At 40.8% G+C, this 71325-nt stretch overlaps 4 protein-coding genes and 1 long non-coding RNA gene across 10 annotated transcripts; 2 read left to right on the forward strand and 3 right to left on the reverse strand.

Annotated features, from left to right (window-relative positions):
* Nucleotides 1-6922: 6922 nt before the first annotated feature.
* On the reverse strand, nucleotides 6923-11252 carry LOC144701767 (ENTH/VHS family protein). 4 transcript variants are annotated; one of them, XM_078573521.1, is made up of 11 exons: nucleotides 11084-11249; nucleotides 10935-10999; nucleotides 10298-10434; nucleotides 9887-10134; nucleotides 9473-9628; nucleotides 9213-9372; nucleotides 8970-9112; nucleotides 8818-8853; nucleotides 8041-8721; nucleotides 7851-7967; nucleotides 6923-7313 (listed from the first exon to the last, which is right to left on the reverse strand). In XM_078573521.1, the coding sequence occupies exons 3-9, from the start codon at nucleotides 10371-10373 to the stop codon at nucleotides 8095-8097; spliced, it is 1446 nt and encodes a 481-aa protein (XP_078429647.1). In that variant the 5' UTR covers nucleotides 10374-10434; nucleotides 10935-10999; nucleotides 11084-11249; the 3' UTR covers nucleotides 6923-7313; nucleotides 7851-7967; nucleotides 8041-8094. The 4 variants fall into 4 exon arrangements, with proteins under 4 accessions (XP_078429647.1, XP_078429648.1, XP_078429649.1 ...); XM_078573522.1 differs by lacking the exon at nucleotides 6923-7313 and having other exon boundaries at nucleotides 7685-7967; nucleotides 11139-11252; XM_078573523.1 differs by lacking the exon at nucleotides 6923-7313 and having other exon boundaries at nucleotides 7685-7967; nucleotides 8970-9109.
* A 5208-nt stretch (nucleotides 11253-16460) lies between these two features.
* On the forward strand, nucleotides 16461-19571 carry LOC144701769 (nascent polypeptide-associated complex subunit beta-like). The gene is made up of 6 exons (XM_078573524.1): nucleotides 16461-16597; nucleotides 18289-18356; nucleotides 18460-18608; nucleotides 18682-18738; nucleotides 19148-19186; nucleotides 19264-19571. Exons 2-6 carry the CDS (start codon nucleotides 18289-18291, stop codon nucleotides 19470-19472), a joined length of 522 nt encoding a protein of 173 aa, XP_078429650.1. The 5' UTR covers nucleotides 16461-16597; the 3' UTR covers nucleotides 19473-19571.
* Nucleotides 19572-21675: 2104 nt separating this feature from the next.
* On the reverse strand, nucleotides 21676-24780 carry HCC2 (Thioredoxin superfamily protein). The gene is made up of 8 exons (XM_078573525.1): nucleotides 24716-24780; nucleotides 24504-24629; nucleotides 24011-24131; nucleotides 23808-23883; nucleotides 22952-23158; nucleotides 22272-22361; nucleotides 22047-22179; nucleotides 21676-21968 (listed from the first exon to the last, which is right to left on the reverse strand). Exons 2-8 carry the CDS (start codon nucleotides 24578-24580, stop codon nucleotides 21860-21862), a joined length of 813 nt encoding a protein of 270 aa, XP_078429651.1. The 5' UTR covers nucleotides 24581-24629; nucleotides 24716-24780; the 3' UTR covers nucleotides 21676-21859.
* A 15256-nt stretch (nucleotides 24781-40036) lies between these two features.
* LOC144701772 (uncharacterized) lies at nucleotides 40037-46516 on the forward strand. 2 transcript variants are annotated; one of them, XR_013581104.1, is made up of 8 exons: nucleotides 40037-40144; nucleotides 42706-43078; nucleotides 43149-43278; nucleotides 43356-43571; nucleotides 43682-43750; nucleotides 43849-43944; nucleotides 44008-44343; nucleotides 45411-46516. It is a non-coding gene; the product is annotated as an uncharacterized LOC144701772 (long non-coding RNA). The 2 variants fall into 2 exon arrangements; XR_013581103.1 differs by having other exon boundaries at nucleotides 43356-43750.
* LOC144701771 (DNA glycosylase/AP lyase ROS1-like) lies at nucleotides 41211-47983 on the reverse strand. Of its 2 annotated transcripts, XR_013581102.1 has the most exons (19): nucleotides 47588-47983; nucleotides 45575-46582; nucleotides 45403-45493; nucleotides 44782-45331; nucleotides 44238-44317; nucleotides 44057-44141; nucleotides 43861-43952; nucleotides 43713-43781; nucleotides 43562-43598; nucleotides 43420-43502; nucleotides 42657-43067; nucleotides 42541-42577; nucleotides 42397-42454; nucleotides 42170-42309; nucleotides 42019-42084; nucleotides 41806-41920; nucleotides 41678-41716; nucleotides 41366-41581; nucleotides 41211-41280 (listed from the first exon to the last, which is right to left on the reverse strand). XR_013581102.1 is itself a non-coding variant. In XM_078573526.1 (18 exons), exons 1-18 carry the CDS (start codon nucleotides 47781-47783, stop codon nucleotides 41457-41459), a joined length of 3282 nt encoding a protein of 1093 aa, XP_078429652.1. In that variant the 5' UTR covers nucleotides 47784-47983; the 3' UTR covers nucleotides 41211-41456. The 2 variants fall into 2 exon arrangements, 1 of the variants encoding a protein (XP_078429652.1); XM_078573526.1 differs by having other exon boundaries at nucleotides 41211-41581.
* Nucleotides 47984-71325: the final 23342 nt, after the last annotated feature.

Here is a 71325-nt window from a genome sequence, read left to right on the forward strand (position 1 = left end):
GCCTCACGGACATCCAGGACATGCTTCAGAAGAAGCTCGTATGGCATATGCGTACCACACAATCTCCACTAGGAAGTTTTATATCCGCCAAGTATGGCGAGTGGGCTCAACGAGAGATGAACATCCGAGGCCATCGGAGATGGTGGACATGGCAGCGACACTGGCTTGGGATGGCCACGGTCATGCGCTGGCATATTAGCCGTGGTGAGATCAGCGCCTGGTTTGATATTTGGCACGCTGATGAGCTGTTCGCCAGCCATCCCCACTTCGTACCACATAGAGCACGACTCATAGTGGCCCAGCTGCTTATGGGCAACCCGCAACACCTATGGGAGCAGCATGGCCTCCCCCCCCACACGTTATCCCAAGTCTTGAATACTCCAATCGGGTCAAATCCCGATCGTGCCATTTGGACGCTCACACTCGATGGAGCGTACTCATGCAGTTCTTCTCGGGAGCATTTCCGTGAGAAAGCTCCCAACCAGCACTGGGGACGCCGCATCTGGCACCCGGCGATCCTTACTCATGTCTCCTTTTTCCTTTGGAGACTCCTACATCGTGGCCTCCCGACAGATGACCAACTGATCTGTCTTGGTCATTCTATCAGTTCACGCTGCCACTGTTGTCCAACATCCCCTCATATTGAAACTATGGAACATCTCTTCTTCCATAGTGAGATAACTTTAGACTGTTGGAGCCAAGTTACACGCTTCTAGGACCCACTTTCTCACAGTCCACTGACCCCGTTAGAGTGGTTTGGCAAGCTCTTTCTCTTGCCAACATGCCCCAAACGGAGTCTCATCCTACACATCACCATAGCTTACTTACTATGGTAGATATGGAAGGGGCGAAATTCTTCTCTTTTTGCAGGTACACCCATGCGAGCTGTGGATATCATGCGCCAAGTCAAGATGTGGCTCACGCGTACCTATCATCTCATCCCCCCTCGCGCCTGCAGCTCACCACTCGCATGCGACCTCCTCCGCTCTTGGGGAGTCCCAACGACCGTAGCCCCCATCCGCATTCAGCTACGGGTCAACTATTGGCTGCCACCATCAATCGGCATCCTTAAACTGAATGTGGATGGGGCGTCCAAAGGAAACCCGAGTCCAGCAGGGGGAGGGGGCATCCTCCACGATCATACAGGGAGCATTCTCTTTGCTTTCTCTTCTTTCTACGACATACAGACTAATACAGTAGCCGAAGCTATGGCGATACGTGATGGTTTACTCCTCTACGAGGAATGAAACCTTCATAATATTGTCGTAGAATCAGATTCACAGGTGTTAGTCGACATGCTGCGTGTAGGTACATGCTCCCAGTGGCGGCTACATCAGGTATGGCAGGACATCATGCGGTGCCGCCCTCGCACAACTAGCGCTCGACATCAGCTGCGAGAAGTAAACCAGATAGCAGATGCTCTTGCCAGCCATGCGGTACACACACGACTCCCTTCTTCTTTTTTTCTTTCTTGGCAGGCACTCCCTCTGACAGCTCGGGGATGTTACCAAGTCGATCATCTCGGCTTGCCGACCCTCCGTACGCGTCGGACATTCTCGCCTGTGACCCCACGGGAATGGAGGATCGCGTGGAGCACTCGAGGTTGGAGCGCTCAACCTCTTGCCTAATCCGACGATCTCTCATCTCAAGGTGGAGGGTGGACTGCACCCACCTCGACTAAAGACCTCGCCACGCACTACATCAATACCACTTGACGGAGGCGAGGGCATCTTCACAACTGCTCCATCATCGACATGGCGGGGGGCTCCGTTTAGGGATGACGACGCGAATACTTCTCCGAGCACCTGCAAGGTATCATTTATGTACCATTTTCTTTTCTTTACATGGGCGTGGACGAGTGGGATCCAAGTGTAATTGGGATATTTATACTCGTTCCATGCCTATAAATACTTATAAACACTCCACTTATATATAAAATCCCCCTGGGTGGCGTCTAGGGCACGGATGGATCGGTCTACGGGCACAATCGCAGGGTTGGCCGTACCCGGCACCGTGTTTTTTGCCATTAATTAAAAAAAAGACTACATTTTAAACTCTTTGATATCTAATGCAATGACCCTATTCCTATATGGGGTTGCGTCCCCACCTTCTCTCCTAATCCCTTCTAAGCATTATTAAGCTATTGCAAATACTTTTGTTGCAACAAAGCAAGGTTGCTTAGTGTTGTGCTCTAAGCACTGAGGCCGGCACGCATCAGATGCGAGCATTTTTCTTAGCTCGGGATTTGACCGCGTGACACATGGATATAGAAGGTCTTGAGTGCAAAATACATGTGTAACTCTTTACTTGTGTGCCCCTTATCATTCTTCCCTTCTTATTGATTTATCCCTATTCTTGGTATGAATGGAATGGTGAAACGATACTTCCATAAATCTAACAGCATTGATAAGGAAAATTTTGATCAAATCTTATGTTGTTGATGACCACATGGATGCATGTAGAGGCATAACACTTATGTGACTCAAGATAACTCATTCAGGGGACCAAATGAAATAATATCTGACTTTGAACTAGGTCATTTGATCATTGACGTGTTTCATTTTTTATTTTAGATCTCCTATTCAATTCAAATTTGGAAGAACCCAACATATTTATGAGCTCATTAGAGGGTTTTGTCATCTAATTTGGAATACATAGCCATGATCATAACAATATGTTTATTAGAAGGTGGCATTTTTACAACCCAATCATGTTATGCCACAAACAGTCCACTACCCCTTGAGGCTATTCTCACGTTGCCACATCCGTAGCTAAGAAAAATTTTCAGATTTAATGCACGCTAACCTCAAAGCTTGGATAGGAACATTGAATATCCTTCTATAATGCACGAGAAGTCCCTTGGGAATGCTTGAGATTGCTTGGGTTTTGTAGGAGGTTGGCCTAGGCCCTTAGCTGAATACTGAGGTGTCTCATTACTACACATGTAAAGGTACAACGGTGGTTGTGGCCATTACATGGGTGTTAGGCCCTTACAAGAATATAGAGAGGGGGGCCAGCCCACACCATTGGGTAATAGTGCTCCAGCACCTTGGGGCCCAAAGCCATGCACACTTGGTAGCAACACCCCTCCAAGTGTGCCCTCCCTCTAGTCCCACTGCGTGCATATGGGGCCGCGACCCTCAGCACACCCACCGGTCTGTCGTACCACACACCCCAACTCCCCCGCGCAGCACCTTGTGCTTGGAGCCCAGCCTTTGATGCTCCAAGTGACTCTAGTACCCACACTGACACCACTTCCACTTTGGTCCTTGTTGGTGCCATCATGCTCGGTGCCCCATGCCTTAGCACCTGCGTACCATAGCACCACTCGTGGGACACACCACGTGCATCACATTTGTCTCGGTGCGCTTTTGCATTGACAAGATCTGGCCCCACCCCACACAAGTAGCACTCAGTAGGGCGCCGCAAGAACAATGACAACACGTAACCGTCCACCCCCTAATATGTCGTGCGTGCCACTGAGCACATGCATCGTGTGGGAGTTGGCCTTAAGATCAGAGATTGGCATCACCACCACTAATGTGTGTTGTGGTCACATGACATACTCAATTATCCATAAGATGCTAATTATTAGGCTAATATCATGAAATTAGCAAATTCTTTGCGTTAAAATAATTATAAATGTGTCTTATCAAGCCTAACATGATTAAATATTTCTTTAGGAATATTATAATTTTATGTGGATTTATGGGTATTTGAATAAAATTTTCGAACATCATATTATTAAATAAATTATTTTCTGATTCAGAATATAATTTATATTTTTTATACATCACACTTAGGGATACATTAATTTTAGAATATCGAATTTATATTTTGTATAATTTTAAGACTCATATTTGTATTAAATATAACTTATTTAAGATTTTCTGATCTTAAATTCCTGCCATGCCATATGTTACCATTCGATTTGATTGAGTAGTGATCAATCATGGTTTTCTCAATGCTTAGCACAGCTAGTCATTATGAAAAACTGTCATTATGGCATCTCAAATTGTGATAAAGTAAAGGCCAATGATTAACTAAGGTATTTTTATTTTTATTTAATCCAATGGGTGACATGGACTAATAGAAAAAAATGACATGATCAAAATTACAGAAAATGAGTGCACGGGGATCAAGAAAAAAATATTAATATGCATTTTTTAAGTTGAAAAGTTAAAAAAGGAGGTACGCTTACGTGTCATTGGAAATTTCTTATAAAATTGTATTGACGTGGCATTGTAATATGTGTCACCATGTCATTGGAATGATGGAACTCATACTTCTTTATATTGATAGTAACACCAGTCCAGGTGTCATTGACTAAAAAAGATAATAAGTTGATGAGGTGCAATGAAATTCATGGCCGCACCATACATATAATAAATATATTCCTTGATGTTTCTTTCTCTTATTATTTCACATAAGACTGGTGGAAGTGCCAAAGTTTTTTGTCACAGAAGATGATGCAGATGATGCCAAACATCAAAATAGGGAATGCTACTGGATTCTCATCCGTCCACAGAAAAATATGAAGTGAAGAGGAGAGGAAATATGTAATCCAATGCAAGGCAAGGAAACAAGTAGGTGTCATTGCCTTGCATTGTTTATTTTCATCTTCATTTTTAGGGTAAAACAATCATCCCTATCACCATCGCATCCTTACAGATTTCTATTGTGTCTTAAACCTTTCATATCTTTTTGTCTTCATCTTATCATCATCCCACTAACTTATATTATTTTTTCATGACTACCAGTCCATATTTATTATTATCTCATTGTTTTCACTTCCTCCTCCATCTCTCTCAGCTCTTATTATATCGTTCATGTTAACATCTCTTATCCACTATCCTTCATATTAATTTCTTAAATATCATTAAAAATTAACCATCACCTTGTTAGCTTGTATTTTCCTTGTCTCTTTATTTCTTATTTTATAAGTCTTTTCTCTCATATTTTTAACCACCACTTAAACAATTTTAAATGCCTAATCAGTATTCCCTACAAAGACAATCCTTGCTTGCACTAACTGTTCCCAGAGTAAAGGTATTCAAAAATTTTATCGATTAAACTCAAAATAAAACAACAAAAACTTAAAACCCTAATTTTTTATTTAATCCTCAAACCCCAATCTGATTTGTGAAGGTAAAAATTAGTCCCATTTAACATAATAATGCAGTTTGCCATATTTTTTCATTAATGATGTATAACAGAGTTCAACTTTTATCTTCTAAGAACACATCAGGCGCATGTATGACTGGCTCTGAATAGGCCCTGCGCGTACACAACCTCATAGAATGATGCGTAAGAGATGTATCATTTTTTCTCAAATAACCCCAAGTGCTGGCCATGGGTACCTTATGTGCCCTGGAGGATCCAAAGTTTAATAAACAACAGTTTTCCCTCTAGCTTTATAAAGGATGTGTTTGACATAGCTGTATGCCCCCTCTAGAGTGGGGTGGATTGGGTAGACTTACTCCAATGTTATTTTTTTATTTTAGTTCTTATAGAAATTAATCAAGAAATAGGTAACAAAACATTCAAAAATCATAAACAACAAAGTTCTACAAATATTAAATAAATATTTTGTGCATAATTTTAAATGGAATTTTTTCTATATTATGAAAAATTTTAGCAATGTTTTTATTCGTGAAATATTTAATATGTAAAATAAAGTGATAACATGTGTTTTAGATGTATTCTAATATAATAAAAATCATAATCATGTAATAAATTCATAATAAAACATATATAATCAATATGTGATAATTGCTGCGATAAAGACAGAAACTCATTATTTATATCCTCAAAATCCTTATTTAATATCAACAATACATCTTATTTAATATGTCGTTAATTTATTTAAGATCCTGAAAATTAGTTTTCATCACCATTATCTGATTTTCATGCACTTCACTATTCCCTTTAGCATTGCATGGTGGCACGTCTGTGACATGCACATTCTTTTTTTGTTTTTTGGTATGCTGGTTGCTACCTTGAGAGTATGTCATCTGCTTGCCATCGCATGGTTATGTACATGGCATTTATGTGTTTCTGCACCTCTTCACTGCCCTCGTGAGTTTTTCTCTTTAGCAATAGTCTTCCACTTATTTTGTTTATGCTATTATCTTCTTATTTCTTGATTCTAAGTATATGAATACATGAATCCCCACTTTACCGTTAGATGTATCTTACCTGCCCAGTATTTTATATAGGGTTAGAAAGGTAAATATTATGCAAACATCACTGATTAAGTATAACCAAATCAATGGAAAAATAAATTGGACCTCTAAGTATAGAAAGCTTCTCTTTAGTGAATATTGTTTCTATGATGTATCAATTATAACCCTCCAGATTTGATAGTTTGTATTACAGTAAATTAAAATTAATGACTTATTTTATTTATTTATATCAGTAAGGTTTCTCTTGAATAAACACCACGGGGGAGTAATGTGACACAGTGTCTTCATGTATCAACCCTGTCAATGAATTCAGGGAGAATCAAAGTTTTGTTGTTATGTTGTCTACAGACGAATTCATTGTATTATTGTTCTGTTGACTTCCTTCCTGATACATTATGGATTTTCATCAACTAATTGAATGGAAACACCTCATATATTGGGTTCACTACTTCTTAGTTTGGGTAATAGAACTTACAAACGTGGACATTATTAAATATATGTTATCATTTGGATAAATGAAAATAAATTTTTTTGTTAAATTACAACCATACGATATGTGAGATTTTTGGGCCAAAATGGATGATCATTCAACATGATAAAATCCAGATCAATCTCTATCTAATATCTGCGATTAAAAGCTCTTAGTTTTCATGTCAGTCCGTTCACTTGGCATTGTGGAAATTAAAATTTTCCCAACTTCAATTTACATCATTGATTAATCATAAAAGTCAGCAAAATAACAAAAAACGACATCATCTCACTGCAATAAACCTTTGAAAAGTACATGTACAACCAACCACTTTGAAATTTTCCCTCGCAAACCTGCTCAGTCCTTAGTCATTTAGAGGAGGTCATTGGAATACTTTTATCCTTCATTTCTAGAATTAAGAATGCATTTTCTTGTAGTTCTCTTCAAAGGAAGCATCTTTCCTCTCCAAATATATATATATTCAAGAGAATGCTAAAGTGGCAGCGCATGATGAAGACAGCAAAAAAAGAATTCACTTCCTCCAAGAGAATGTCTCCTCAGATTTGGGATAATTTGACATTATATTCTGGAGAAAGCACAACAGCTATGCACAACTGCAGTACTAACCCTGACTTTTTCTTCAAGATATGGCAGTAGAACTGCAAAAAAATTAAAGAAGATGACCTTGATACTAACTGAAAGGGACGGAAAGTAGCCAAGTGACAGTGTCTTCTTCAGATGACATTTATGAGAAATGGATTTGAAAAATAAGAAAAAATGAATGAGATAGAGGGAGACTATTTGGAAAATAAGAGAGAGTGAGAGTGGGGAACTGTTGTTGGCACAGATGAATAAAAAAGAAGAGAGAAAATGGATAAGGGAGGATTCCATTGAGTGTGGGAGCAGGATGAGTAGGATAACACCGAGATAATTTCTTTTTGCCTAAGCCAACTCATTAAGTCACTGTCAGATAAGTGTCTGCTCCACATAAAGACGACTTGAGCATTTTTCCACACAAGTCAGAATGAAGTGAACTGGAAAAAATTCCTAATGACTTCACATTCTATAACTTTCTAAAGCGCAATGAGAGCATGTCAATCTATAGGGGTTATCCAATGCCCGCCATGCCTGGAAAATTCTTCCTTATCATCTCTCCCTCTCTTGGGAATAAACCAAGACCAGAACTCGGCACTTACCTGCAGCATCCAGTGTATTTGCACGTTGTTCTTCACATTGAAAGAACAAGAAGACAATCGCCAAATCTCAACACTCAGTGGCAAAACTCGCTCCATTGGCGAAAGAAGTCAAAGCATCTGTGCCATCAACAGAGCAAGCAAGAGAAGTCAAGCCCTGTCTCCCAAAACGTAGAGAGGGAGGACAGATTACCTTCAGAGGCAGGTCGGCAGATGGCACTACGATGAGCCCCACTGGATTCTGTCATTACTGAGAGTGGTGCTGAAAGAAGTTCATGCCAGAAGACGAGAGGGGTCGGTAACTGGGCAACATAGGTTGAAGCGGCATTGGTGCTGACATGCTCATTGGCGGCATTGGCGGCATCGGCGGTGCTAGAGACATGCTCATCGGCGTCAACTGGGGTCTCGCCAGATTGCCCAACTGAACTGACGATGAAGGCGGCGGTGGCAGAGGCGGCAGCTGTGGTTGAAGGCTAGTGTACTGGTAAGGAAGTCCAATTAACACGGCTGGACCAGACGGTTGCATGCCATAGTGCGGCATTGGCGGGAATGAGTTGTATTGTTGCGGAGGCGAAGCAACCACTGCAGGATGAGGATGGAATGAAGCATCAGCAATGGGCCAGGCTTCGGAGCTTGGAGGCGCAGCGGCCGGCGAGGAAAGGGTGGCATTCTTGGCCTCAGTGGCCACAAATGAAGAGAGCACCGATGTCATTATTTGCTGGGAGTGGGAAGAGGCGGTTAGCTTGTCGGCAATCTCAGCGGCCATCGCGGCGGCCGACTTCTGGGGCGGTGACCGTACTGCCTTGGGAATGGGGGGCTGGTTGTTCAGCCGACGCCGCATGTTTTCGGCTTCATCAATCTGTGCTCGAGCCACCTGGAAGGGGAGGGATCTACTCAGAAGGGATCTACTCAGAAGGGATCTGATTTCAGTTTGGCAGAAAGAGAAAGAACCAGAAAAGAAGGGGGAGACCTGCAACTGAGTCCTGACACTCTCCAGCTCCGATTCCTGAAGAACAAAAAACCCAGGTAGCAAACTGCTGACAACCGAAGACCCAAAAAGTCAAAGCTAGATTTTTATATGTTTTTCGTATATTAAAGGTGGGGAGAGTACTCCAGTGAAACCTGCTCATGCAGAGCATCCCTGAGTTGGTTCGCCAGAGCTGCCCTGCTCATCTCCACTGACGACAGCTTCTCCACGCAATCCTTGAGTATGGACTGCAGCACCTGCAATTCGCTATCCAGCGCCATTCTCTGGGTCTTCCCTTCTAGCAATGGTGGAGAAAAATCAGAATTCATAATCATATGTCATTATATTTACCTAATTAATTCTTATTTACAGATCGATGCGATAGGAGTCCAGCTCACCGTGGATGGCACATGCTAGGTCAACGTCCTTCTCCATTTTCCCCACTCGGTAGACCGCTGATTGGCATTCTCGCAATTCTTTGGCTTCATTCTGGTGCTTATTGAGCACAGCATGGAATGCAGACACAATCTTCTCAGCAGCACCTCCTACTGACAGTTTCTGACTCCCAATGATAAATCATTAGAGAACAATAATGCTTAAAGAGTGATAGATAGAAAGAAGGAAAGATTGAGAGGAAGAGGGAACGAGGGGTGCTCACTAGTTTGACGGAGCGGGAGTCTCGCTTAATGATCCTGACCGAGCGAGACCGTTTCAGGTTTAGATCTAAAACTGGCAGAGGTTCATTCCCCAACATCGAATCCTTAAGGTTGAGAGCCTTCAATCCGAATACCTTCCTTTCCTCCCATATGTTGACCTAGAAAAAGAGAAAAATTGATTCATAGCATCTCAATTATCTCGCAAAAAATGAAATATTTTAACAGTTCAGTCACATTTGTCTTTTTCCTTTCATTTGGGAGGCATGAGTATTATCTCGACAAATCCTTTCCCTTAACATAACCTGACCATATCTGAGTTTGTCCTCCAACCTCTCAGTTTTAATCTTCTATAAATCCATCCAGATCATTCTTAAAAAAACATAATTTAGAATATGAGGGGGGTATGGATATTTTACCAAGCGCGAAACCACGCTTTTGGCCCGGTCATCGCCAACCTCTGCAACTTCCTTAAGCGCAGCAGGAAGAACTTTCCAAAATTCCGCGACAAATTCGTTTCCTCTGCGGCGACTGTTCTGGATTATGTCGTTGGCGAGGTACAGAAATGGCACCTTCTGATCCTTCTGAGCACTGTGGAACTGCTTATCCCAAGTCCGGACGACAACCTCCGCCTTCTCTCGATGGAGGAGGCACCAATGCGATAGTGCTGTAGAAATGGCAGTTAATTAAGCAAGTTCCTAAAGCACTACAATAAAAATCAATGGACGGAGCATCTTGACTTTTCAATTTCTTAAAGAAGGAATCAAATTAAACTCAGCATGATTGGAAGAAAGACTAATTAAATGACAGGGGAGGTTGGAAAATGATACTCTCTATGCACTGCTGAGTGTTGTTAAGCTTTGAGAGCTTGTCTGCCAAAATCAGCTCATCAAAGTCACTGCCCATCCCCACGATAGGATGACTCACTTCTTGACCTTTGTATCCACTCTTGAATCTCTAGATATTACTGCAAGAGAGAATCACTCGCTAAATCAACCTACAGTCATTCTCCATCCATGAACAAATATGTACCATCAATCGGAAAAAAAAAGTTCGTTTCAAATAATCTGTGAGTTAAGTAATATATAACGATTGAAGAAACAAATCACAATTTTGAAAATAAGACATCATTTTTACTCGTTAGTGGGTCGAAGTGAGGGGATAATTATATATTTAGTAATTCAGTCTATAAGTTTGTGTCAGTGCTTTGTGTGTGTTACTTGAATAAATAATAACCGTAAAAATTTGAACGCGTAATAATTTGGTACTTGGATGAGATTTAAAAAATAAAACGAGCAAGAATAAAATAAAAGGAGAGGTCTTTGAAGGCAAGAAAGTGAGAAACTCATCCGATCGAACTAAAAATTGCAATAAACTAAGAATAACAAATTGCAACGAGAGAAAACACGACAGACCCGTCACAGAAATAAAAGAAAGATGGCGAATTTTGCATTGAACGGAACTCACCAGGCTAACCCAGATCAACAGGGGGAGAGAAGATCTGCCAGGAATGAAGAACAAACAAGATGACGCTGGAAAAAATCAAAACAAATACATCAGTCTCGCCACACCCACCTGGCATTGCAGCGGAATCACCTCAAGAACTAGGGTTTTACCGAAATCGATGAACCCACAATTTGCAGTTTGCCCATCTCTCCGGCAATGATTTACCTCGTTCTTCCCCTGATGGGTCAACTTCTAGAGCTAGGGTTTTGCCTCTACGCCTCTGCCCGCTGCCCAACCGCCGGCGATGGTGCTTTGACCTTGCTCAGAGTTGATCCTTTGTTCAAAGAAGTCAACATGGCCTGCGGCCGAATTTTTATCAGAGCTGGACGACTGCATGACGTTTCGTCATCCGTCCGTTCAAAACCGTCATCCGTCATCGTCCAGAGTGAAGGACGGATGACTGAACGGAGGGATATCCGTCATGTCATTTGTCATCCGTCATTCGTGACGAAAGAAAAGTGGAGGATGATGGATGACGTTTTCCAATTTAGTGTTCCCAGGAATAGTTCGATCTCTTCAATCTCGGGATACTAAAATAAGGTTATGAAAGGTTACGAAGTCAAGTTAAGTGAAATCGGTCGGGAAGAAAGAGTAAGAGGTCAGGTCAGACGAAACGTCGGTTAGTTCCACCACCACTATAAATTGGACATCTATCTATAAACTTAAAAAACTCTAAAATGATGAGAAGGTAAGTCGACGACGAGAAGGTAAGCCCCGGGCAGATCGATGCTGGGGGATGGACGAAATCAAGATCTCCTGCCAACGCGCCCAGACGACGGTGCCGGCGACGGCGGCAAGAAAGAAGGCACCGCCGGTGGCCACTCCGGCCACCAACCCCGGTCCCCACCGGCAGAGCTCATTTCTTGTGCAGGTCCGTGCCGCCACGTGGCCGGTAGAGAAAGGTCCACTAGTGCATGTCGTAGGCCTCGGTGCTGACCTGGGTGGCGGCGGAGAAGCCGATAAACATGAAGTTGTTAACGAAGTGGGCGAGGTCCATGGGGAATGTTAAAAAAAAGCCCCCGTTCAGTCATCTAAATGTCCATTGTTCATTCCATTTTTTCAAACGTACGAATGATGGAACGGGACTGATGAGGGACTTGTGATGATGATGAAACTGTGACGAGAGACGAATCAGACGAAAAAATTTCATGGACAGATAACAGAACGAAATTCCGTTCAGTCCCGTTCCATCCGTTTGAAAACGTCATCCGTTTTTGTCCAACAGCTCTAATTTTTATCCATTTTTTAAGGATAGTGTTTATTCAACGAAGATTGAAGCATTATTCTGTACAATCAGTCGGATGAAGATTTATTTCTGGGATAGTCTGGAGGTGCCATCCAGATCATGAACTGATTGAGGAAAATACATTGAAACATGAGTAGATATATTTGGATAGAGAGATGAATTTCTAAGTGCACTGGGATATGATGACGATATATTCACCAATAGCTATATAGATTAAAGATAGACAGATTCATAGCTCAATCGATATATCCATCGATATACAGGTATATATAGGTGGATTGAAACGTGCAGATAGAGAGATAAATGATTACATAAAAAGTTGATTTTGTATGTTAATGACAAACACATAAATATCCATATAAATAGATGGATATATAGACGGACGGATGAATGGATTAATGAAAAAAATAAAATAAATAGATTGAATTATGGATAGATCAACAGATAGATGTATGGATGAATGGACATATATGTATATATGATTAGACAGGAAGATAGATAGATAGGAAGATATATGGATGGATGGATCAATAGATTGCATTAAGCGGATGCACTGTAGACATTGTGTGAGGGATACTCGCCATCCACCAATTGAAAGGCCACTTCCAAGGGAGAATAATAACATGCTATTTAGTAGGTTTGTATGACCATATTTTCATGTTTAATTGCATGAAAAAGGGCCTAAAATGATTAATTCATTATTAAGATGTTTTTTATGTTTTGTGGATTTTAATGTATTTTTGGAAAAAATTTAACGTCGTATTCTAAAATAAAATTAACTTTTGAGTCGGAATATAAATTTTAGAAATTATATGCTGTTACATTCTTATGTATATATGATTTTTACAAATTAATTAATTTAATATATACTTGACCTGCCAAGTGTTGCCATTCAATTTGTTGAATGAGAATTAGTCACCATTTTCCGTAATGATTTGTGAAACCAACCATTGCAAAAAAGACATCATTATGGCATCACAAATCACAATGTCAAAATGGCCAATCACAGAAAAACGAGTTTTCATTTTTTTAATCGCACCGGGTGACATGTTTGAATAGAAAAAAAATACTCGACATTATCCACAGAAAAATGAGATTTTTGAAAGTCGAGAAAGGAAGAGTAAAATATTGAATCATGTGTTCCTTAAAATAGTCACAATTTGAGCTTATACATGTGGTACACACATGTAATGATGTGATAGGATGAACATAAACTACACTCTGATATCACATGCGAAAACATAACTACTATTTTAACCTATGTACAGGAACGTGCGGCATCGTACCGTGAGACAAGTGAAATAAATGTACGACGTGGTATGCTACAACGCGATGCATGTCACACAAAGATTATTTCATATCTTTTTTATTTTGTCTTTTTTTATGTAAGAACTTTGTCAGCCTCCTCCAAGCCATCGACCAAGAATGATGTGATGAAATCACAACCAATCATTGTGGAGTTTCAGAGATGCTAAGAGCAAAACCCTAATGTGACGTGATGTCAGTGGAGATAAGGAGAGTGAAATATTTAATTTAAATCAACTGCCAAGGTTCATCCAACTTTAGGGCTCAATAACTAGAAATCGGAAAGGTCAATCCAGCTGAAATTTTACGGGCAGCTTCACCTTATTTTCTTCTATCCATCCATATGCTTGAAATAAGATGACCCACAAACTTTGTAATAAACATATTTAAACTCACTTTCTACCTTGGTAAGTTGATTGAGAGAGAATGAGATTTGAAAATCCATCAAGTGTTCCGTCGAGTCATGAGTGACTGGAGAGGGGCAATAGAGAAGAGGGGATGCTTGTCAGCATAATTTAAGTGCTGTGGTCCTTGCTCAACATAAGGATCCAAGGTATGTCTTCACGCCTTACACTGTCTTGTCTCTATCACATTTATTAGGTTAGATCTACATTTTTTGCCTCCACACATCATCTTGCAATTGTAATCATCTCTCACCCCGTCATCTATGTGTCTTCTCATCATCTCATGTTCATTTAAATCGTAAACAATAGATAGCTCATTTATTCATGTATTCTCCTTTGTACATCTTCTCATTCCATCGTCACTCATAGTGGCTTCTCAGGACATTATTTTTGTGCTTGAAACTATGTTTAAATGTCATAAAAGAGGTCATATATTCACAGTTGATCTATGAAACAAAATAATCTCATATCACCTTTTGAGGGACCTGTTACACCCTTATTCATGTATTACCCTTCGAGAAACTACATATGAAACAATAGAATCACATTATAATAATCACAATAAAAAAACAATAAACAAAATCATAACACTTTGAGGAAATTTGTTCCCCTTGACTTCAAATGAAACAAAATAATCACATTTTAAAATGCTTTTCGATGTTCATATTGCCGACATAATATAAAAGATTGTTGGGTTCGGTGCCTTGATTCGTCCATAGAAAACACAAGTCCATGGATGCGGAAGCATGGTAATTGATTCATAATAAATCTTTAAAATCAAACATCGAATGTGCCTTGTGAGGAACTTGTTCCACCCGTGACTTTGTCGATCTGAGATCGTTCTAAAGCCATTCATGCATCCAGCCTCAAGAAGTATCCACGCATCACTTGGCGCTTGGATCTCCACGTCTTCTTCTTCAACTCTTATTGAAAATATTGAAGATCTTCTCACCGTAAAGACAATCTCATTGGTTGAGTGGAGAAGAGAGTGGAGAAAGGGAGGGGCTATCAAATCTGGCTGGCCTGAGTGCTTGAATTGAGTACCCCTTCCCTATTTATATTTTACTTTAAGTTTTTCTCAAAAACCCATAAAGTAAAATATATTCACCAATGCCCTTATGATATTATGCGTGTGACCCTCTCGAGCCATGTGTCATTCTAGTTAATAAATTTAGTGGCCAACAACAATTATTGATCAACTTTATAAATTAACTATATCTACATATAGATTAATTAACTAAGGATCGTTTTAACCCAATATGTAGGTTAAGTTTCCAGCTCGTGGGGTGCCAAACTACAACTCATGCTCCAGAAGATACCGAGTAGTGTTTGAACTCTCCCTTGGAACCTTTACCGTCATCGGTTAGCAGATATGTATAATCTATCATCCGCGTGAGATTCTCGAACGACTTAGGATATAGTTTATCGACAATCCATAATCCGTCATTCGATTAGTACTGATGTGTAACGAGGATCATTAGGGAATGCCTTCTCCAATACCCTCACCACGCTCGCCAAGGAATTTCTGCATCATCTTCCGTGAGTCAATCTCCTCTTATATCAAGGACGAATGATCCCGTCTTGATCACTCAATCATCTCTGTGATCTTCTTACTACATCAAATCTATGACTTGTTTGAATCCCATGATTAGAGGCTCGTAAGTCACAATCAAATTGTAGTCGTCCATTCACGAGATGTCCTTGGACATCTCAGGTTAGCGGATCACTTATACAATTGTGATATAAATCAACCTCATTGTCGTTTAGGTATAATACCACTCATGGATTCATAGGGACCAATTCAGTGAAATCTTTATCCAAAGAGTACCCACGATCTATCCTTAATGTCACCACACTAATAGCCCTAAGATCAGCTATACTTTTTGTATAAGTAGGATCAACTAGTGCTATTCTATTTGGATACTTCGATGTCCATTTCGACTATCCATCGAATAGGAATATTTAGAATACATGTTTAAAGACTAGTGATCGTTGTATTATGATCTCATCATAATTCACTACATCATTGCACATATTCATGGACTTCATTATAAACGTCGTACCAGAATAATAATGAACTTAAATAAACATGATGGTGTGATTGTCTTGAAGGCCACATTTATCCATGTTAATTTTTTGGTAGTTGTCGTGACCAACAACCATCAGAAATCGGCCCAGTGGACAGGCGAGTAGTACGTCAAGCCCTATTTCTTGTGGAACAAACCCCCCCCCCCCCCAACTCACACTCCACACGAACATGGGACGAGTAAAGTGGAAGGCCCGAAAAGTAATTGTTATACTTAGTTAGACTTAGATTAGATGGCTGTTATTGACTCATTCCTATTAGCTATTGACTATTTTTCTTGATTGGGTTTGACTGGTTAGTTAACTTACTGTCATCGGTACCAAAGATGACCATTATCTTGATGTATTAAATCAATATGTTTGCTTCAATACTATCTATGGGACATTTGATAAAGATGAAAGAGAGGGGAGAGAAAGAATATAAGGTTTTTGGGAGGGGCTTAAATAGAAAATTGCTTTAGGGTTTAAATCCAAGATGACATTAAGCTTTGGTAGAAGGCATCATCGTTCCTCATCCACATTCCCATCTCATCGGTTGAAGGCAGGACCAGTTCTCGCCGGTCTTCGGCATTCATCTCGAAGAGGTTTTTTTCGTACCCTTCATCTTCATTTTATTTATTTTTTATTTCATGGCTTTGCCCATCTTTTGTTTGTCACTTTTTCGCTGATCAGCGAGTTAGATAATGCATTCCGTGTGAAATGCCTTCATTTCGGGCGAAGAATAGACAATGGTCTTTATGGGGTTTGATAATCTTGATTTTCTTCGCTACCCTTCATCTTCATTGTAGTAATCTGTGATTTTCTGGTTTGCCCATTTTATGTGGGAATCTTTTTAGCTGATCACTGAGTTAGATAATGCGTCCCTTGAAGTGATATGCCCTCATTTTGAGGGAAGAATGGCCAGTGGTCTTTTTGGGGTTTTATTTTTCTTGGCTACCCTTCATCTTCATTGTAGTAATTTGTGATTTTCTGGTTTGCCCATTTTCTTGGGGCATCTTTTTAGCTGATCAGTGAGTTAGATAGTACGTTGCTTGCAGTCGTATGCCTTCATTTGGGGCAAAGAACGGCCAATGATCTTTATGGGGGTTCTGATTTTCTTGGTTACCCTTCATTTTCATTCAAGTAATTTGTGATTTTGGTTTGTCCATCTTCTGTGGGTAACGTATTCGCGTATGATTCTTTGAGATAGTTTCTTCATAGTAGCGATCTGCCTTTAGTTGTCTTCATGTGAGTTGATTTTCACGGTTGAGATAGTAACATATATTGAATTTATGAACAACGCTGTCACTACAACTATGAAAGGATCTCAGTTTGTACTCTCAGACTGATATATTATTTCATAAATAATCAATAGTTGTGGCCGGGCGACACTTTTGTGCTTCATATTGTAGTCCATCCTGACTTTAACCCTTAAAATTTAAATTGCGATTGGTAACGTGACCTTGCTGCAATCATTTGATGAGTGATGGAAGTTGTCATTTTTCCTGCCTTTCCTGAACGAATAAAATTCGGGGAACATTTTATTCCGGTACTTGCATAGGAGAATCTGCATTGCCTCATGAAAATACCATCGCTGGGTATTATATTTTTCTTATGGACAATTGAGTTCTCATTTTCTACACAGAGATCATGAGAAAATGTACTGCTCTATTTTCATCTGTCTTAAGAATCACAAAATTGAGTTTTCTTAGGCCGAGAAAGTGTACCACTTAAAATTTGTTAAATTTCAGTGTGCCTACTTTGTTTTTCGATGCGATCACAGCTGTATCTAGGGGCGTTTAAGTTATTTGGCCCACTAGGGGCGTTTAAGTTATTTGGCCCACTAGGGGCCTTTCTGTCATTTTACCTGTCAGGGGTACTTCTGCAATTTGCCTTTAAAAAGATGTAGTCCATCCAAGGGAAGTAACTAAAGTTGTGTTAATCCCTTATGTCCTCCGCCACCAAAGTACAACCTACCGCCTCTCCCTCTACGGCGACATCTATCAGGCAGCAATCTTACTGCTGTCCTCTCTTGACAAAAACTCCAAGTTCTTATCAGTTTTGAACAATGTAATAGTTCAATCCTATGATTTTTCCTTATTTTGGCAATCAAACTATGGATGGCAATTATTATTTAATTGATCATGTTTCTGATAAATGTGTACGGTGAAGGTGAAGTTTTTATATTTTCTTGCACCATTGCGTAATGTCAATTTTCGAACCCATGATTCTTTACTTTTTGTTTCTCTTTTTACCAACTTCTATATGATCAAAGATTCAATTTCCTCCATGCTAGATGAATCGTGAAAAGCTCATCAAGATGGCGGGCTCTGTCCGCACCGGCGGGAAGGGAAGCGTGCGAAGGTCTCACTAATTTCCTTTTCTTCTCCATTTTCTGTGCCTCAGTAAAGTAAAAGCAACACATTAATCAATTGAATAATGAATTAAAACAAGTTCTCATCCCTAGAAAGAAGAAGGCAGTCCACAAGACCGCCACCACTGATGACAAGAGGCTTCAAAGTACCCTTAAGAGGATTGGAGTCAACTCCATCCCGTCCATCGAAGAAGTCAACATTTTCAAAGATGACGTGGTCATCCAGTTCTTGAATCCCAAAGGTACGTGTGTTGAATTTACTCTCTTATTATCCTCCATTCTTCATGTTGACTCTCTCTCTCTCTCTTCATTCAGTGCAAGCCTCTCTCCCTGCCAACACATGGGTTGTCAGCGGCTCGCCCCAGACGAAGAGTATACACTCTCTTTTTATTTCTCTTTTTAAATTCTTAGATAAAATATACACATGGGAATCAGAACTCACCTCTTCGCTTTTTCCCTTTATTCTACTTCGGAATAGTTCTGTATTCCATATTTTTTAAGAGCTGCAGATTGAAATTAGAATTTAACTCTATTCAATTTCCCCTTGATTCTAATTAGAAATAGCTCTTTTTATTTTTATAATAGACAAGGAAAATCAGAATTCATCTATATTCATTGATTCCTTTTGAATCAATGAATACTAGATAACTCGCAGAATTTTTGTATATTTACTAGATATTTTTGTAAAATCTACTGATAACTCGCAGAATTTATCTCTGCTCTCTTTTCCCCCTGATTCTGCTTTTTATATTGACATGCTTTTTTTAATAATTGGCTCCAGAGCTACAAGAATTGTTACCAGGGATCATCGGCCAACTGGGTAAGGAGGCAGGAAAGCCCTTTGATTTGTTTTGACGCTTGGTGGCCTGACTGGTTCTTGATGGGCTTGGTCTGTAGGTGCTGATAATCTGGAGAACCTGAGGCGGCTGGCTGAGCAGTTCTCCAAGAAAGGGGTTCCTGGCAGCGGCGATGCCGTCGCAGCAGCAGTGGAGGACGACGATGAGGTGCCCGAGCTCGTGCCCGGCGAGACTTTTGAGGCTGCGGCGGCGGAGGGGGAGAGTAAGTCGTCAGCAGAGGGAGCTGAGGTCAAAGCTGCAGGTTCTTAGAAACGATGGCTTTCTTCTGGTCCCAGTCCTAGTCCATGATTGAGTTTCTTGATTGAGAACGTTGCTAATTACTTGTGCTTTTTCCTCATTCTTCTTTTCCTCCTTTTTGTTCCACTAGAGAGAGAAATAGGTGAGGTTTGGCACAGTGATTTATTGCCATGCTCCTTCAGTAGAGGGAGAGAGAGAAATATAGGGGGAAAGATAGGGAGAGAGAGAGAGGGAGGGAGAGAGAGAGAGAAGAATGTGATAGGACAGAGAGAGTGGATGATAGTAAGAGAGATTGTAGCATATTTGCACTCCTTGCATGGTACCAACTTTCTTGTGTCTTCATAGAGACTGAATGCCTCTTAAAAAGATGGCAAATCCATCTTCTGTAGGGTTGATCATGTGGTTAATGATAAAAAAATAAAACTTGGGTTTGAATTTGGGGCATTAATTTGAATTAAGAGCATAATCAGTGACATGCCATTTGTAGTAAAAAATAATTATATTAATTACAAAATTTTGACCTGGGCCAAAAACTTTCCCTGATCAGTGGGCAGGCCGTATGCTCATTGGGCAGGGCACAAGGTAGTTTGAATATTCAAGCCAGTCAACCACACACAAGCCCAGGTTGAGACCAATCATATCATCAATCATCCATCCTGACCTTGAAACACAAAAGGAATGAAATCCCCTAATGGTTCCTTTCCTGTCATTAAACTCTGCTTGATAAATCTAAATTATAAGCATCTCACCTGTCATCTCATCATCTGCTAAGTCCAAGACTTCACACGGGTATGAAAAGAAATGACAAGCCCTGTGATGCATGACTGAAGAGAGGGAATGTCTAATTAATTTTGGTCCATTCCACACCCTCGCTCTATGTCATTCATCCCTAAATCTTATCCACTCTTAACAATAAGTACACATATTTCCATTCCCAGTTCTCCTAATATAATATTTCCATGATATGGAGAGCCTATATAAAAGTCGCCATGATATGGTATGTTGTGTTACATTATAGTGTTGAGATATCACCATGCTATATTTATTGTACAACTAATTTCACCAATTTGAATCGTGTACCTTGGACAAAATATACCTCTATTACTCAATATTATTAAACTCTACTGGTTCCCTACCATAAAATCAATAAGGTAATGGAAATATATGTGGCTGTCAAGCCAATCACATATTCCATATCTCGTTCCATGTTCATTTATAAAATATATTCATCATACTGCCAATGTAATGCTTATAATGAAGTCCATAAATACATGATCGTACTTAACAAATTATGCTGATATCGTAATACGGAGATCACTAGTCTATAAGCATGTGTTCTAAATATTCCTATTTGAAGGATCCTCAAGAATGACATAGAATAATTGTAAATATGATAAAATATGATATTCAAAATTATCAGTGTATGTTGAGAATTTAAATCGGTTGATAGGACAGCTCAGAACCCAAAGTATTAAATATACATCAAGATAAGTTCTTTTCAATATCTTTTGAATTTTAAGACTGAAATCATCGACTTCCTGCCGCCACAGGTCATGAAAAAAAACCAATTTGGTGGCTGGGTATGTAAGGAAAGAGGATATTAAATGATACTTATGTCACTATGAAAAATAGAATTTATCCAGGTCCTAGAAGAGGAGAAATATTGATTTTTAGGTATCCCTAAAAGCCACAATTAAGCCAGCTATTGGATTGGGGCATCAGTATTTTAGTTGGTATGCGTGAAACAGACAAGCATTGAAAGAAAGTGTGAGGGAATTCACATCTATAAAAATAATTAATTAAGATTTAAAGTGAATAAAATTAACTCTTAAGGTTTTTCCAAAACCATGTTATTTACATCTCTCGTATTTTTGCTTCTAAATACCTTCTTGGCCTATACTAGAATAGATTTTAGGGATTGAGCATTAAGCAAAAACCTGTTTTTATCTCAACGAAAATTTAAATCAATGATGAATCAACCTCCTACTAAATTCTATACGCCATTTTTTGACATTTTACAGGCATCACATAACATGTAAATTAACAATTTTTTTCGTAATTATTTGTGGGCCATTACTGGTTCACACACCATGTTTCACCTCCATAGTATGTAGTATTATATCTTTCCTGTTTTTCAATTGGCTAGTTTGCCTACTGGAAAGGAAAATTTATTTTCCTCAGCCCAAACTTAACTTTCCAGAAATGGAAATATATGTCAACAAAGAAGATAGGATAGAATCAATGCATAACCACATGCCACAGTAATTGCACTATCAAATACAATAATTTTCCCAAAAAAAGAGAAATCGTAATTTCTATTTATTTTTAGGATTTTAACAGGACGGAAATCAATAACCTCTCTTGGGATAGAGTTGAACGACCAATTACCATCTTTCGGATCATCTGTCGGCCTTCTTCACCTCCTTTGCAATTGCATCTGCCAACTGAACTGCATTATATCGCACACCAAATCGACCTACAATCTCTGTCTCCGGATTGAGAAGAATCCTGGAAAAAAAATTTTTTTAGCATTAGCTGGAGGGTTATCCAAGTGATGGTTTTTAAATCGCTAATTAATAATTTTACATGTCATTAGCCGATTCAACAAGGTAATCTTGGCCCTCTTCTTCTGTTTTCTTGAAGAAGATGCGAAATTCCTGAGCAATCTGCCTTATTGCTGCCACGGGTCCGGTAAGTCCAACAATTTTTGGATGAAACTCTGTAAGTAAATTTATATATTATTCATTAAACACCATGAAATAAAGCAGATTTTTTTAAAAAAATTGAACAAAAAAACCCGAGGGTAATGACCTTGAAGGTAAGCCCGAAGTTGAGCAGGAGAATCCCTCTGGGGATCAATGGTGATGTAAACTGGGGTTATCTGTACATGGTGCTTGTTCTCTTTTCAGGAGACAATAATATATATAATCAGTGCACATAACTAAATAATCATGAAAAAATGATAATAAAATCAGGAAAACTAATAATAAAGAAAAATCAAAACCTTCATAACTCATTAGAAAGGTCGGTCACATTCCAACAACGTTAAGGTTGACGTAGGTCAATGATTTGCCGATGACCTCATCAACATCTTCGTCACTGTCAACTTTCCATAAAGAAAATTTTCGTGAATATCATCGTTAACTACCCCAGTTGACATGGACGATGATATTGATGTTGATCATTTTTTAACAAGAATTTTACTAGGTTCACAGCTGACATTGCCTCATACCGTTAATCAAATGAGATGCCCTATCATTGTCAAGGTCAACCATCAACAGTAAGCACCATCATCAACCACCCTTATTCATTACCAACATTGACAATGACATTGACTTTGATGAGTGCCAGACACTAATCATCAAGAAGTTGATGCAAATTTGTGCAGGATCAAGATATACACAGATTGACAGACAGCAAGGTTTCTATAAGATGATTTTATACAAACATAGCTGTCCAACATGTCACAAATGGAATAAAATTGGTTTTACCTAATATTTCAATGGCCTCAGCCATCTTCTGGGCTTCCTCTGGCCCAATATCAGGAGAAGAAGTGTAACCAAAGTACATGATGATCCAAGAGCCCTGAAGGTCAGCTTCTGTCACAATCTTATTCTCTGTATTGACCAGCTTGAATGGGCCCCCATATGGCCAAATACCTTGTGGGTTCCTCTCAAAGCGTTTGATATGAGTTGAACCTAAATTAAAAGACAGCAGATGACAAACGTTTGGTGAAAATACTCCTTAATCTCAAGCATGAGGGTGTTTAGTTGTCTTTGAGCTTCTCTAGCAGGTCAAGAATTGAGTTGAAACAAAATTTTAAGCTCACAGATATTAAGACTTCTAAGTTTTATATCCTCAAGGGAACAACCTAAATCCAATTTCAATAATGTAGTTTCTTATTCTAGAGATAGAAGAGGAGATGAAAACAGGAAAGGTGTTAGTTATTACGTCTTTGCAAAGATGAAATACTTACTTCAGTGAAGGGGGATACGGTTTAAGCTAAAATCTCTGAGGGAGTAGGATCCTAAAAAGGGTCTATTAATTGTTCTTAATTCTTGTTCATTACTCAAAGATTGACATCTAGTCATTCATCTTGTACCAGATGATGATGACAATGGCAAGACTTTTAGTAGCCGAAGGTTACGAAGTTCTTGCAGAATCATCTGCTCATTTGTCATGTACTAGACGACAATGACAAAATTGGTCAAAATTGGTCAAATTGGTAAAATTTGGGGATGACGAAGAAGATGACGAAATTGTCATCATCCACCAATCCTATCTCTCCTAAAAAAATAGATAGGAACAGAACTGCAGTTTAAGAACAGGGGGGAGGAATTAAGAAACCTGATGTTGCTCGCCGTTCATCATTACTGTGAATCAACCAGATCCCGGCGCCAAAAATGAACAGCACAGCAGGAGGCTTCAGAAATCATCCACCATGTAAACGGAAAGATCATTTGACATCATCCATTAAGATTTCTTTAAAAATATAGCACTGGATATTCAATGTACATAAAACTAAAGAATAAAAAATGGAAAGAGCATACAATTAAGTAGTCTCTCGGCGATCGAGAGGCCGGGGCTTGATGAACATTTGTAATATCAATCCGATCTTTTGAGAACTTAGATCCATTGTAACTACGAAACTTGACCCAGTTAAGACCCAGCCTGAGGATTATAAAAAGATTTAAGTGTTCAAAAAATAATCAGAGCAGAAAGAAAGATCTAAAACAATAAACTGGAAACGTATCACTGCATCAATTCATGTTTACTTCTCTCGGGCATTTCAATTCAAATGCCGAAAGATAAAAAATACAATATGATATCTTGATAATCTTTGAAAGGTCGAATATCAGATACAAGAATTAAAGGAAACCCATGAACTAAAACTGAGAGAAACAGGTCCGGTCGCTCGAAACAATAGTATACCGCAGATAAACAACAGAAAAATCAGCAGCAAGAACGATAAGAACAAATACCCCATTAAAAATAGCAGAATACTGAGTATACCGCAGGAAAAAAAAGTTAAATCTTCATTACCCTTGACTTGAAAACCTCGGCTGCGAGAAAAACTGACGGCCGTTCCTCGAACACGGGTTGAGAAGTCGAGACACCATCGTCAGCTCTGCGGAGAGAAACTTGTTCTAATGGCAAGATTCGTCATTCCTGCAAATTAGAGTATCTTGCTCAGCGAGAGATTCTTAAATCTTAATTCTGCCTTCTTCCACTCGTAGAAACCATCAAACTAGTACTTTGAGAATCAGAAACAGAGTACTGTTCATCGTCGTTAGCTTTCGATTTCTGATATTGTCCTTAGCTGAAATTGTACCTAATATTGGTTAGATTGTTATCCGAATTTCAACGCAGAATTTCATCTGGATTAACTTTTTACAGAGAAAAAAAATCTAGAAATTAAGCATTTCCTGATCAATTAATCAACTTTGAATTGTACAATTTTTCATTCTAGGCCAAATAGTTTATTATGATAAAATGGATTTTTACAATTCCATTTGAGATCAATTAGCATGATCCACATTTATAAGAAAAAGTACTCTTTTTTGCACATACTGAAGAAGGAAGTACTTTTCATTGATTCTATAAGAATTTCGGTTGTGATAATTTTGATGATTAAAATTTCATAAATATATTTTGAGCGAACCGATGCTTCATGGTGTTGGTATAGAGAAATTACACAGTTTATAGATTTTGTACTTAAATGCTGACTCATGATAGAATATGAACTTCCTAATTTATATGATGTGTTCCATTAATTCACAAAAATCTGACACTATCTTTGTGACCAAGTAACACATTCATTACCTGCTATTCAGGTTTATAAATATTGAGTGATTATTCACTGCAGACTTGAGGTCACTGGTACTATTTTAGACAAATCTTAAATAAAAATTGAATTTATATACTGCCTGCTGCATCATCATGCAGATCCTCTTAGTCTAGTCAAAACTTAATCCTAACAAAGCAAACAAATTTCATTCCCTACGGATTATATATATAAATTCGTGGATTCACAATTCAAGTCATATTTCTTTGCTTAAGATCCATCCATTCATATGGATGAAATGCCATCCTTTCTTAGAAATTAAGTCACATAATTTATGAGTGGAAACTAACCTTTTTATAACACAAGATAATTACATTGTCTCACCATAATAAACAAGTTCCATGACTAAGGATCAGACACATCCTTGGCCTCAAAACTTTAGCTTCAAAAAATTTAACTGAATGTATTTGTATATTAACTTCATATCCCCACAAGAAACTGTTAAAAAGCTTTTAGCATAAATCCAAATTTAGCATAAAAGTGTTTCATTTGGTTCCAGGCTAATTATAAAGACCACTTATACTTATTGGATAATTAGTTAATCATATCTAGTTATTATATTTTGTAAAACATTATAATACTATCATGAAGTATGGAACAAATGAGGTGATTCAATAGCACGTTCTACAAAATTGATTTACAAGGAGAGAATTGAATGATTTTGATGAATGCTCAAAGTATTTGGTTCATTTTGTTGATCAAACCTTGAAGAACTAAATCATACCTAGACTAAAACACATTTATAAAATATGGATAAAAAATATGGGACATCATTCTATTCCACAAATTAGTCAAATTCAAGTTTATTGCTATGATTTAGACCTTAAAACATTCAATTTAAAAAAAAAGATGAGTTTTGACATCAAAATCAAAGGAAAAAAATTAGATGATTTAACCTTAAAAATCACAGGATATGAATTGATTTTACGATGTATCATGGAAAAAATCACAGTATACTATCTAAATTTATTTGACTACTAAACGTTAAAGTCATTATGGATAAATCAAATGATCTATATTACTCTCTTATTTCAGAATTTTAACTGCACAAGTTAATAAAGCAAAAAAATTGAAATTTAGTTTCGTAAAAAAAGTAATTTATAAACTGGATATGATTTATCATATCAAGTTTATTGATAAATTTTATGAGATTTTCGAGCCCTAGATTTTGATGAGTTATTTATTTGGACCCATATTTATAATATTTAAAAGGATAATTAAATAGTTCTATTTAAATAAAATTTATTTATTAAAGCTTTTTTGCATGTTAAATTACATGAAAAATAGAGAGATGAACTGCGTGACTGGAAATCGAATTTATGTTAAATGTCAAAATTATCACTAGCATGATATATTGATGATGGATCTAGAGAATATTGACTACATTACTAGACCCTTGGGTGTTTTTCATTTCCTGGTATGCATACAAAGGTATGGAAAACATAAATTTGAAAGTGGAGAAAAATTGGATCACTGATATCTTTTACTTTCTATTTGCATGCTATTTTATCTCAACATACTATTGGATAATCCAATGCATAGAATGTTTGAACCCAAAGAGTAATGGATTTTATGCGGCCTACAAGCCAATCATACTTGTCATTTATATTCATTGAAATAAGTCTTTATTAACTCTTATTCTTTTGTGACGTTTGTATTGAAGTCATTAACATAAATGCAATGACTAAGTTAATTATGATGGGATCTTAATAAAATAATCAGTATCAAAGGATACTTGAAATGGACGTCAAAATAGATGGATACGATATCATTATCTAAGCCTGCCCATATGATATGACTGATCATGTTGCCACTAGCGTGGATACACTACATACATAAAATGGATGCTCTTTAGGGAAAGAGTTCACTAAGACTGATCACCATAAATCACTTAATGGTATAATTTCCAACCCTCAATCAGGTTGATTCATGTCATAGTTGTCCTTAGATCTGGGATGCCAAAGACATATTATGGATGGACTATTGTGTTTTGAGTATTACTTATGAGTTCATACATAATATATTCATTTCAGTGTTAGCTCAAATACAACAAGAAGTCTACAAATGCGATTTTGTTGTCAAGATGGAACCATCTGCCCAAGGTACAAGAGGATATTGACTCAAGAAAGAATATGCAATTAAATCCCTGTTGAGGGTAGTGAAAATATCAGAAAAGGTGTTCTCCAATTCTTTTTGCTACATGCCAATACTAAGTAGACTGTCCAATTAGTATAACCATACAGCATGATGTATGAGAGTGTTACACACAACAATGATTATACATACATAGTTACTGATCATGGTAAAAGTTACATGAGAGAGTTGACATACTCCTTTGTATCTCCAAGAGCACAAGGTGCAGCTTAGCAATACATTATTTCAGAACTCAACCTATCGATTAGGTTAAATTGATCCTTATTTAATTAATATATGGTTTGCTATAGTTAATTAGTCAATAACGGTGAATGGGCCATTCAAGCTATCAACTAGATGGACACATTGGCCTAGAGGGTGTCACACATAAGATTTTTGGACATTGATGAATGAAATCATATTTAAGGGACTTTAATGAAAACTCCTAGAGAGTATAAACAGGGGAGGGAATTCCTTTTCAGGTTCCAATGAAAGCCAGAGCTGGACCATCTTTCTTCTCTACCTTTCTGACAGGTTGCCTTCTAATGAGGTTGGATGGTGAAAACATCATCTAGGTTCCAAGCAGACTTGTTATAAGTACTGAGGAATAGAACCAAAATTCTGAAGACCATGTGAATATATCTAGAGGTCAGAAACCTAAAAAGTTTGAAGAGATTTTTCCCAATAACCAAGATAGAGGGATTTATTCTCGCAAACTGATATTTTAAATCACATGATGATTTGGTTTAAATAAGAAATAAATCCATCATTTCTTATTTAAGATGTTATGTTGTATTGAAATAGTTTTGGATCATCATCAGTATAACAGATTATACCCAAAAAATGATAAAAAATTATAATATAAATATTTTTAAATAATATGAATAAAGGTACCTAGGATTTTAAATCACTCTTCTTGGTGCAAAAATGATGTATAATGTCAATGGATCACCAACCTTGGTATTTATTTAGTAAACTTGATTTGTTCTTTATCTTGGTGATATATTTAACTACTATAATTTGATTTCACAGGTAATATTATATATTTTAATCTCTCCAGAATAAATTTAAATAAATTGAATTTTATTATAAGATTAAGAAGAAACTATAGTAGAAGACACACGTGGTTTACTATTGCTCTAAACTTAGCCTAATAAATTTATCATAAAAATAAAGTTTATTTAAGTTTTAATTATACATATCAGTGGAAATTAAGATCTAGAAATTGATCAATCTGATGATTGAATAAATAAAAATAAAATTTTGGAAGTTGACCTATTTGAGATCTAATTTTTATAAGAACATAAATTCATTTACTGAGGCATTATATTTGTATAAGAATAATATATCCTGAGTGATATTTTATTTGAATATTTATTTATACTATCTAAAAAAATATAAATATAATGAGGTTGAAATTGATATAGAGAGATTGAGAAACATATATGTTGACATTTAGATTAGTGTTTGAACATAATGAGCTTGAGGTAAAAGATATTTGTGATGGAATGGATTTGAAACCAAATACTGAAATATGAGAGATATATTTAATTAAATAAAATGATATAAATATATTATTCTTAGAAAATAAAATGAATATTTTGGGAAACTAGGTTAATTGATCGAATAATTTTGGAATTGAATTGGTATTTATATCTTAATTGAGATTGAGAGTCAAAATGATTTCAGAGATGTTACAAACGTTATTTCAGTGATTAATTGTTACTTTTTAAGATATAAAATTATATTATTGAATTTATTTTGTGCTATTAGATTCATAGCTTACATTTTAAAGAATGTAATGAAGATAGAGTGATAAATAATAACTCGGTCCTGAGTTAATTTTTTAATTCAGTCTTGAAGGGTAGTGAGAGAAAAGTTGAAAGAGTATGTTTTGAATTAAATATACAAGGATCACAAATTTATAAATTAATTGGAGATGAAACCTCCCAGACTATCCTCGTTGGTGCTACATGAATACGAGGGACAAAAAATAGCCTAGACGGCTAATGCAAGCTATTTGATATAAAATAAAATTTCACGGAATAAATTAAATTAATTATTGGTCAATTATTATTATTTTTTCCTTGGCCTAATGGACTACGTATAGAGAAATCTAGTGATTGATGTCATTAGAGGATTTATGTAAGATTGATTCGGAAATAGCCTAAACTTGTAGATATTTCTTATTTCGTTCATTCCTACTTCCTCATCATAAGAATTATCTATATATAAAAAATATAATACACAAATAAAATGATATAATGTACACATTTATTTTATAATTCAATCCCCAATCAGGAAGTCAAAATATGCTTAGTTGGGGTTGCAAAAGAGTTTAGAGTGACTTTAGAATTTAGTTCATCATTTTATAAGATGTCTTTAGACCTGATATACCGAAGACACCTTGTGTACGGACAAAAGTGTTTTGACTTTAACCTATGAGTCTTTAATCAAGGGATTCTTAACTATCCTAGCTATGAAACAGAAATAAGTCCACAAAGGTGATCATGTAGTCAAGATGGAATTGTTCATCCTTGGTATTAGCAAAGACTGAATCAAGGAAGAAGATGAAATATATCCCTGGCACAGATAATAGGTTGAGTTCTTCAAGGATTTCGTGACACATTAGTATTAACAAGAACGAGTGATTACGGTTTGATGATTAGCCACACCCTAAGTCATACAAGAGTCTCGTGCGAATAAAAGATTATACATGCATGGTAATTGATGATGGTAAATGTTCGATCCAAAAGTCAACATAGTCCTTTTTAGGTAAAGTTTTGGCACATAGCTTGGTGATGGAAATATATGTGGCAGGCAAGCCAATCACACATTCCACATCTTGTTCCATGTTCATTAATGCAACATATTCATTATAGGGCATGTGTGATGCTTATAATGAAGTCCATGAATACATGATCAGACTTAGTGAATTATGATGAGATCATAATATGAAGATCACTAGTCTTTAAGCATGTGTTCTAAACATCCTATTCAAATGATACGCGAGAAGGATATCAAAGTATCCTGATAGAATAACAATATCTAACCTCACTCATATGATGAGTATGGCCGGTCCCGTAGCCATTATTGTGGAGACACCAAGGATAGATAGTGGGTGTTGTTTAGTGGAAAGAGTTCAATGAATTGATCTGTACGAATCCCTGAATGGTATTATACCGAACTGTCAATCAGGTTGATTCACGTCATGGTTGTGTAAGTGGTCCTTAGATCTAAGACACCAAAGATGTCTTGTGGATGGACGGTTGTACTTTGATTATGGCCAACGAGTCTCTAATCATGGGATTCTAAACGGTCTTAGTTCGGGTATATACAAAAGTTCACGAAGACGATTGAGTAGTCAAGATGGGATCGTCTGCCCTCAGTATAAGAGGTGACAGCTCAAGGAAGACGATGCAATGAAGTCCTTGGCCAAGGCAGTGAAATATCGGAGAAGAGTTCTCTGATGATTTCTGAATGCATCAGTACTAACTCGGATGACGATTAGGGTTTGACAGTTGACCATACCCTAAGTCGTCCAAGGAGCATCATGTGGATGAGGGACTATACATACACGCCAACCGATGATGAACAGGTTCCATAAGTGAGTCGATACACACTCCTTTGTATCTTCTAGAACACGAGGTGTAGCTTGGTACCCCACATGTTGGAGACTCGACCTATCGATTGGGTTAAATCGATCCGACATTAATTAGTCTATATGATGATATAGTTAATTAATTTGGAAGGCCAATAAAGGTTATTGGGCCACTAGAGTCATTAACTAGACTAATATATGGGCCTAGAGGGCCACACACAAATGGTTTTTTGGACATCGTAAGATATACTTAAGTTTTGGGGGTTTTATGAAAAATACCCACTTAGTTTGAATAGGGGAAGTCTCTGAATGAAATTGATGGCGAGCATCAAGATGACGCCAACGAACCATCAGCAGAGCCATCACCGCCGTCATCAGCATCGCCACCGGTCTGAGTCCAGCCCAACCGGCACGGCAAAGCATCTGTGAAGATGTCGGGGTTTAAATACCCAAGGTAGAGCACATCCACGTTTGTATCATCGTGTTATCATTATTTGTTTTCAGCCATCTTGAATTTTGTTTTCAGTCATTCGTATCATTTTAAATTCACGTCGTCTTATTCGTTGTTTGTCATTTGTGTTGTAAATGAAGGGGGAGATCCTTATTGGACTCTCCTTTCTGAACTCCATGTAAGGGCCCATCATGGCCCTATATAAGGCCATGATGGGACCACGTTGTGTCTCAGATATGGAATTTGTAGTGGCAGTTATTCCCGTTTCAGATCTCACCAAGAAGGAGGAAGAAAAAGAAGAGGAAGAAGAAGAAGAGGAAGAAGAAGAAGAGGAGGGGGAAGAAGGGAGTAGGAGAAAGAGGAAATCCTTTTCCTTACTAGCCTCTATTGCATCGCCACCCACCGTTGCGTGTCCGCCGCCGACCTTCAGGTTGTGCACCTGCGTGCCCCTATCGTCCACCGTCTGTGTACCATTCGCTAGTCGCCGCTAGTGTGTTCGCACTTCAATCACCGGTCATTTTCCACGCATCTGCAGACCACCCACCGTTCGCGTGCTCGCTGACCAACCACTGATTGAGTGCTCGCTAACCCACCAATCGGCCGTTACCCGAGAGTTTGCCGTGGCCGCCGTTTACCACCGCGTCCTAAGCACTGGCCGCACGCCCGAGAAGTCATCCGCCGGTCGTTGCCAGAGCGCCCGCCACCAAACGTCGCTCGAGCCCGGTGCTGTCCAACGTCCGCACATCCTCCGATGGGTGCCGCCCGAGCACCCGTGCTCCTTTACAGCCACCGCTCGTGCGCTTGTGTGTCATCCACCGCCCGCGCAACCGCCATCGGCAGCCGCCTGTGCACTCGTGGACCAGTCAATGGGTGCTCCTTCACAATCCGGCCGCCATCGGCACGCCTGCACGCTCACCTCCGGCAGTTGCCTGCGCAATCACACGCCAGTCAACGGTCCCCGCATGCACATCCGCGCGACCGTGCACTCACCGCTTGCCATCACCCGCGCGCGAGGCACCGGCCGCTGCTCGCGCGCTTGTGTGCCCACCGCAGGTTGCTCCACACGCGCCCATGCCCAGCCAAGTGATCGTGGGTCATTCCGAACCACTGTGCCCATTGCTCGGCTGAATCAATGTGTCGCTGCATCACGACTCTTACCGGCATCCTCCTCGACTAATTCCGTCTACGCGCCAGCGCCACACCCTTGCGGACTGTTGAGCCATTCTGTGTTATTTCTGCCACATCTCTCCCCTCTACGACCCGCATCGACACCTGCATCGTCGAAGACACTGACGACGAATGCCATCACATAAAAGATACGTCATTCCCCTTGCTTGTCCGTTACATTACTTTCTTCAGTATATTTTTGACTGCACTCCACCGCGCTGGGTTAGATAGGAGATAGATATTTATTGAGAAAACTACAAAGTTGAGCGTCTCCTAGGCACGGGCCGAGCCCGTCCGTTACATGTGAGCCCTGTGGACTTTTTCCGTTTGGCGCCGTAGTCGCCATCGTCACTCCTACGTGGGTCAGAAGGTTACCGTTATCGTCACCGATCGTCTGCTTCGGAGCTTGGAGTTTGGCGAATTCATTACAAGTCGGGGCCTGCACGTACATTCCCCTAGGTTACCTCGCATCACATAGTCACATTCACTTAGTGATCCTATCCGTCGGACGACACAATCAACGATGTCCGACATCAGGAATTCATCCAGGCCATAATTGTTCAGGGGGCCATTCCCCTTCTTCTCCACTATCCCTACACCTCTCTCCATGCTCGAAGCGATCTGAACGACGTAATGACGATGGCGGAGGCAGAACGGGGCTCGTCAAGGAGAAGGAGAAGATCTGACGTGCCGAGGATACAGTGGATACATCTAGAGGCTGCACATTTGAGTAGCTCGACTTGGCTCGCTTCAGGATCTAAGAAATCATGGATGCAATATGTGTAAAGGTACTTCGTTTAATGATTTTAATGATGGCGTTCAATTTTGCAAAAGTCTTCTACTGTGGATCGTTTCCATTTGTCCATCCACATCTACGCCTCTATAACCCAACACTTGGCACCCCATAGACTGGTCAATTAACTCTTAAATTGAGTTAAAATAAACCATTTATTGACTATTCTATATTTAATACATTCTAATAATATAATGTTTAATCAATATAGGCTTTTGAGCCATTCAAGTTACTAACGAGAATGATACTTCAGCCTAGCAGGGAACACACACTAGATATATGATTCTGGTTGCTAAATGTTCTAAAATAAAATGAAATTTATGAAATTTTCCTTGAGACTTTTGTGAAAGAATTGTAGATGGTATAAATAGAAGGGGCACTAGATTTGATACCCATGCGTGTCATTTTGAGTGGCATCCATCTTCTTATATTCCTCTTCCTCAAGTTCTACTTACGATGAAACTGGATGGAGAGAAATCAAAATTTATGGAAGCACCGTTCAAGAAAAGAAGAGAAGATGTAGCATTCTAAAGGTCACATGGATGTGACGAGAGGCTAGATATCTAAAGGGCTTGAAGATGCTCACTCAAGGAAGCAATAAATTGTCAATTTGATCTGCACAAGGCACATGTTTTTGGTTTCTTTAGATCTATCTTTCATTCAATATTCCATTGTGTAACTGAGTTAGTCTAGACCATGTCAATTGAGGCGGAAAAACACCAGCTGCGGTATCAGCGCTAGGTTTTAGGGTTCGATCAACATGAAAACCAGTCAAAAGGGTGTCTAGAAAGGTACTTTTGGACCCAGGTCTTGAAATTCTCTTTCTAAGAAACTCACTCTTGGTGTCTAAAGTGCCCAATGCAGCCAAAGAGTGTGTTAGTTCCAGTTGGATCACCCACCAATGCTATTAGAAGGTTTTGTGGTTACTACCCATGCTGGCATAGTTAATCCACCATTGACTTCATGTCAGCCAATCACCATCTTCAAAGTCGATAGTTAGTCCACTGACTTTCAAGGTTTGTCAAGTATGACCACCAAGTTTCAAAATTAGTCCACAATCAAATGGTTGAATTGGAGACTGACTTTCAAAATTGATAAGTTGGTTAGTTTTGGATCTGACCTGACTTGGTTTATTTTGGTGCCAGAATTGAGTCGACCAAATTGACCCAAACTAATATGATTGGATTGGTTGATTCAATTAGGACACTAACTGAACAAACTGGCCTATCCTAATTGAGATGATATGATCTGTCTTGATGGCCGACCTGATCGATCTGATCCTATTGGATGGGATCAGTTGGATCATAGAAAAGTTTTCCTTTGGTTTAATTTGAAGGGTTTTATGTGATGGATATTATGTGGCCATCAAGACAATCACACTACCATGTTTATTTAAGTTCATTGAATAAAATATTTGCGTTCATTATTATTTTGTGTGATGTTTATAATGAAGTCCATGAATACGTGCAATGACTTAGTGAATTATGATGAGATCATAATACAGTGATCACTAGTCTTTAAATGTGTATTCTAAATCTGCATATTTGATGGATAGTCAGGCGGATGATGGATTATACATATACGGTAATCGGTGACGGTAAAGGTTCCATGAGAGAGTTTGAGACTGCTTGGTATCTTCTAGAGCACGAGGTGTAGCTTGGCACCCCACGGGCCAGAAACTTAACCTATCGATTGGGTTTATTCGATCCTTATTTAATTGATATATATGTTGATACAGTTAATTAATAAGGTTGTTCAATCAATATTATTGGGCCATTAAAGTTATTAACTAGAATGATACATGGGCCTAGAGGGTCATACGCACAAGGTCATAAGGGCATTGGTGGATATATTTTACTTTGTAGGGTTTTTGAGAAAGACCTTAAGTAAAATATAAATAGAGAAAGGGGTCTCATTTTTAAGCACCCATGCAAGCCTGATTTGAGAGCCCCTCCCTTTCTCTACTCTCTTCTCCAGTCGTCCAAGGAGGAGTGTCGTCGTGGTGAGGAGATCTTCAAGATTTTCAAGAAGAGTTGAAGAAGAAGACGTGGAGATCCAAGCGTCGAGTGATCGCGTGGATAATTCTAGAGGCCAGCCACGTGAACGGCTTCATAATGATCTCAGAGCGGCAAAGTCAAGGGTGCAATGAATTCCCCAAAAGGCACTTTCAATGTTTTGTTTTAAAGATCGATTATGAATCGATCGACACACTTCCACATTCATGGAACGTGTTTTCCATGTCCAAACCAAGGCACCAAACCCAACATTATGTTCCAAGCCCAGACCTCTCTTGATGTGTAAAAAGGTTTTGCGCCACTATTCTACAAAGTGCTTCTTATTATAAATGAGATATACAATTTCATTACTTACTTTTATTTATTTTCTAAACAGTTAAATACAAATCATTTTAGGGTGAAATAAATTGCAAAAAATCTGGAAAATCAGTGAAAATACAAAATAGAATTATTGACTTAAAGAAATAAAAATAAAAATTATTTGATGTAAATTAGATTTACAGACAATTTTTTATTTTATTCAATAGAATATTTTAAGAGTTCAATTTTTTTAAATTAAGGAAAAAGAATTATTTTAAAGTTAGTGTTTGATTATGTTTTTTTTTAAGCATGAATGTTTTGGCTGCGTAATTTTATGTGATTAATTTTTTATTTACAATTTGAAAAACTTAATATGTGATATGATTGATGGTGTTAAAGAAGAAAGTATATCGATTTATTGTAGGTTCCCCTATGTCTATATGACAGAGATGATTAAATCGTGAGGTTAAGGATGTGAGATGGTGACATGTATTAACATCCACCCACCATGAGATGTGTATGAGATAAAAATTCATAATTATTTGATAACCATATTTTAGGGTATGGTGATTTTGAAATAGCCTAAGTCTTAATGTATGACTTAAGGTGGGAGTAGATGAACTATGTATTTTGGTGGAGAAGACTCCAAAGATGCATGAAAATCTATTCCTATATGGTAACAAAGGAACTACGCAGACGAAACTCAATGGTTGGTGGAGAAGTCTCCAGGTTTCATGAGTGTCCGGGACCAAACTATGATTATATTTTGTTGTAAGTTTCAAGTACCGTGAGTTGGGTGCTCGAAGATATATTACGAATAGTGAGGCCTACTTTAGGTTTTGATGCCTACTAGGATAATGCCAACTTGTCCTTTTCCATGAATTTGAGGGTTGTGTGGAATGATAAATTTTAGTGAAAATGGTTATTAATGAATATAACATATGTTACAATACCTTAGTTCTTAAAGGATACAACATCTTATAAATAAGCCAGTCGTCAAGTAACCCACTATACGTCATACTTGGTGCTGATCCTTTGACACTCAAATATTATGATTGGATAAATAACTTGATGATGACTTCGAGTATAGGAAATCAGCAAAATGTCCTTGGGAATGCCGCAAATGTTGAGCCTGCTTTATGTCTGTTAAGGAATAGTAGAAGAGTATCAGAAGTGAAAGATTCATTATGACATAATTGATTTTTACACATCCTCAATAAGATATGATCCACTAATCTATTCTCAAGGTCATAGAACCTGTGACGATGATATGCTTTATGATGGAGTCACTTTACAAGTGGAATTGGGCTCATAAATTCATGATATCAAAGAATATTTTCTTGGTTCCCATGGTCGAGGGTTATTAAATATATGATGATGTGATGAAGATAATTGAATAAAATAGGAGGTGTAATTTTCTTGGGGAATAGTTCTATGTTACATAAGCACTAAATTCATCATTTAATTTCTTCCTAATTCATATTCACAATTCATTATTTATTGTAACATGAACAAGTATCAGGTCATTATAGTTGAACTAAACTTTCTTAAGACTGTCAAGAGTGGAGCTTCAGAAATAACACCCTAGGACCCATTAGTTCAAATGACTAATGAGAAGGTGTCCCACTAATAAACTTAAAATTAAAATTTTAATTTGTCGTTGTTGAATTTTGAGATTAATTGATAGAGTTTATAAATGCATTTACTCATTGAGATAGATTTACCTTGTGACGAGTGATGAACCATAATATAGGGTTAAATAGGTTGTTTAGGGTTTCAGGTTTATGAAATGAGTAATACTTATAATTTCCCTTACAAGCAGAGGGCAAGCAAAGGTAGAATGCACAAGGAGAAAGGATTGAATATGTGAATATCAGCTTTAATTTCTTTTTCATATATTTTTTAGGAATCAAATACAATTTTAAAAATGAAAAGTAGTGCAAATTTATTAACAATTAAATGTTGATAAAATAATTTTCCTTATTAATCCAATTTATTCATAATTTATACAATTCTGATATAATTTTATAATTAAAAATTATAATTAGTTCTAAATAAATACGTTCGTCGGTTCTTCAATGGCATCAGGTGATAGTTGATGGCAATGGATGTGATTGGAGGGAAGCAATGAAAGGGATATCATCATTAATTGCGACTGAGATGATGATAGGTACACGCTGATGGGTGCTGAAGATGGGACGAGTAATGAAGATTTTATTTTCACTAGTGTGATGGAGATGTAGGCAGATATGCACAGAAGAGAGGTGGGGTTGGAGGTGGCATGCATGAGGATAACAACCTAGGATATCGGTGATAATAATCTAGGAAAAAGGACGAAGACGTGTCTCTTAATTGATCTGTCCTCCTCTCTCTTTCTTAGTTTCCTTGTCTTCTATCTCATAATTACTGTGCCCACCTTTTTCTCTCTCTTGCTCTCTTAATTTATCTCTAGTTTCTCTCTCTCTCTCTCACTTAGTTTCCCTGTCCGTCCTCTTAATTCAACTGCCCTCCTTTCAATCTCCAAATTTTTCTGATCTCCTCTCTCATTCTCTCTCATAATTTTTATTTTACCTCGTCTCTTTTATTTTCTGTCCCATAATATCTCTTCCTCCCTTCTCTTAATCTTTACTTCACTCTCTCTCTTTATTTCGGTCTAAAACAAGCTTAATTCCTCCATTACCTCTCGATTTCTCCCTCGTTTTTCTTTCTCTCTTTTAATTCTTAGATCTCATTCACTCTATCTCTCGCTATATTTTGAACAGATAAACTGTGGTGTTGGATCAGGCAAACTTCAACAACAAGTTCGACCAGGTGAGAAAAAAGTGGGGGAGAGGAATCATGGGCTAAAAATCCCAGGCCTGGACCATGCTGCCCCAATGCTGCAAAAGTCCCCAGGAATCTTTGTTGATGAAGTAGCATTTACTGGCTCTTGAATTTTTTAACGGCCAAGCTGTAAAGATTCAAATGTTGTAACGATTTGCAAACTTGTTGGACATTTTTTTATTTTCTGTTGGATAGTAAATCTTCATTTTGCCTTCTCAACGTGAACCTTTATTATTTTTATCCCACATTCTTCTTAAAAGAGAAAATTTCGACATGTTCTCTATCATTACATTAATTTATTATATTTTTATATTGATGAAAGTCATAACTAGTAAAGGAAATGAAGGTCATTTGGTGACTGGTGAGTCACTAAATTCTTCATTTTTCCATAGATATATTAATTTATTATATTAATGTTATTCATTGTTAAATGAAACTATGCCTTTTTCCATAGATCAAAGACAAAGATTACACTAACCTCGTTGTCATGTGACTATCTGTTTGAGTGATATTGTTTCTTCACATGTCTTGATCTAAATATCATAACTTCAATTCTCCACCCTATGAATATTAGAGTGAACCCAAACAGGATTTTTGTATTAGCAAATTCTTCTAATTAGGAACAAAATTTGATGGTGCCTTTTTTTTAAGAATGAGGGTTATATATTTATATATCCAATATGATGGATTGATAAAGGAAGGAAAGATGGAACTACAAATTTCAGCCCTAAAATCCTGTTTGTATATTTAGATAGCAATTCTTGAATTTGAAGCAATCTAAGACATCCAATTTTCTCTCTCTTCTCACTTTGTCTGGAACAATGACCATTTTTTACAAGAATAATGACTGTCATAAATGGAGATGACGATGGTCGTTGACGGAGACTGCTACCATAATTAGACTATTGTTGACCTTGCTCTCTCCCATTATCTCTCGCTTTCTCTTTCCCTGTCTCATGTTTTTGCTCTCTCTCTCTCTCTCTCTCGCACTTTTCACCTCTCTTGCGAATTCAGTCCATTTTGTCATCCATCCTCCATCCATCAATCATTTTGTTTTCACCACAGACGAATGACTGTAGGGGACTAATGATAGAGTTATGAAGACAGCAAAATAGGGACGGATGGCGATTTAGAGCAAAGGAAACGGCGTGGACGAATGTCTAAACTGATGTCTGTGCAGTCCCATTCTATCCGTCGAAAATCATCACCTGTATTTTCTCCAACAAGTCTAATTTGTTTGAAGTCTGTGACCGGTCAGACTGGATCCGGTGCGATGGTGAAACTAGACCGGGTCTGAAGTCTGGTCAACCCTTTCTTTTTAAAAAAATATAAAAAAATTATATATATATTTTAAATGATAGAATTAGAAGTGGGCTGGGTGGGGACCGGACGGGACCAGACCAGAACTGGATTAAACTTTAGATAAGGTTTAGGTCCTTGCTATAAATATCGGGACGGGAATGCCAAACCCTACCTAGTTGTTTGACAGGATGTGGGGGTGGGGGGACTGCCATGGAAAGCGACCCTTCACTATCTGACGGCTACGCGACTTGGAGGTGCAATTCATCGTCTTCTACAGCAAGAACACCTCATTAGGTTTTCTATAGTAGAGCACATGCCGGATCTTTGGATTTTCCCCGGTTCTCTTCGCACATAATAGTCATTCTTTCATCGCAAAAATTAGACATTCTTTTATCGCAAAAATGTCTACAGGTTTGATTTCGACCGGTTTATGGTAATCATTCGTGGGCTTTCTACCGATTTGATTGAGCCCTTTTCTGATATTGATATTGTATAAATGTTTCATGGCGTTTTTTCGTTGCGCCGGAATTATGCTTTCTCTACATGTTTTATTTCAACCCAGTCATTATAATCATGTATTATTCATGCTTCATGGGTTTGTCACCGATGCCATGTTGCCCTAGACTTCTGCTTTCTACAGATTTGATTCCAATCCCTGTATTATATTGATATTATATTTTGTTCGTTGTGTTTCTTTCGATGCCACGTAGCCCTAGACTTACGATCCGTCTGAAGGTTGGATTTCAACGCATTTATGATAGTCATGTATTATTTCTGTTGCATGGATGTGAACCCATTTATGCTTTGTCTGAAAATCAAGTACTAACCTGTGAGCGAGTAAATTTTGATGTGATAATGTATTGTGTGTCGTTGTTAAGATTTTGATGAAGTTTATACGATTTTGACCACTTCACACGTCATGGCGAGTCAACTAAGTTTGTGATTCAGTTAGGCCAAGTATTCAAAGATGTCATATCATGCGATAATGCATAATGAATGAATGTTGTTGAATTTTGATGCAAAACTGTTGCGTTAGCTTGGGTTTGAAGACTTTTGTACGAGTTAAATTATGGTATAAATTTATGATCGCTGTCTACCGTGCCAAAATTTTTCCATTTACTTGTCTTAGTGTGCCAGAAGACTTTTAGATACAACTAAGAACAGTCGAGACCACGATATTGTTTTCTTTTTGGACATCGCGTAATTAATTAACGATTTAGTAATTTATATACATAATGATTAAATCAACCAGAGCTTTTGAAACTTAGAAGAATAGATCTGGTCTATTAAAACTCCTAGTTCTGCCTGGAAACTTGATGATTCAAATAAGAACGACCAGGAACACTTTATTTCTAACAAACCTGGCAATTGGTTACACCAGCTTCTACAGCTGTACAATGATCAGGAGGTAAAATTAGATTGGACACCAACCTTAGGTCAGTTTTCCGAGGGAGAAAACCCAAAACTTTTCTCACCTTAATCAGCCGGTCAGCCTCTTGATCGCCCAGCAGGTCAACGGTCGAATTTTGCCTTTTGACCAAAAAATTCCCCAAAAAAACCAAAATTTTATTCATCATCTCTTTCTGCATTTCTCTTGTTCCTGGTTACTTTGCTGGCCGGAGAATGCAGCCTGGCCATCAGCGGCCTGGGCCCGCGTGTTGCCCTGTCAAACCCCCTCACACAAACAAACCCTGGCAAGGAATAAATTATAGTTATGTTATATGATGACGCCTGAAATTGATTTCCTAGAATACTTTTGCGTTGCGATTATAATAAGTGAGACCCACCTCTCCAGAAGCAGTTCTGGATCTCTTGAATGGAGAGACCTGATGAAATGCAAAGTTGAATTTCTTGAAGAATTATGAATTTAATGACCCATAGAGCTTTTGTCTTGCAATTATTTTGCCGAAATTACCTCTGAATATGGTCGGAACGGAAGTTCCAAAGCAGACGGTCCTTCTTGGTAAGTTCCAGATAAGCGATCTGGGGACCTTGAGAGGGACGAGACTGGACTTGTGATCCGCAAATACCTACACCGATTTTTTTTTTAAATTATTGTTTCTCTTTTTTCTTGATCATTTCTCTTTAATGGGAAAATATCTGTTTAAATACTACCGATTAAGTTTACCTCATTGACTTGGAAGTAAGTTCCATTGAGGGGAAAACTCCCCCGCATCGCCGTTCGACAAGGGATCTGAAAAAGTATTAAAGCCATCATAAACTCATCGGTTTAAACTCATATTAAATGATATATAATTATCACGAACGAAGAAATTTACCAGGAGCGTTCCTCTGACCGTTTGACTCTGAGACTCTCTCATGCTGTTGCATGAGAAACACGTTTTCTGATCACACAGCTCCCCGCTGTTTTGGGCATTGCCACAGGATTCTGGCGGCTCCACTGATTGGGCTGTTTCGCCTGCCATTTTCATAATTTACATTAGTATGACCAAAAGAATAATTCTCGATGTCATTACCCACTGGAAATTTTACATTTCAAACCCACCTGGGGACCATATTGCGAGAAGATAAGGGCAAGGGTCCTCTGCCTCTCTTTTATCCAACTGAGATAACAAGGAAGATAAGCTGAGTAAATATGAACGTTAATAATAGAGATAAGAGCTTTATAACTGGGCCTGCCAAAACGCACCCCTTCCAGCAGTGGGTGCGAATCAGGGAGTTCATATCTGCGCCGTAGGATTCAAAGAAGTAAGATTAAATATAGTAGAATTCGTTTTTTCACTCGTCTTAAAGATGTGGGCGTACACTTGATGTTCTGTTCTCAGTCGGCTGATGTTCTTCAGCTTGGGTGCAGGAATGGAAGCAGTCTCCTGATTGATCATCACCAGCGCTTTCGAGAAATCAAAATCTTGCAGATCCCCATTGTTTTTCTGAAGATAGTCCTGCAGATTCTGTGAGAACTCTTCAACGTTGAGTCTTATGACAGGAATCTCATCTGGATCGTCGAAGGCTAAGTCTTCAATGTCGGGGATCTGAGGCGATTCCGGCTTTGGGGAATCTGGTTCCTCGACAATGGGTTCGCAATTCCTTCTGGAACTTGTTGGATTGGCTTCAATTTGAGGAACTGGGGGTGTGCAGTGCTCTGGTGGATGACTTTGCCCCATTGAAGTGGTTGCCAATCTTCGCTCTTCGGGACTTGGCAAGGCAAGCCGAGCACTGCAATCAGTGTAAGTGATGAGCCGCAAATTATCTGAAATATTCCTCCAGTTCTAAGATTATGCTGTTATTCTTACTCAGGCTGACCCAGATGAATAAATGGGCTTACTAGGTTGACCGGGTCAGGTGACTCCACCCAACCCACTGTCCCAGCCGACTGGACCCCTGACCCAGCCGCATGGTCGGGTCGGGTTAGTCGACCGAGGGTTAGGTTAGTCAAACCCTACCCCTGAGTGTTGACACTTTTAAGGGATATCAATTCTAAAGTTAACATTTGGAACTTTGCAGACCCTATCAAGAAAAAATAATTATCAGATATGATTTGGTCTGGATTGTTTTGGTGGGTACATACCTCGCAAAGGCACTGGCAAAGTGTTTGCACTCCCCTCGCAGGGGGCAGGCGTTGCAATTAGGCCTGCTTTTCGAGCAGAAAACCTGTAATGGATCTTCAATTATCTGACGTTGAGTAATTTTATCAGGGAAAAAGATGGTACCTTTCCAAAGGTAATCATCTGATAATGCAGCTCATATCTATTTGTAGAAAAGAAACAGCACACTCATCAGATAATATAACCGATTTTGGAGAAATTAGGTGAAAAGTCTTTTTTTTCTAGTTATTAAAGGATGTGGGATTCGAGAGATTACAGGGTCCGCTGATCCAGAGTGCATAGCCGCGGCCAAAGGTACTTCTGAATGGTTTCCAACATGGGATAACTATTCAAAAAATAAACAGTCATTCAAAAGAACTTACTTTTTTTTCCAATGAACAATTTTTCTGTAGGGTCACACTCACAGTTCTAGAAGATGCAGCTGAAGAGATTCAGGCAAAGGTTGAAGGGGCACCCATCCAAGTCTCACGCAGATTCGGCCGACATTGGTATCAACCTTTGAAAAAAATGTGTCGATTTCATTACACCTAATTATTTTTTGTTTTTGAAAGGATGCACGTAAATACTCTTGTAATTTAAAAGATGGATTGAAAAACTTACTGGAAAAGCAAGATGGTGCAGAGTCAAAAGGCGCACACATTCAACACTCTTCAGTCCCAGCCCTTTGATGCTCAAGAGAAAATCCCTGGAAAACACATGATACCCAGATCAGTTGACTTTTGCTCAGACTCATCAATAAAAGTGGTTGACCCAGGTCGTTGACCAAGATCTTTGACCTTACTTGGCTTTGTCTGGGGGAACATCTCTCAGCCACTCTAGGTCAATACTTCCGTGCTCCTTCTCCAGGCGCTCCAGAAATCCCTTGGAAAAAAAATTCAACTTTAAAGGTAACTTACACTCTTTCTTCTTTGCTCATCTTGTGAGCCCTTATAAAGAAAATCCATTAAAAGTTCAAATACCAAAAGGTTGCAATTTTTTTCCAAGATTGGTTCCATAAAAAAGGGGGAAAGGTTCTAGCGCAATATTGTTTCCTAGCTCACTTAGATCTCCCTTAACCAAAAAGAATATGAAAAAAAAATTGCAAAATTCCTTCCTCAACCATTTTGATCCCTTCAGAAAAAAAAACCATAAAAAACTTGCAACACAGAAGTTGCAATCTTTCTTTGGCCCTTCGCGGAAAATAAAAAGAAACCCACCAAAGCATTTCCAACTGAAAAAAAGAAGCATCCTTAGTTCCTAGCTCACCTTGATCCCTTAAACAAAAAAAAAAAAAACCCACAAAAATTTCCTACTCAAAATATTTGTTATCTATCCTCCAAACTCACCTTGATCCTTACTGCAAGCATGTTGTTCATCCCTCTCTCTCTAATAGTGCTGGAGATCTCATCCACTGTAGCCCGCTTGACGGCTTCCCAGTCCAGAGAATCTAAATTCTCCCTTCTCCTCTCCTTCCTTGTGCCACTTCGGCTCGCCTCCCTCCTCAACTCATCCCAGTCCACCGAGCTTTCCTTCTTCTCCTCGCCTCCTCTCTCCTTCCTCTGTCCGTCTCCTTCGATGCCCGGATCTCGCATTACCTTCTCCGATGATGAACTAAACTCACCGGCTTCTGCTGTTGATTTCTCCCTGTCAAATGGATAAAGATTGAGCAGGCTCTTGCTGCTTACCATGGCCAGCAGATCTGTGAACGAAATCTTGGAGTCCATGTTCCATGGGTTATCACTCAATAACAATCTTTCCACTTGAGGTGAAAGATTTGAGCTTTTTGAGGTTTCTGCTTTGCTCTGTTCTTCGTGGGCGACAGGCCCCTCTTCTTTAGCCAAGTTCTCTTCTTTAATGACAGGAGGAAATTTTGCTGCCATGGCCATGAATGCAGAGCTGCAGAAGAAGCAATTACAAAGTTGTACCCCAAATTGTCCTTACAAGTCTTCTGAATGAAACTTACTTACCTTGACAGATGATCAGAGACGTTTTGGGTGAGGAAGACCCCCACCACAGAATCAAGCACGGACCCCTTCCAAGGAGAGAAGCGCCGATCGCCTGCGAGATCAGAAACAAAGACCCAGATAAAAAAAACTGCTATTTCCAAGAAAATTCACTGTTTTTTGGTGAAGCTCGCACCTTGAACAAGATGCATTTTGGCAATGAAAGAATCCACACGGCCCCGAAAAACCCGCCTTTCCTCCTCCCACCACTTCTCCTTGTCTTGGCCTGGCGTGTTGGGGCCTTGGCTCTCCTTCCCCATCAGAAGATTCCACATCCTGTTTGTCTCCTTGTCGAGAACGACCTTCGGGCGGACTTTCTTCAAGATCTGGAGCTGGCCTTCAAAAGTGGTAATGGCGGTGCTTGAGCTGTATGGCACCAGGGCTGTCTCCTCTTGGGTTGGAATTCTCTTTTCACTATCTAGCTCCAATGATTTCATTCCCCTGATGATCATCTCAATAGACTGATGATCAATATCAGGTATGTGAGGTCTCATGCTAGAGCCTGGTTCAATGCCAGAGCCTGAATTGGAAAATGTATAAGCGTCGTTCGCTGTACTCTGGCTATGGATAATAGGCACATGCACCATTCTTGCGAGCTTTTTCGTGTTCCATCTTACTAGTGCTCTCTCCGGCTGCCTAACGTTATCAACAGCTGAGAAGATCTCTGCTGAACTCCAGCCTGAAGCGACAGGATTGGCAACTGACCCACAAAGACCTTCATCCCTTTCTGGAGCTCTCTCTGTCACAATTTTCAGAACATCTCCTTCCAGAGAGAAATCTAGGCGGCGCTTTGCAGATCTAACACTCTCCTCTGTTTCAGTCTGTGTCTTCCGAACGTACCTGCGCTTACCAGAGGTGTTGACTGTGTTCTCCGGAGAAGGTGAAGGCTTTGGGGGCTTTGGAGTCGATGGTTTGGGAGTGCGAGGCTTCGGCGTCTTGGCCGGTTTCGCTTCTCGCACGACCTTGGGTCTGTGCTTCTTCCTCCGCGGTCTTGGTGTCGACGTCTTGCCAGCCTCCGCTTCCGGGGTTGTCTCCTTTGACTCTGTAATGGGTGTTTCCCCATTCCTGGGAGGGTTCTTTTCTGGGGTGACTGGCGCCGGTGGAGGTGAGAGAGGTCCGAAGGTGAAGGTCGAACTGGGTGGATCTTTTTCAACAAAAAAATAGATCCCAATTACTCAAACATAGGAATTCACAGAAAAGGTAGATTTTTTTTTGAAAGAAAGAAAAGGTACATTTTTTACATCAAAACTTACTTTCCCATTACTCGAGCTTATACATTCACAAAGAATATGGATCTTTCTCAAACAAAAATTGCGTTCCCATTACTCAAAGCATAGACATTCAGAAAGAATATGGATCTTTGTCAAACAAAAATTGAGTTCCCAATACTCAAGCATAGACATTCACAAGGAATCTAGATCTTTCTCAACAAAATTAAGTTCCCGTTATTCAAGCATAGACATTCAGAAAGAATATGGATCTTTCTCAAACAGAAATTGCATTCCCATTACTCAAGCATATATATTCACAAGGAATCTAGATCTTTCTCAACAGAGTTAAGTTCCCATTACTCAAGCATATACATTCACAGAGGAGAATCTTTCTCAACGAAGATGACAACCCCATTTCACTATCTGAACATAGAAATTCAAAGAGAAGGAGTATCTTTCTCGAAGAAAATGACATCCCCATTTCACTATCTGAACATAGAAATTCAAAGAGAAGCTGGATCTCTTCCTACAAAACTACGCACCCTTTACTCTCTCTGAACATAGAAATTCACCGAGAAGGTGGATCTCTTTGAACAAAAATTCACATACCTAGTTCACTATCTGAAGATAGAGATTCACACAGATGGGGAGGCGGGTCACCCATTACACTCTCTGAACATAGAAATTCACGGAGAAGGTGGATCTCTTTTTTTTTTTTTCTGAAGAAAAGAGAAGGTGGATCTCTTACAACATAAATTCACATACCCAGTTCACTATCTGAAGATAGAAATTCACACAAAAGGGGAGGCGGGTCACCCATTACTCTCTCTGAACATAGAAATTCACCGAGAAGGTGGATCTCTTACAACAGAAATTCACATACCCAGTTCACTATCTGAAGATAGAAATTCACAGAAAAGGGGAGGTGGGTCACTCACAGTGGGCGGTTCCGAGGTTGAGGACGAAGTTCCCGGTCAAGAGCTGAGAAGTTAACTGAGCAGGAAGAGCGTCGCCATTGCCGTAGGGGAAGAAGAAGCAAGCTGGGTCGTGGCTGTTGAGATCAAAGGGGAAATCGGGCAGACCCGACTCGGGCCAAGAGCTAGAGAGTCGAAGATCATGGCCGCGGGGGTCCATCAAAGGAAGATCTCAAGGAAATTTCACCAAGTATGAAGAGAAATCTGCGACTTGGAGGAGAAATTGACGAATCTGGAGATACCCGAGTCGTGATTCGACCGTAGATCTGGAGATTTGATCGGAGGGAGAAGAAACGAAAGAGGGAAAGAGTGTCGGCCTTCAATGCGGCTTGATTCAACTACCGTGGACTATAGGCCAGGAGCTGAAGCCCCGATCTTTGAATGCTGATGAAGCAGGCATCTTTCTCTCATCTCGCGACTCGCAAGTGGGTTAACTCAACCGAGTGAAGAGAGAGAATTACCGATGCTTGGAAGACTCCGGCTCGCGTTCTGATCACGGGTTTACACTGGCTGGAGAGAGAGAGAGAGAGAGAGAGAGAGAGAGAGAGAGAGAGAGAGAGAGAGAGAGAGAGAGAGAGAGAGAGAGAGAGAGAGAGAGAGAGAGAGAGAGAGAGAGAGAGAGAGAGAGAGAGAGAGAGAGAGAGAGAGAGAGAGAGAGAGAGAGAGATAGATGGATAGATAAAGGATAGAGAGAGAGAGAGATAGATGGATAGATAAAGGATAGAGAGAGAGAGATGGATAGATAAAGGATAGAGAGAGAGAGAGAGAGGTGAGAGAGAGAGAGAGATAGATGGATAGATAAAGGATAGAGAGAGAGACAGATAGAGAGAGAGAGGATAGATAGATAGATAGAGAGAAAGACCAAGAGCGATAGATAGAGAGAAAGGATAGATAGATAGAGGATAGATAGATAGGGAGAGAGGATAGATAGACAGAAAGAGAGAGAAGATAGACAGATAGATAGGGAGAGAGGATAGATAGACAGAAAGAGAGAGATGATAGATAGATAGACAGATAGAGAGGATAGATAGAAAGAAAGAGAGAGAGGATAGATAGATAGACAGATAGATAGGGAGAGAGGATAGATAGACAGAAAGAGAGAGATGATAGATAGATAGACGGATAGAGAGGATAGATAGAAAGAAAGAGAGAGAGGATAGATAGATAGACAGATAGATAGGGAGAGAGGATAAATAGATAGATAGATAGATAGAGAGATAGATAGATAGAGAGAAAGAGAGATAGAGAGAGAAGAGAGAGGAGAGAGACAGAAAGAGAGAGAGACAGAGAGAGAAGAGAGACAGAGAGAGTAGGCTTCGGGGATTCGCACATATCGTTCGAATGTTTGATTGGATCATGCATTCGAACGATCGAATCCGTACAACGATCTGCCCTGTTCAAATCCGATCCGAACCCGATCTGAGCCTCTGTCGGATCGGATTGTTCGAAAAAGGTGGCTGTTCGGATCGAATGTTCGAATAAGATCCGATTCGAACACGTTGTTCGAATCGGATCGGTTAGAATGTCCGAATCTAAAGTTGGTTTTGATTTCTCGCCCGAGCTGCCGAGTCATTGTCTCCACGACACTGGGGAGAAGAGAGTGGGGAGGGCAGGAAAGAGTCTCCAGAGGGAGAGACAGAGCGAGGAGAGAGAGAGAGAGAGAGGAAGAGGGAGACTCTGGACTCACGGCCGGCTCTTGCAATCTGAATGAATACTGGGTTAGTCCGCTTCTTTTATTTGTTCATTCTGCTTTGTTCATTCTTCTACTTTGTATTGTTTCTTTAACTTCACATGTTTCTTCTTCGTATTCAGTCGTTTCATCTGTTTCAACTTGTTCTGTTGAAGTAAAATTTGATAGCCAATAGCACTGGGAGTAAAATTTGTCTTTTGAAGGAAACCAAAAGAACTGCCTGGTACGTGTTCTTTGGGAAGGGGAATAGTACGTTGATTTTGGCCTTGTTTATTGACTCATTCCAGAAATTCTGTAAAGAGAAACACAATTCTGATAGTTCCTGCTTTAACTTTTTTGGATTTCATGCGTCCTATAGCTTCTTCTAGCTTTTTCTTCTTTTACCTCTAGCTCTTTGTCCTCTTCTAGCTTCTTCTTCCTCTTCTTATAGGTACTTCTTCTGGCTCTTTTTTATTTTTCCTGTGGTAGCTCCTTCTTCCTCATCTAGCTTCTTCTTTTAGCTACTGCTGCTGCTGCTTCTCCTTCGTCCTCTTCTAACTTCTTCTTCCTTTTCTTCTTCTAGCTCCTTCCTCCTTTATTTCTTCCTCTTCTAGCTCCTTCCTTTATTTCTTCCTCTTCTAGCTACGTCATCCTCTTATAGGTCATTTTTCCTCATCTTCCTCTTCCTGCTATTTTTTCTTCTTCTTTTTCCACTTCTTCATTCCTCTTCTTATTTCTTGTTCGAGCTTCTTCTTCTTCCTCTTCTACCTGCTGCTGCTTCTACTTCTTCTTCTTCATGTTCTTCTCCTAGCTCCTTCTTCCGTTTCCAGCTTCTTCTTCATCTTCTCCTTCTAGCTCCTTCATCCTTTATTTCCTCCTCTTCCACCACATTATTCCTCCTCCTCATCATCATCATCTTCTTATTCTTCTTCTTCTTCTCCTTCTTCTTGTAACTTCTTCTTCTTCCACTTCTGCTTCATTCCTCTTCTACTTGTTGCTGCTTCTTTTTCTCCCTCTTCCTCTTCATCTTCTTCTTCTAGCTCCTTCCTTTATTTCTTCTTCTTCTAGCTCATTCTTCCTCATCATCTTCTTATTCTTGTAACTTCTTCTTCATCTTCCACTTCTTCGTCTTTCACTTCTGCTTTATTCCTCTTCTTATAGTTTCTTCGTATTTCTTTTTCTAGCTTTATCTTCTTCTTCCTCTTCTAGTTGCTGCTTCTTCTTCTTCTTCTTCTAGCTCGTTCTTCATCCTCTTCTTCCTCTTCAAGCTCCTTCTTGCTCTTCTTCCTCCTCTTCTAGCTCCTTCTCCCTCTTCTAGTGTCTTCTTCCTTGTCTTCCTCTTCTTCTAGCTCCTTGTTATAGCTCTTTCTCCCTCTTCTTCTTCCTCTGCTAGCTCCTTCAATTTCTTCTTCTTCCTACTCTTCTTCCTCCTCTTCTAGCTACTTCTTCCTCATCTTCCTCTTCTTCTAGCTCCTTCTTATAGCTCTTCTTGCTACTTCAATTTCTTCTTGTTTATCCTTGCTAGAAATTTCTCCATCGTCTTCTTCAAGCTTCTTCTTCCAGCTCTTTATTCCTTTATTCATTACTTGTCTTCAGGACCCATTAAAATTGTATAGAAGGTCACTATTTTGATATGAAATATAAATATATGACTTATGTAAACAGAGGATAGGTTCTCTTTTTCACATGCAATAAGTGAGCAGATGTTTGACTTGGGAATTGAGTCAACCGCGACATCGGTGTTTTTATATTGCAATGCTTAGTTTTCACATCATTTTTTATCTGTCAATCTGGAGAGGTTACTGCAGCTTACACCATCTGTACTTTTTATTATATTGAAGTAGTTTATTTTTTTTAATTTGATAAAAATCCTTACATTGATAGATGGTTCAATATGTCAAACGACTCTAGTCCACCGCACTTGGGTAGACATACAAACGACTATCTTGCATATCTGTCTGTTAGCAAAGAGGATCCATCTGAAAGCTCGTCACCTACTGGTTTGCATATCCACGATGATCAAATGGGTGATCGAAGTAATGACAGTGCACTACGCAATGGTACAACCAGCAAGGGGACAAACCATACACATGATCTGGATGGGTCAACCTCTGGAAACATGTATTATGAACCAAGGTCCAAGGTCTTCTAGTATTTCAGGAAGACAGGACCTCAATTACGTATGTAAACTATGTACAAATGTCACCCCTCCTAGCAAGGCCACGATCAATAGGAACAAGGACGAGAGCACTACTTTTTTTTGGTGGCATCTAGAGAAGTGTCATCGTGCTATCTATAATGAGTTGAAGGGGATGCTAAAGAAGAAGAAATCTGTTGTTGACTTATTACGTGCTAGACCACGTAGTGGGAGTGACCCTCGATAGATTGGGATTACCCCAGAAGCTACTAAAGTAGAGCTCGACAGACTCATCTACGACGATGACCTACCATGGAGCATAGCAGACAGCGAGGGTTTTGTGCGATGGTCGCAGTTCTGTGAGCAATTTGACATGCACATTCCATGTTCGAGAGTAGCGAAAGAGTCATTCTTTGAAGCATATCGCGAGATGAAGATTCAATTTGCCCAGGAACTCACTAGTGTCGACCATATCTCCTTCACGGTGGATGCGTGGACAACAGAGAATGATATTGAACTGCTTGGTCTCACTGTTCATTTGATTGATGCTGAGTGGAAGATGAGGAACCAGGTATTGTCTATTCGGGAACTACCTGAAGGCCACTCTGGGGAGAAAATGAACGATGTTGTCATGGCAGTGCTAGAAGAATTCAAGCTCACGGCGAAGGTATATCATGTACCACTACTACAAAGATTCATATTAGTATTTTAATCTATTTTTGCTTGTCAAAGGTCACTGCAATTACGACTGATAATGCTTCGTGCCATAGCACAATGATGACACTATTGGCAGAAGGAATAGTGGACATGAACCCAAGCTTCATACATGCCTGTCAGGTCCCATGTTTCGCACACATGATTAACATAGACGTCCAAGAGGGCCAAGCTAGGCTTCGCATTGTAGAGCAATCATCGCTAGCGGAAGACGATACTAAGATGACTGAAGAGCATGATCCAACAAGTCAGACTTCTATTTCTCTTTGGCAAGCTGTGACACGAGTTAGGGAACCGATTAATATGGTACGGGCGTAAACAGGAAGATCTAAAAAATATCAGGGTATATGTGCAACCCTTGGTCTTCCAAATTGTAACAAATTGCCCGTTGACATGCCAACAAGGTGGAATTCCACCCATAACATGTTGGAAGCAGCGGTGGAGAAAAGAGAGGCCTTGTTCAACATGGCCCTCGTCCTCAACCCACAAGACCGGAACCTTCATATTGCTGAGGAAGAGTGGGACGTGATCACCGACTTTGTAAGGGTTTTGAAGCCTTTCATACATGCCACACATTCATCCACTAGAGAGACTGCATTGACAATACCTGCGGATGTAGGTGTCATCGTGTTGTTGAATGCGCACTGAAAAGCCAAAAATAGGGGTAAAATTTATGCAATTTTAACCCTTGTCGTTGTCAATTTTAGCTTATACAATAAAATTTATAAAACCTCACTTAAGATGCATAATGATGAGTGAATGTATTGTCCAAGTGAAGCTAGTAAGGAGTTCAATTCGATGATTTTTTTAATAATTAGGACTAACATGATCTTCAATGAAGATCAATTTAACCTAATTAGAAAGGGAATTTAGAGAGGGAGGTAGAAGAGATGGGAAGAGTAGAAGAATTTAGGGAACTCTAAGTTGAATTAATTGATCCAAATGAGAGGATCAAGGAATTCACTTTAGAGGGATTTAAGAAGAAAGTTTTGATTTGGTTTGTTTGTTTTTGTAGATTTGATAATTTAGAACTGACTACAATATTAGATAATAAAAATAAAAAAACAAAGTTTTAATACCCTAGAATTCAAAGTTTTTTTAGAGTTTTCTTTGGGCATGCAATTGAATAGCTAGTTAAATCTCTCAATTTCTCTTCTCAATCCTAATCAGGGCTTGTACATGCCGCTCAAGCCAAGCGATTTAGAATTTCAGACCAGAATCAAGAAGAACAATCAAGAAATTGAACTAATTTCATTCAAAATGCACCAAAATTCAAATACAAAGAAGGGAAATGTACCAAACAGGTTGATCCAGGCTGGGGCCCCTCTCTGTCTTGCAGCTGTGATAGAGAACCATCAAGAATGATCCCCTCTCGAAATTTGGTTGTTATACCTAGGTAAAATGGCAAAAATTACCATTTTACCCCTAATGAGTAATTAAATTTTATCTATCAATGCAGGCTTGATCTCAATAATCCAACCATACAGATAGAAGGAGGAGATCAAGACAAGCAAATCCATAAAAAAATCATCTCAATCGGACTTTTGGATCGAAAGTTATGAATAAATGAATTTAAACCAATATTAGACATTGGATTAAATCATTTATTTAATTTTTTTCTTCTTCTAACCGCTCGCTGAGGTGTCGTCTTTTCATTGGCAGTGACATTTCAACTTCTTCAGGCGGGTGCCTTCTCGTTGCGCCAGGTACCCTCTGGCGAAAAATAAAAATAGACAGAAAAAGGTAAAACAAATCAGGAGTATAAATATAACACGCATATGGCGCATGCCTTTCTCGCCGCGCGGGTGAATCCGCAAGCGCCATGTCACCGCCCGTGCGTGCGCGTTGTACGCGCCGTGCGGCCGGTGAACTTACCTCCTGGCACCGACCCCTCCTCAAGCGCCGTCGGATTCTCATCCGACGGCCACGATGACGCCACGTCGACACGGGGAAAACTCTTTGGCCTTTTTGCGGCAAAACCCATTTTAAAATGCGCAATTACGGATGGACGCCGCCCAAAAAATATTTGTATATATGCCCTTTATGCATTCTCTCTCCTCCTGTGTTTTCCTAAAATATTAAAACAAATATTAAATCATTTGCAATAAAACCCTAGAAAATTTTAAATAACATCTTTACGCCTGCAACCACGACCGAGAGCTGTTTTGAGGGTATAATTGGAACAAAAATTTAGAATAAACCCTTCAAAGTTCGAAAATTATCTTAATACTCATTTGTTTCCTTATAAATGTATCTTTTTTTCTTAGAAAAAATACATTTCCTCTTCAAATAAATCTCAGAAAAATCCTAAAAATCGTAAAAAAATTCTAGAAAAATCTAGAAAATCCATTTATTCATCCCCATACTGGTAAATCTCAAAATAAAATATTAAACTTGCCATTTTCATTCAAAAGTAATTATTTGAGGCTCAAATAAATCCCTTAAAATTCATAGAATAACAGAAAATTAGGGAAAAATTAGAAATCACTTGAAAACAGTTTTTTCATGTAAATGGATTATAACAACCCCATTTTAAGCTCTTTAAATGCATAAAATTGTGCTAATAGTATGAAATAAAGACCAAATTTAGGGTGTTATCACGCACCTAAAAAAAACAATTATGTACTTTGCAAACTATACTGGCACCTTGACAGAAGTCGCACGTGTCTCGATGTTGGCGGCTATAACCCAAATGGCGTCGAAGCTGACGAAGTATACATTCATGCTAAAGCACAACATAGTCGTAAATGTTCCCGCTATGATGCACCCAACAGTGAAATTAGCGTCGACGGATTGTTTACGACACACCGTCATCTTGAGCTATGTGCGCCATCTACTTCAAACAATGGCAGACCGAGGAACTGGTAGTCTATCCCAATTTGGTTGCAAAGAAATATTACCGACACCATGTCTCTCCAGTGATATTTTCTCACAAGATTTGAAGCTCTACATGACGCTTGATCCAGATCAGGGGCCAGTTTGTTCCACGACAGAGCTGGACGACTACATATCTGGTACTTAGTACCAAACGACGGACGCATTATCATGGTGGAAGGAAACTGGAGAATGACAGTTCCCACAAATGACGAAGATAGCAAAACAGTTTCTTTCGGTTTCACCAACCTCCGCCCCAACAAAGAGACTATTCTCCGCTAGACGGGCCGTGGTCACATACAACATGCACAAGCTGAACGCGGAGATTATCAAGGTATTGACAACAATGAAGTGTTGGTTGCGGCCATACAAAACAAAACAAAGGGCTCGCAACAGTACAATCGGCGAAGATTTATGGGACGACCAACTTCCGCCATCAAGGTAAAGTGCCATAGCTTTCTAATGCCTCTTATCTTTTTTTAAGCTAAATAAATGAACACATTCTTGTAGATTTCTGGAACCCAAGTAGTGTTGTACGGGAGCATGGACCGATGGAACCACAGAGAAGACACATGTTAGTTAATTACTGGGGATGTTTTATTCTTTCAAGGTCGTGCACAACCTAATTTTGAAACATATTTATTCCAAGATGTTGGAATTTGACCCATAACTTTTATATTTAATTAATGAAAAAATCATGTTGTCAGGATTATTGAAATTTGAAACTCACCAAGAATATGAATCACTTAATATTTATAAAATGTTAATCTTGATATGAAAAAACCTGACAACAAACTTGATAATGTGTTAAGTTATCTCGAGAAAATATAAATATATGACGAAGACTATTTATATTAATATTTGCATATTGGAATAACTCTACTCTAATTGAAATGGCAGGTTTAAGAAGTTAATTGAATGTTAAATAATATTGAGATCAATCACGGAATTTTCTAGCAGGTTATTGAATTTTTTGGGAATTTATTTGATAAATAGATAAATTGTTAAATAGAAAAAGAATAGAATTAAAAGGAAAATAGGAGTTAAAAGTAATTACTAAGGTTGGAGGGACTTTTCCTTTATTCTGTTTACAAATATACCCTTAAAATTAAATTTAATTTACAATAAAATATGTTACCTTGTAACTTTAATGTTCCATAATCAAAGAAATGAACGCAGAAGCTTGTAACGTTAATGTTCCAATAATCCAAAAATAGAAAAGCTGTTGGTTGTAACGTTAATGTTCCATAATAAAAAATGAACCTAGTAGCTTGTAACGTTAATATTCCAATAATTAAAAAAATTAAACATAGGGTCCAATCTTGCGTTTAAACTTCTGGGTTAATTTAATCATCGATGAGTTGCGCTCCCTCGGTGACCAAAGGTGCGCCCTGTAAGGTAGTTGCGCTTGGCGATGTCTCGCACTCTACTACCTAACCTTGAAGGTTTAGCATACATGAATAAGTCACTGCTCATTATATAGCAATTTCATTTTTTCATATTTTCAATATGGGATAAACGCATGTTTCATTCATGAGCTGGCCAGCGACTGCTTCGGCGGTGGCGTCATCGAGCGGCGGCACCGGCGAGCGGCGGCAACCGCCAGCAGCGTTCGACGACCACCAGCGATCGGCAGCAGCGGGCAGTCCACGCCGAGCCAACCACCACTTGTTCGAATCTTGTTCGATTTTGTTCGAACCGTTCGAACAAATGGAAAATCAAACACGAACAGACCAAAATGTTCGTTCAAAACTTTTGATTGAACACGAACGACGGGTCTGTTCGATCGAAAGATTCGAACATAGCAGTTCGAGTAAGCATTGTTCATTCAAATCTTTCAATCAAGATTCGAACGATCCAATCAGATACGATCCCCGATGCCTATGAGAGAGAAGAGAGAGAAGAGAGAGATAGAGAGAAGACACAGAGAAGAGAGAGAGAGAGAAGAGAGAGACAGAGAGAGAAGAGAGAGACAGAGAGAGACACAGAGAGAGACACAGAGAGAGACATAGAGAGACAGAGAGAGAGTTATTTGCGCGAAGGACAACTCTATAAGTCACTACGACTTTACAAGAGAACTCTTGAAGGATTAACCTATGATGTTCTGTTGACCCAAGTGATAATATCAGTTTTATAAATAACATCAGCTTTATTGATCAGATTTATCTAGAAGTATGTCACATTGCTAAAATGATGAACGTTATTTGTATGTCTGATTGGAAACTTATACATTTTCTTATTCTCTTGCCAGCTATACTCAGCTAGTGTCAGATTTATAAAACTGATCAAATTTTATCTAGTAATCTCTGCATAATTAATATTTATTGCATAGTGAATAACGTCTAGAACAAGAGAACCATAAACCCTCTGAAAAGATCTTAGTAATATCCCAGTGTGTCAACTACAAGGCATAGATACCCTTTGCCTCAGTTTTTGAGAGAGTTCATATGATATAATGGTTTCAATATAGTAAAAGATACATAAAAGAAATGTAATTTAAACCCTAGGAAATATGAAAACTGGTATTAAATGTCTCAGTTTAGAAAAAATGGAAATTATACTCCCATATCAATTTTCAAATACTATAAAGCTCTGGTGGAGAAATAATTAGTATTATCTGATTATTGTCTTTGCACCTCAAGCATGATCGAGTAAAGAACTTGATAATTTGAAGAAAGTTTTCTTTATGATTTTCTGGGAGCTAAAGATGCATCTTGTGTTTTGAAGCACTACCGACTAGAATGTGTTTTGAAGCATCACACAACGTGGATTATGTAGCTAATCAACAAGTGGGAGGAAAAATCTCAATCCACAATGGCAATAGAAATGCATATAAGGGAATAATGTCTCATTGGGCACCTTAGGAGATCACTGCTACATTGAAGAAAATAGAATTCCTTCACGAAAACTTACACCAGGAATTATCCACTATGAAGATTTGAGAGTGGAGAATGGGAAAAAGGAGGGAGATATCTGAAAATTGAGAAGCTAGAGGTGTGTTTCTCATTGGAATGAATATGACACCATAAAGAAGAGAGCATATTTTAAAGATACACCAAAGACAAAGAGGAAATCACTGTTGTTTGAGAGGGAGGAGAGAGATGCAAATAACTTAATGGATAAAAACTTCCATAAAACCCAATAAAATAGAATTCACAAATGGTTAATAAGAACTAATAAAATGAATGTATTGAGCTCTCACCACACATGGGACACACTTGAAGAAATTTAAATATATTTACCACGGGAGGAAAAAAACAAACAAAAATGTAAGTTATTGAAACATCTCAACGTGTATCTATTCAAAATTACTGATAATATTTGAAAGATTTATCATAACCATCAGTCCCTCTCAATCTACGTATCATGAGTGACCAATAGAGATCTACAAGCTTAGTATCTTTTAACAAATTCAATAATGATGCCATTTTATTCACCTAATAACATTTGGAACATTACCATGCACAAAGTATATTCTTGTTTTTCCGTCTTCAAAACATATTTCAGATTAGTTTGTGAAGGAAATTTAACAAGTTTCTCATAAAGATTCATAGCTGACAATTTTTTTTTCTGTTAGCATTAATATTCAATAAATTAGGTTTGTAGTATTGAAGCCCAGGAGTCAACAACCGGAATAGAAGCTCCTACCCAATCTGCATCCACTTAATGGACCGGCGAATCAGAACCAGCCACGCAACCAGCATGATGAACGGCCTCGATGCAAATTGTTTAAGTAGCCGTTGTGCCTCGATGGGCGATCGCGATTATCCGTTAACTAGCCGTTATATTAGCTAGTTATCTGATAAGCTCAAATTTAGGGTGTTTTTACTGGTTATTTATCAGTTGGATGTGTGAGGATTGAGCTTATGCAACACAATTTATAACCTCACAGCCTTAAGGCGAGTAAGGGTCGATCCGCAGGGAGCAAGGAAAACAATATTAGTTTTTCAGTTTTCTTTAAATTATCAGTTCTGAACATTCAATTTTAACAGTCAAAGAAATAATCTTCAGTAAAGTTCTTTTTCCCTCAGAAAAGATGTGTGGAATAATCCTCTAGGAATAGCAAATTACTACTCAGGGTTAAACCTCAAGATTGAGCACTTATTTTAAGAAATGCCTTTATCCACAGACCTATTCCTGTGGATTTGGCAAGATATCAAACACCTGGTAGGCGCACCTGCGGGCACCTCTGCCCGCGGCTTGGCAGCCTGCAGAGGTGATTGCCGGTGTGCCTGCAGGTTGCGCGAGCGCGCCTGTAGTGCTTGTTGCGCGCAGGATTTGCCTGCGCACTGCACTTTCGGTGCATGGCCAAAACTTGCGTGCAGCGCTTGCGGCGCGAGGCAGCCTACGTGCGGCTGCCTCTTGTGCGTAGGCGGCTGCCTGCACGCCGGAATGCTTCCTGTGCGCAGGCAGCTTCTTGTGCGCAGGCAGCTTCCTGTGCGCAGGACCAGCTGGCGCGCGGGCGGTTCCTTGTGCGCGGGCGGTTGCCTGCGCGCGGGCGCTGCCCGTGTGCCGCCTGCTGGTGGTCAAAGTCATGGGCGACCTTGACTGCCTGTAGCGGTGGCTGAACTCTGCGCAGGTGTGCTCACCCCTGTCGTGCACAACTTAGATGCTTTGAAATTTTGATTGTGAACAGATTGTAGAGGGAATTGGGGAATTGAAAGGTGGACGAACAGAACAAATGATTCAAACGACTGCAAACTCAAAAATCAAACGTGGACCGAGGAACAACAGAGGTTGGAAAATGCTGAAGACACAGATTGTGATATCCAACCCAACTCCGATTGTCTTAGAAGGGAGAAGAGGAAGAACACTGAAACCAAAACAATCACACCTCCTTGTGTCACGCCCTTCCGGCAAGGAGATGATCTTCTTGGCCTGGTTATGCCTCAGTTTGCCTCTCTCCCAGCTCCAATGCTCAGCAGCTCTTGGAGGGTCTGCAGAAATCCTTCCTCTCAAAGCCCTAGCTTCCTTGAGAGAAATTCTGGACAACCTACAATGAACTCTTAAAAGAGTATTTATAGGTTTCTCTTAAAACATGCCCCGGGGGCATTTTTGGAATTTTCTTCTTCCTGATTTCTCGCCAGCTCCCCCTGATCCATTTCATCTTCCTTTGGCTGCCTTACTCTATTTCTGAACTCATTAATCAAAATTGTCAGATATAATCCACTTGATTCAAAGAATCAAGTGGGGTTAATAAATTTATAGAACAATGCATATGGATGGCAACCAACATGAATTAGATGGATACAATTGATGCTTTTATGCTCAAAAAGTCTAAACATTTGATGACATATTGATAGTCATCATTATCTCCGTACCTTAAGGACACCTATATATCCAAAACACCTTGTAACTCAATAAATAAGGGATTACAAATTTTCTCATTGAGCTCTTAGCAATTCCCTCATCTCTACTACTTCTTCTACTTCTACTTCTCCTCATCTTCTTCAATGTCGTCTATCGTCTCAAATCAGCAAACAGCTTCATGATATAAGAGCCACATCTGTGGCAGAAGGTGATGCAGGACGGACGTCGTCGACGTCTTTCGGCGGGAGTGCGGTCCGTTCGTCCTTCTTCGAGGACGATCATCTTGGACTGCGCGTCCCGCTGTAGGTGGATGTCCTGGAAAGTCCTGCGCGGGGCCTCAATTCGTAGAAGCCGAGGGTGACCGTTCTCCACTTGGTCTGCGCTCCACAGATAGTCGTCGGGGCGTTGGTGGGCCCGACTACCGGTGGAAGGGGATGTTCAGCCGGCCGGATGACGAGGATGGCGACGAACTGGCAGCTGCATACGATGGCCATGGGCGACGTCGTGCGGCGAGCAGCGATGGTCACCAACAGTGGCGGCGGCGGCAGCCGAAGATGGCAGCGGCACCCGCCGGAGAAGGCGGCGACCGAAGGTGGCGGCGGCAGCGGCGGCCGGAGATAGCCAGGATATTGAGCCGTAGTAATGGGCCTCCTTCGGGGTAGCAGGCCTCGGGATAGGGCCAGAGCGGGCCATCGATATTTGCGGCGGCCCATTAAATTAGGCCCGTAACGGGCATAGGGCTGTCGTGGCATCCTCGAGATGCTTGCATGGCGATTGGGCTTCCCGGAGAGCGGTTGCGGCGCCTCGGGGCGCATGCTGGCGGCTGGACTTCATGGCGATTCAGAGGGCGGCGGCGGCGCCTCAGGGTGCGGCATGCGGCACCTCGGGATGCAGGAGCCGGATCGTCGAGTGGGCCTCGTGGGCCGAAATAGGGGCACCGACCCATAGTGCTCGGGCCCAATGGGCGGAGTCGGCACGGCTGAGGACTGACCATTGTGGGGCACGGTGCGGGGCGCGGCGCGCGTGCGGGCGCGGCGGCGTCGCGGCGCCGTCGCGACCCGTCTGCGGCGGCGTCGCGGCTCCGGCAGCTATAGCGGCTCCAGCGGCTGCGGTCGCCGTGGCGGTTGAGGCCGTTCGGCTGCGGTCGTTGCGACCGCTGCGGCTGATCCGGCGCCGGCTGATCCGGCAGCGCGGCGTTGGCGGCTGCCGCCGCTCCGGCGGCTGCGGCTGCGGCGCTCCGGCGCTGCGGCGCTCGGCGGCTGCGGCGGCTGCGGCGCTCGGCGGCTGCGGCGGCTGTTGCCGCTCCGGCGGCTGCGGCTGCGGTCGCCGGCAGCGGTGGCCGCTGCGGCGGCGGCTGCTACCGCTACTGCGGCGGCGGCGCTAGTCGCGCGGCGGCGCTATTCGCGGCGGCCGCTATTCGCGGCGGCGGCCGTTATTCACGGCGGCGGCCGTGGGTCAGGCGGCTGCTCCGTGATCCGGGCGGCGCCCCTCTGACCTGGGACCCCAGTGGCAGCGGCCGCCTAGGGTTCCGTCGGTTTGTCCTGACGGAACGGGACGGGCGGCCAAAGTCGGCCCCGCCCCGTCCACCCTTCACTCTCCTACTCTCTACTCTCAAAACGGAACGGGACTTCGTTTTTTCCAAAAATTCCAAATAGACTTAGGAGAACGGGCGCCCTCTCCGTCCCTTATGTAGGGAGAATAATGGGCCCTAAGGAGGGATCAAAAGAGGGGGAACCCATTAGGAAAGGGTCCCCTCTTAAGACCACTAATACATGGTTTATTTGAACATGAAACTTTAACTAAACCTAGGAAAAAAACTAGATATTAGAGGGCTTCGCCATCAGAAGGCAATATTGTTTCTGCCCCATTCTGCTACTCAATTGGCCTAAGCTTTGGACAGGTTCCATTCATCATCCCTCCAGGCATGACCATCTCAATGAAGATGCATTCAGACAACTACCAATCTTGGAAGGACATTATCTTACCCTTGCTAAATATGTACAATTTACACAAGTTTATACAAGAATCTCCTCCACGCATCTCAATCACAGACCAACAAGGGAATCTGATCGACAATCACGAATTTAAAAGTTGGTGGAGAATTGACCAAAAAGTATTGGGATTTCTGCACTCCACCATCACAGAATCCATTCTCGCTAGCGTCACCAATGCCAAGCCAAACGAAGGAAGCTTGGGAGGTGCTCGAGAACACCTTTGCAAGTAGACATCACTCACGAGTCATAGACCTACACAGGCAATTCCACAACATGGGAAAAGGATCTATGACTATAGATGAATACATAAAGCACTTTTGATCGATTGTCAAGGCCTTGGAAGCTGTTGGCCAACAAGTGAACATGAACAAACAGAAACTTCTCACAATGACAATCTTCACTCATCATGGCGCCACTCATCACGTCACTGCCTACAATCAACTTCTCCAACAAGAACAAACTTACCACAACAATGACAATCTTCACATAGGTAATGGTAAAAGTTTGCATATTTTAGCTATTGGCTCTTCAAAGATTACAACTTGCGATAGAACTCTTTCTCTAAATAGCATCCCCCATGTTCCTGAAATCACAAAAAAACTTATTATCAATTGAAAGATTAACTGCTGATAATAACGTTTATGTCAAATTTCACACCTCTCATTGCCTTGTGAAGGACACCACAACTCATCAAGTATTGCTCCGGGGAACCACTGAGGATGGTCTGTACTACTTGGACCGCTTGCCAACCAAATCAGTGAATATCGGCGAACACTGCTTGATAAGTTCAAAAATACGTGTTTATATGTCGTTATTTAAGGGTTTTCGAACTTAAGCAATAATATTTATTTTATCCCTTAGTGTTTAAGTAAGGGGTCGAACCCTAAGGAGGCGGTGGTGATGTTCAATTTTTGATTGAATTAGGGTTTAGCATTCAAACCTAAATGAGATGATGTGTTAACTACTTATGAAATACAAATGGTTGAAAAATTATAACTAAACTTCTATCTTTTTGAACTCAAATGATTCCAAGAGCTCTCTGTTATTTAATAACAGAGATATATAATCACTTGATTTTTTCTTTTTATTTTATTTAAAATCTTAAGTTGTTTCGAATTATATTTTTAAGTATGCTTTAGTCAATTTGAAATCTATATATAAAATTGATTTAATTCTTAGTGTTTTGTATTTTATTTGATTTATTTCTGACGGATTTAGGATGTTAAGAATGTCTCCTTTTTTAATTAAATTTTTATTTTAACGGAATTGATTTGAAATTGTAGAAATAAGGGGCCAATGTGAGTGAATTAAATGTCATATATCATTCAAATTAGTTAATCTAAACTCAAGGGATGCTAATTGCACTAAAAACAAATTAAAATTTTAGAATTAAAGTGATTGAAATCGAAAATTGAAAAACCAACGGTGGGTATAAACGGAATCCTCAAATTGCTACAATTAAGTGCAAAATAAAGGGTAAAATCCAAGCAAAAGAACCTAGAAGTATCAGGAATACTCAGAGAATCGATCTGGGCGAACTTCGAGCAACGAACACCAAAGATCTTCCACGAATCTGACTTGAAATTGCTGAAAATTGCGGCGACGGATCTGCAAATTTCTTCCTCAAATCGAGCTCCAAATCCTTCCTGGTTGAATCTTGAGTCTTCGAGGAGGCTAGCCGTCCAATCCTTGAGCTTAAGAATCAAGAATGGGAGCTTAATTTTTCGATTTGCCCCTTTTATCGCCGCGGAATCGGAAGAACAGCTCTTCCGATTCCGTTATATTTTGTCTCTTATGCTACGCAGAGCGTACAACGCGTTCTTATTGGCTAACGTGGTTCCGTGTACGTGTCTTCCTCCGTGCGCACCACATCGCGTACGCACGCTTTGCATGGTGGAAGACCCACCCAGTGCTATGCATGCGCTTAACTCGCTGCGTGCGGTTGGTCGTCGCGCGGGTGCGTGTAGCGCACGACACGCACGGCGCTGCGCATGTGCATGTCGCGTACTGAAAGCACTGATCTGCTCACTCATTGGTCCTCGTCGTGATGCATGCGGTGCACTTCATGCCGCACATGATGCGCGACACACACGATCGTGTGTGCGTGCGTGTCATGCACCGAAGCCCGAGCGCGTGTTCTGATTGGCTGCCACTCTCTTTGGTGTCTTTCCCTGCGCAATAAACACACTTTAGCACTTAAACTAGCTCAATAAGGGCCAGTTTCAATAAAAAAAACTTTTTAAATGGAAAAATACCTAAAATAAATCCTAAAAATATTTATTAATACCTAAAAAATGATTTTATTATTTTCTAGAGTTCATTTTATTTACTTATTTTCTTTTTCTTTATAGAAATAGGTCAATTAATCATTTAATTTCATTTAAAGTACATTTTAAAAACATTTAAAGTGTAAAAATTGACCTAAATACTGATTAAAAGTATTGTTTAACTTGAAATTCAAGGCATTTATTATTTTAACCTAAAATCATGATAACATGGATTAAAAGTTGATGTTTTCAAGCATGAAAAGCCCAAAAATATGATGAATTTAACACTTTAATAGCTCTTATATGCATGTTATCACTCCTCATCAGGGATATGGCACTCCCCTCTTGGCCATCCTCAAATAAAAACATTGATTCATATCATTCACAAGTTTGAGCTTCCCCTCTATCATTTCCAAAAACAGTTAGTTTATGACTTTTTCAATATCTCTAAATTGCATAAACTTCCATTCTCTCTCACTGGCAATTCCATAAAATGCCGCACCAAAGTCATTCATTCTGATTTCTTGGGCCCTGCCCCAATTTTATCTCACTCTGTTTTTACATACTATGTCATCTTTATCAATGATTTTTGCTGCTATACATGGCTTTTTCCACTTAAAAGGAAAAGTGATGTGTTACATGTTTTTCAAATATTTCAAAGACAAGTAGAGAATCAGTTTGCTTCTAAAATCAAGTACTTACAGCCAAATTGGGGGGGGGGGGGGGTATTAATCCCTTAATGCCTATCTTCAGTTGCAACGTATTGGTCATCGCGTCTCTTACCCTCACACACCAGAGCAGAATGGCACTGTTGAACGAAAGCATCGCCATCTTGTGGAAATCGCTCTTGCCTTCACCATGGAAAGATGCCCAAAGCATTTTGGAACGAAGCCGTTGTCACTGTAGCCTACCTCATAAACCAACTTCCCACCTCTGTACTCGATCAAAAGTCGCCTTATGAGGTATTATTTGGATGTCGGCCAAATTATAACTTCTGAAACATTTAGTTGTCTCTGTTACCTGTTCCTCATACACCAAAGATAAGCTTGGTGGAAGATCTGAAAGGTGCTCTTCCTCGGCTATAGCTCCCTTCATCTTGGCTATCGCTGTCTCTCTCTTCACACCAGTAAGTTCTTTATACCTCTCCATGTTATTTTCTTTGAGACCTCTTTTCCTTTCGCTAATCATACTTCCCCTTCGCATAATGGTATTCTTGGTGCATTTCCGCATCCTTCACCAGAGTCAACAACTACCTCGTTCTCGACGTCTATTCCGATCGTCTCCCCCTCGACGGACCAATGCCCCTCCTCTCCAGCCCTCGAGTCGCCTGCCACTCCTCCACACTCATCCACTCCGCCTTCCTCACCAGACCCGACTTCCCCACCATGTCGTTGTGCCCTCTTTGATCCCACTCATTCCTCCTCTGCTGACCTCCCTCTTTTCACCACACTTGATCATTCTCCCTAGCCGGGGGCTCTCTTAAAGGTCAGAGATCTCAATGACATCTACTTGCAAGATTCCCCCCAGTTTACCCCACCTTCTTCCACCGTTCGGCATCCTCTTCCTCAATGTCTCCTCTCCCACGTCAACACTCCCACATAAGCAGCTATGTTCACACTTGCTTCTCAAGACCCCAACTGGATACAAGCTATGCAGTTGGAATTTCAAGCTCTTTTTCATAATCACACTTGGCGTTTAGTCCCGCGGCGTCCTAATCTTCCTATTATTCACTGCAAGTGGATCTACCACCAAAAATACTAATAGACTGGTGAAATTGACAAGTATAAAGCGCGCTTGGTTGCCAAAGGATTCGATTACACTGAAACCTATATCCCTGTTCTCAAACATACTACCATTCTACTACTCTCTCTTGCCATCAGTCACTTGGGGCATATCCATCAATGAGATGTGTCAAATGTATTTTTACACAGCAAATTGACTGAAATCATCTATACGGACCCGCCTCCTGGCTTTTTGTCATCCGAAATTCCCGAATCACCTCTGTCTTAGTCAAAAGTCTATCTATGGTCTGAAACAATCCCCCTGAGCCTGGTTTACACGCTTAAGTACCTTTCTTCTCACCCTTGGCTTCGTTGGCTCTAAAACCGACTCCTTGCTAATCTATCAACACTCTTGTGATTCTACCATTTTCATCCTTATTTACATCGATGATATTCTTATCATCTCTCCTCTATCCTTTGCTATATCCACTGTTGTCTCTCAACTCCTGACGCAGGACGACGTCGCGGACATCGTCTTGAGGGGTACTGAGGTGATGCTCAGATACCAGGGGGAATACGCGGATGTCGTCCGTCGATGTGGACCTACGGAGATGCGACTACGTGATGCCATGAAACCCTAGGTGAAGGTACGTGCAGGCCCCGACTCGTGGGGTTTTCCGGCCTCCGTGCTTTGGGTGGGCAACCGATGGCGACGACGGTGACCTCCTGACCTTCGTCGGAGAGACGAACGAGTCTATGGGGCTGAATAGACTGAGTCCGTGGGTGCTCTCACATAACGGATGGGCTCGGCCCGTACCTTGGGAAGACGCTCGTTGGACGCTCTCGTGTCCATTTATACTCTCACCTATTCTATCCTGAGTGCGATGGGGTGCAATCGAAAGATATACAACAAAAGATAAATTAACTCGACGAGCTAGGGGGAGCGAGGTACCTCTCAGGTCACACCGTCTGGCTGTCATAATATTCGTCAGTGCACCAACCGGTGCGGGCCGGTAAGGCAGAGTCGGCGGCGCGGGCGGCAATGACGGCTACAGGAGCAGCGGTGATGGTGGCGGAACGGGTGGCGAGGCGGAGCAGACAGTAGCGACGATGACGTGAGCGGTGGCGCGGGCGACGGCGCGCCGAGTTGACGCAATGACGATACGGGCAGCAGCGCGGGCGGTGGCATGGTGAGGCAGCGCGGTAGCGATGCGGCAACGGTACAGGCGGTGGTGCAGGTGGCGGTGCGGGTGGCGGCGCGGCAAGGCGTTGTGGGCAGCGGCATGGGCGACGGCGCGGTGAGGCGTTGCGGGCAGTGGCACTGCGACGCATCATGGTTAGCGGCGCGGGCGGCGGCGTGGCGAGGCGTCACGGGCGGCACGGCGAGGCGGCACGGGCAGCAGCGCGGGCGGCGGCGCAGCGAGGCAGCACTGGCGGCGGCGCAGCGGAGGCACGAGGGCTGGCATGGCGCGGCGAGACGGCATGGCGAGTGGGCACTGCGACGGCATGTGCGGCGGCACAGGTGACGGTGTGGCGGCGACGCAGGCGGTGGCGTGGGCGGTGGCACGGGGCTGCGAGGCGCCAGCGTGGCGCGGGCGGTGGCGCGTGATGCCGTGGGGACGAGCGGTGGCGCGGGACGATGCACGGCGGTGCTCGAGGCGGGCGCGCGCGCTCGTGTCGGCGCGGGGCAGTGCGTGGCGGCGTGAGATGGTTCGCAGTGGCACGGGGCGGAGCGGGGCGGTGCGGAGCCGCTCGTGGCAATGCGAGGCGATGCGGAGCGGCTCGCGGCGGCATGGGGCGGCGCGGAGCACATTGCGGTGGCGCGGGGTGGCTCGCACCGGCGCGGGGCAGCGCGGAGAGACTCGCGGCGGTGCGGGGCGGTGCAGAATGGCTCACGATGGTGCTGGGCGGCGGGGGGTCGCGCTAAGTGGCTCGCGGGGGCGCATGGCAGTGCAGGGCGGTGCGGGGCGGCGCGGGGCGGCTCGCAGTGGTGCGGGGCGGCACGGGCCGGCACGGAGCAGCTTGCGGCGGTGTGTGGAGACGTGTGGCGGCACTGGCACCGGTGAACTCCCCTCTCCCTCTTCGTTCTTTCATCTTTCTTCTCCCTCTCTCACGAACGTGGAGAGGTGGGTTCCCTTATCAAAAATGAAAATCTGACTTTGAAATTTTGACCAAGGGACTAGGGGACCCACTCCATCCCTTATATGGGGATGGTAATGGGCCCCTTGAAAGAGGTCCAACAAGGGGGGGCATTAGACATAGGGCCCCCCTTTAAAACAAATAAAACAGAAGGAAATGGAAATACAGACAAAATAGAAATAGGGATCAAAATGAAGGGCCTTGTGGGTGGATATGGCCCCAAAATCTAAATTATAAAGATACCTTCTCGTTCGTCTTGGCATGCGAATCAGGCGGGGCTCGAGCCGGTGCTGTCACTGGCAACGGCGGAGGTTTCGGTGTTGTCCTTGATGGAGGGGACTCTTCTGCTCCATCAACTCACTCCAAGTTTTCTATCAAAGATTTAGGCATTGCCCATTACTTCCTCAGAATTGGATTCCGTCTACAATCCTCTAGGTGTCTCCTTTTCTAATTGAAATGCATCACCAAAATTCCGAGTCAAGCAAACATGCTTCATTGCAAGCCCTCCTCCATTCCCTGTTCTCACCCATTCCTACCCATCCTCCCCTTCCTCCCTTGACCCTTCCTTATGTCGTAAAATTGTAGGCTCTCTCCAATATCTCACCTTAACTCGCCCAGATATCTCGTTTGCCGTTAATAAAGCTTGCCAGCAAATGCATGCTCCTACCACAACTGACTGGAAAGCTTTAAAACATCTTCTCCGGTATCTCAAGGGAAGAATTCTTCATGGCCTCCACATCCACTCATCATCCGATCTAACTCTCAATATCTTTAGTGACACAAATTGGGCTGGAGATTCCTTTGATTGTCGATCGACGATCACATTTGTTATGTACTTAGGCTGCAACTTAATCTCCAGGAGCTCCAAGAAACAACCAACTATTGCTCGCTCCAGCACTAAGGCCGAGAACAAAGCCCTTGCCAATCCCTCTGCTGAAGCAATTTGGATCCATTCCCTTCTCTGTGAATTGAATGTTCAGTTGGCCTTGCCTCCAACGCTCTGGTGTGACAATCTTGGTGCTACCTACTTGGCCACCAATCTTGTCTTCCATGCCAGAACCAAGCACATCGAGATTGATTTCCACTTCATCCGCAAACAAGTTGCTGCCAGAGCTCTTCATATTTGTTCTGTTTCTAATACTGGCCAGCTCGCCGATGCCCTTACCAAACCTCTCCTTCAAGCTCGTTCATCTGATCTTACAGCCACGTTCAGCGTGCTTCTGCCAATGTTGAGCTTGTAGGTGGGGGGGGGGGGGTATTGAAGCCCAAGAGTCAATAACCTGAATATAAGCTCCTACCCAATCTGCATCCACTTGATGGATCGGTGAATCAGAACTGGCCACGCAACCAGCATGATGAACGTCCTGATGAAAATTGTTTAAGTAGCCATGGTGTCTCGATGGGCGACCGGGATTATCCCTTAACTAGTCGTTATAATGGCTAGTTATCTCCATACCTTAAGGATACCTATATATCCGAAACACCCTACGACTCAATAAATAAGGAATTACAAATTTTCTCATTGAGCTCTTAGCAATTCCCTCATCTCTACTTCTTCAATGTTGTCTATCATCTCAAATCTACAAACAGTTGAATATGGTGCTGCACACAACCACACACCATCACCAGACGTGACACCACTACCGTAGGAGACGTCCCGTGTCATGACACGTCACCAGCACCAACTTCGTACCCGGGATCCGAGCATCATTTAAATTAGAATTAGATTTTACAATTATTTTAAATTTTCTCTTTCCTCCAAGGCCTATACATAGGCCAATGCAGTACTAAATTACTTTGTGATTTTCTTTTGGAATTGAAGTTTTCTTCTAAGAGAAATTTGCCCTAGTCTCCTCTCCTTCGACGCCATCGCTGTCACTAGCCACCGCTACTACTGTCGAGAGGAGGCCTCCCTACCTGTATCGTCACCTGCACAGTCATTGTGCGTGGCCACATCAGCACAACTGCTGTGCACATATGCCACAAGCGCAGCCTCCCAGACGCCACCACCTGCGCCGCCTCTGGGCGTAGCCGCCTGCCCACGCAGCCGTTGTGCGCAGCCACCCACCCACGCGGCCACCGCGCACAGATGCCTGCCCACGCAGCCGCGTCACGTGCAACCCGCCCACACGGCCGTCGCGCGCAGCTGCCTGCCCACATGGTTCCCTCCCTATTCTGCACCCACATGCTTCAAACTCATTGTTTTGCAACTACGTGCCCCGTTTATCATTTAGATTTAGAGTTTAGGGTTTACCCAAATCCCGCAAGCGGGCGACTCCCCCCTTGATCCCCTGCCAATAGACCATGCAGTTGGATCCGCGACACCCTGTTGAAGTGCACGTCATTCGCTCTTGCCAACGACGCATCGATAATTTGCTGCATCGCCTCTTTGCACTATTCTTGTACCAAAGGTCCATTCTTCCCTCTTTGGTGTCGGTATTACTTGTCCAGTGTTTCTTGTGTGTTTTTCCATCGCCGTCGGACTTAGTTGAACAGGTTTGAATCTTCTCGTGATCGACCATTCGGGATATTGGATATGGAGCTTTGTTTTCACCACAATGGTTGTAAGACAGTCCTCCCACCCTCGACCAAGGAAAGGGCTTGTATCATCAACATTTTCACCGGATTTAAATGTTTGAAGTTGATCGTGTTGATTTGGTGTCTGTTTTATCCATCCTTAGTTGAGTTAGCCTATCCTACCCACATCAGTCCTAGTCATCGTGCATCAAATTAGTATCAAAGCCTAACCTGTGTCAGCCTATCTTCCCTGCATTCTTAGACATCATCCATTATCATTTCATCTTGCATGCATCTGAGTTTAGGCAAACACGTTGTCACCATGACTGATCCTTCCCTTGATAACTGTGAGGCTTCTAT

The sequence above is a fragment of the Wolffia australiana genome, chromosome 4 (genome assembly GCF_029677425.1).
Source record: "Wolffia australiana isolate 7733 chromosome 4, ASM2967742v1".
NCBI classification, from domain to species: domain Eukaryota; kingdom Viridiplantae; phylum Streptophyta; class Magnoliopsida; order Alismatales; family Araceae; genus Wolffia; species Wolffia australiana.

Bases quoted from the DNA above. Each gene is read 5' to 3' on its own strand.
- LOC144701767 (XM_078573521.1), bottom strand. From the start codon at position 10,373: ATGGGCAGTGACTTTGATGAGCTGATTTTGGCAGACAAGCTCTCAAAG. The intron at 9,373-9,472 runs GTGAGCACCCCT...ATTGGGAGTCAG, and splicing joins ACTCCCGCTCCGTCAAACTA to AAACTGTCAGTAGGAGGTGC. The intron at 8,722-8,817 runs GTCTCCCCCTTC...CTCCCCTTCCAG, and splicing joins GTGTCAGGACTCAGTTGCAG to GTGGCTCGAGCACAGATTGA.
- LOC144701769 (XM_078573524.1), top strand. From the start codon at position 18,289: ATGAATCGTGAAAAGCTCATCAAGATGGCGGGCTCTGTCCGCACCGGC. The intron at 18,609-18,681 runs GTACGTGTGTTG...CTCTTCATTCAG, and splicing joins CCAGTTCTTGAATCCCAAAG to TGCAAGCCTCTCTCCCTGCC. The intron at 18,739-19,147 runs GTATACACTCTC...AATTGGCTCCAG, and splicing joins CGGCTCGCCCCAGACGAAGA to AGCTACAAGAATTGTTACCA.
- HCC2 (XM_078573525.1), bottom strand. From the start codon at position 24,580: ATGGTGTCTCGACTTCTCAACCCGTGTTCGAGGAACGGCCGTCAGTTT. The intron at 24,132-24,503 runs GTAATGAAGATT...TATAATCCTCAG, and splicing joins CCGAGGTTTTCAAGTCAAGG to GCTGGGTCTTAACTGGGTCA. The intron at 21,969-22,046 runs GTAAAATTATTA...TTTTTTTTCCAG, and splicing joins GTTGAATCGGCTAATGACAT to GATTCTTCTCAATCCGGAGA.
- LOC144701771 (XM_078573526.1), bottom strand. From the start codon at position 47,783: ATGGACCCCCGCGGCCATGATCTTCGACTCTCTAGCTCTTGGCCCGAG. The intron at 43,503-43,561 runs GTACCATCTTTT...GATCCATTACAG, and splicing joins AGATGATTACCTTTGGAAAG to GTTTTCTGCTCGAAAAGCAG. The intron at 43,068-43,419 runs GTATGTACCCAC...CACTGATTGCAG, and splicing joins TTTGCCAGTGCCTTTGCGAG to TGCTCGGCTTGCCTTGCCAA.